The following is a 72,089-nucleotide window of genomic DNA, read 5'->3' on the forward strand; positions in this document are numbered from 1 at the left end:
TGAAACAAACACAAAAAGCAAATCCTTTAATAGTTTTGATTTTATTGACAGGTTGAGAACATACAAATGAAAAAGAGACAAAAAGAAATAAGTTTTCACATTGGAGGTTTGGAGCCATTCAGCAACTACAGTGCTTCTGTTTCCTGTATTAAAAAAGATAATACAATCTACTGGTCTGAATGGAGTGCTGACGGATACGGTCAGACTTTGGAAGACAGTAGGTATATTTAGTACAGTAATAGGGTTTTTAGATAGACGACATTAGTGGCTATACTGATGATATATAACCTGTATGCAAAGTACGCTATAGCAGCAGAATTGGGGCCCACATGAGGTTGACGTTTTTGGGACATTATACAAAAACTGCATGTGGGCGGCCGGGCCCACACACACAGGAAGACAGATGCACAGAAACTTGCTTTCAGTTCATTTTTTATTTTATTTTATGACGTCTAGGCATTCCTTCTCTGTCTTTCACACAAGCAGCTTCGCACTAATGGACAATATCAAATGCTCCACGGCCACTATCTCCTGGGAAAATCCGTCCCCTAGTCCTACGTCTGAGGTGTCAGTCTGCAGGATAAATGCTCAATTTACGCATTCATTTATTTCAGTTTATTAAAGTTAATTTATTAAAGTTGCCGAGTAGTATCACAAGCAGGAGATTATGGAATTGATAAAACTTGTCAGTGGTCAGTGACGAGTCGGTTGATGCCCAAGGTCAGTATGTGTTACATATTGTATTTGTTTTGCAAGGTCTAAATGGTGAACATGCATCTGAGGTAGAACTGAAGACTGTCCTTGCAGATACACTTTACCTACAGGCTGTTTAATTACAACACCGTTTCACAAGCTAGTGTGCATAGGGCCCCCAAAATATGGGTTATCTTAGGACCCCTCGTCTTTTAATCTGGCCCTGGAAGGATCTAGAACATGTAGCCTTTGTCTAGGCTGGCTACAGCAAAGTAGATGTTAGTGGTTTGGTGAAGTAGTCATCTGGGTCCTGACCTTGACAACGGAATGTAATTACATTTGAACTTCTGTATAATATATGAAATGTAAATATAATTTGAAAAATAAGCAATCTTTTTTATATCCATGTTTAAATGGTTCAAAAGTGTAACTGTTATAAAAAATACGAGATGATTAATTATTCCCATTTTTGCCACTAGGGCCTTCAAAAGCAGTGGATCTGTGGCAGAGCATGGAGGACCCTGACTTTCCAGGAACAATCTATATCATATGGAAGGTAATTCATAGATTGTTTTCTCTCTAGTTAATTCCCGTGATTCCCGTGAGGGGAGCTTATCTGTTTTTGCCAGCAACCACTGACATTGCTGCTACTTCAACTGTTCACATAATATTTAAAATCCCATAAAATTGAATGGAAAGACAAGGGCTGGACGCGAACCGCAAACCATATGGTTTAAATGCAAACATCTTAGCATTCAACTAAAGAGCAAGCTCTTTGACTTTAATACTGGCTATATTAAATGGTTGTAAGAATATCTAAGTACTGTGTGCTAAATGTGTTGGTGATTGTTACACTAACCTCTGACATAATATGGCTGCCAAATTGACGTCATGTAACTTTAAGAGACAGTACGCCTTGAGTTGTATTGTTTGGTACACACCTGTATTCTGTGATTCTTTCAGTTATGTTCGACTGGTGTCCAGTAAAAATGAACTCTTTCACTGCCTCACTGTTTTAACCTCTGGTTGTATCCGTGATACAGGACACATGCTTTGACATAGTGGTTTTACAGCTGGTACAGAGCTGTTTTTAAGTTTATTTTATTACAGGTGGTGTCCAGTAAAACAAACAAAACAAAACATTTTACTACCACATTATTTTACCCTCATACCAGTACTGTACGAATAGGCAGAGCAGCTCACTTGGACTGATTCTTATGAATACCTTACCGGTAGAGAATGATGCAGAGGGGTTTATGAGTACCTACTTGTTAAAGTATATTTACAGATATTTAACATAACTGAGTGTTCCTGTGTTTGCCTACAGCCTTTAAGTGTTTCTGACTCTAATGGAATTATACTTGGATACAAAGTGAATAGAAGAAATCATCCTTTGATAAACACTACTGATGTTAAGATATCATTCCTCCGGATCCGAGAAGCCTGTGAGGTTACTGTGTTCGCTTATAACTCAGCTGGGGACTCTCCTGGAGCCACGCTGAGAATCCCTGCAATTTCCAAACAGGGCAAGCCAGTCTTTCACATCAATTTAACTTAAAATAAGCTGCAATATTTTAAAAATGTTTCCAGTGAATTAATAAACCCCCTTAGCGTGTTTGTTTGCATGCTGTTGCTTGCTGATGGTGACGATCCTCTCTGTTGACTAGTACTTGTCTTGAGTACTGAATGCTCAAAGAGCTCTTATTTAAAATTAAATCTATTTAATGTTCATAGTATCATACACTCTGAAACATGAACTTTTTTGGATTTGTTGAGTTATAGTCAACAGTCACACATGTGCTTACATTTTTCATTAAAAACAAGAGAGTTTTTTTAAATGTTATGTAACAAAACCTCCTTTTTTAATCACATGTGACGCAAACTGTGTGATGTGGTGGTTGTTCATGGTCAATCATTTATTATAACAATATACAGTATATTTTATTTGACTTCTTTACATTGACTGGTAAAATCATTCACGCATTTGATTTGTAGATGTTCTGCGAGTAATTCCAGTCGTACAAGCTTTTCCTAAAAATAATCAGCTATGGGTTGAGTGGAAAGCTCCTCTGTCGGCAGTAAGTGGATACGTGATTGACTGGTGTGTGGGTACAGAGGCCGTTTGTGACAGAGACTGGCAGCATGTTAACAACACCACCCTCACAACGTATTTAAAAGGTAAGCTACCCTAGACTACTAGAATGAGAACATTATAGTCTTAGGGCTCGGGTTTTAATCACAACTACTGATGAAAACCAGTGATATCAAGTTCATGTAAACTGTGTTACTCATATTAAAATAGATCGTAGTATTCAAGTTAATTGGTTACTTTATTGTTTTATTATCTACAGTATCTGTAACATAATGGATAATGCAAACCCAGCTGTATCAAGCACTGAACCTGTGAGGAATGCATTCTGATCAAGAGGAATTTAACAGACGCTTGATCTATGGAAAAATGTTACAAACAAAGTCTGAGCAACCATGAATAATATGTCTTAAGCATGACAGTGAGATTTAGTGGCAAATCAAATACTGGGTCTGGAACATGCAGTAAGAAAGTTACATACGTTTTGAGAAATATAATAGACATCCCAGGAATTGTATCATCCATGGTATTTCCTGAAAAGTCAAACCACGCTGACAGTGCATTCTTGCACACTTAGAAACAAAACGGCTTCATGTCAGTGCTAAATGTTTTCACGTACGATGGCTTTGTAAGATCCACTTGAAGTTCTCTTTCAGGGTAAAATTCATTTATTTCTCTTGGATAAACATTGCATACATTGAGAATGGGCCTAAATTATTATAAATCCATGCAATTAACAGAGCAAATGTGGGGAACTGTTTATTTGAATTGCATACACACATTGTTAGCAAACTGTTAATTGCAAGGTTTTTAATCTCATAATACTTGTCGGGGATCACATGAAAAGCGGTGAATCATTCTGGCCAATTCACATCGTTTTCACCCCTCTAATCTAAGCAGTGGATGTTTACAAGCCACTGAACCCTGGAGTCCAGTCTGTCTAGTTTCTGCCTTGCCTCTCCTGGTACAATTTCCCCTCCCCAGCCTGTGGCATTGCAAAAGCCAATCAGTATTAATCGGCCCCCAGCCTGGAACAGGAACGTGCCGTGACTACATTCGGAAAAAGCAAGCTCCTGATAACATGACTCAGCCACACTTTACATGGCAGTGCCTTAGGAGTAAATACTTGCATGTCTACATTTAGGTCCTTCTTATAATGAAATGAAATGCACTCATATCATCTGTATTGCTTTCACAGGTAATATTGAGCCACTGAAACGTTACAACATCTCAGTCTACCCTGTTTATGAGCAAGGTGCTGGAACTCCTACATCAACTGAGGCCTACCTTAGGGAAGGAGGTAAGGACACAATATTATCATTTGAAAGAATGCCATTTAAGAAAGCATTGCACACTATACCAAATCCCAGTTGTGAAGGACACACCTCTAATTGTCTATGAATACCTTTAAACACTCACCCTTTCTGCTGCTTCTATTGATATTTGGTTTGACAGCCAGCAATTGCGGTAAGATAGGAAAGGGAGACCATCGTTTCCGCTTAATTGATCAATGCATTCTTTATATACTGACTACAGTCTTCAATTCAGTTGTCTTGGCTTTATCTACACAACTGTTTTTAATAAAAATATGAAACTTACAATTGTGTTCTCTTTTAGATACAATTTTATTATTATTATTATTATTATTATTGATATTGTTGTTGTTGTTGTTCTTCTTCTTAGCACCAGGGAAAATTCATACACCAGATGTACTGGATATTAAGAGCACAGAGGCTACTATCAAATGGAAAGAGATTCCAAAGGACCAAAGAAATGGTTTCATCGTTAATTACACCATTGTTTTCCTCAACAAAGAACAACACTGTAAGGACAACATATACTTTTGATAGTTCTAAACTGTATATTCACCAAGTTTGCTGTTTTTACTCTCCTTTAAATTACTTCCTCTAATCGATGTTTTACTTAAGTCGATGAGACTTCTCCCCCCTTCCCCTACATCTGCCGTTTGCTTTCTCAGTTATCTTTGTTATCTTTCTACTGTATGAAATTTGGCCAACTGTGACCTTCTGTTTCCCCCTGGACTGATAAGGGTCAGGCATTGTAACAGCACCAAAATTAGAACCTTTTATTTTCTTTGCCTATATGCAGTGCTGTAGTCAGGCAGAACGGTTCCTTTGTCTCAGAGGTAGAATTTCATTTATGTGACAGGGTTCATTCCATGATATTCAGGCTTTGTTATTTTCAGTCTAAATAACAAAAGCTTGCTCGTTTCAATGATATTTGTTATTGTGGCACAGTTGTGTTGTGTAATATTGTGGTTTCTGTATGTAATGCCCCTAAACGCCTCTCTGTGACGGGCATACAGTTTCAAGTGTGTGAGGGAGAACACCCTGTTTTCTTGAGAGTGTATTGAGGTGTCAGGTGTGCTGGTCAGTAGAAGAAGAACCCAGTCTGGATGTTTACAGCGTGTTTGAGTGCTTACCCAATGTCCATGCCTACAAAACTTCTTCAAGGTTTAATTGCATGTTGTAACTGTCACAATCTATTAGTTTTTCATCTCTCTTTGTTTCCTAGTTAAGACTGTCAACTCAAATGTGCTGGAGTGCACACTGCAGTCTCTGCAGCCCAGCACACAGTACAGAGTTTACTTAAAAGCCAGCACCAAGGCGGGAAGTATTAAAAGCAGTGATGTGATCTTTACTACTTCATTGCGTAAGAAACCTGTATTTTGGGTTGGAAGCTACATTTTTTTTTAAAACTTATATTGATCTTCAAAATGATGTTAAAAAAATAAAAAGGAAATCAATACATATTGAGTGTATTTTATGAGAGTGGCTATAGATGTAATTTGTAATACACCTGTAAAGCTATTTAATTATGCATCAGTAAATGCTAACATTAAACTAGTGTCTAGTGCATTATTGTTATTGAATTGACACTGTACTGTACATTAAGCTTGACGTGTTCTTATTTTTTTATATATAGTTATATAGTGTGTCAAATAGAGATCAAAAGGTGGGTCTCGGGTAAAAAAAAAAAAAAAAAGTTTGGGATGCCTTTTTTTTTTTTTTTTTTTGGAGAACCATTCTGTAAGTGTTGATCTTCCTGTTTCAATGTAGCCTCAGTGAAATGGAAATGCAGAAGTGCACTAGAATCCATTGACTTTTGCATGTGCTAAAGGAAGTTAGGCTTGAAACATGAAAGGGTCGGCTTAATTTAACTCTTATTGCTATTCCACACTATCGTCTCAATAAGTGAATCACGTTTTATATGATTTTTTGCAGCAACAGAAGCCGTTGTGTCTGTAACCTTACCGTTTGTTTTCCTGATTTTCCTCTTTGGAGTGATCTGTGTCATAAAGAAGCCTGTGTAAGTATTGTTATGTTTCTTATAACTTTATATGATTACTCACAGAATAATATTGATCAAACCGAATTATAAGTAACTGGTGTATAGAATGTCATTATCACACATCCTGCATGGTTTGTATAAGTAGCTTCTATGTGTTGTTTGAAAGTGTAGATCAGACGTTTCCAAAATGGTCATAGTAATAATACTGTACTCACAATATTCATCTGTCAAACTATGGGACCTGCATGCCTAATGAGATGAGTGTGCCTGTTCATTTCTGCACAGCTTATATGTGGAGAGGAACAATTATTTGGTTTTTTGTATCTGCAGATTAAAAGAACAGTTTTGGCCCCTTGTTCCAAACCCATCCAAAAGCTCTCTGGAACACTGGCTTGATGAATACCATTTTCAGGTAAAACAATGGTTTCATTTAACAAAGTCAGTTTCATACCGTATCTTCTCTATGTACCTTCTATACTGTAGGTACTGTTCATCAACAGGTTGCTGGTTTATCAGCTATACCCTGTTGTTTGATTGTTTGTTTGGACAGTGTTGTACATTGAGTTTCATTATCACATATAGTATGGCTGGGCATCTCAGCTTACGAATAGAACAAAGAGGCAAAAGTCTGTGACATGTCCAGGGGGCAACAGCAATAAATGTCACAACAATCATAAGTAAACTTCAGTGCACAACATTACACATTACAGTTGCATAATAAATCATTCAACTCCCAGGAATTTCTTCATTTGAAGCAATGAATCAGTTATATAAATTGGTGTTGGAAGGGTTAAGCTTTGTTTTGCTGTTTCAGGGGTGGAAGTAAGACTCTCATTGCATAGCAGATTAATCCATTCCCAGTTTTACACAACTGAGCTTGTTACCTATACACTGTGGCTAATGAACCTGAAATGGATGAAACTGCTATATAAAAAGTCTTATTTCCATCACTTTTGTTAGTTTTAATATCAGAATCTGTAGAAATCCCAGCACACTAGATTCTTCACAAAAAATAGGATGCTATTCAGTGCTTTTACACAGTGAGTTACAATAATTCCTGGAAAGCCATCTCCAGTGCTAACAGGCTGAAATGTTGGTTGAGTAGCTCCATTGAAACAGCCAGAGAATAAACTAGATACTAGATAACAAAGTTGTTTGCCTGTCTTGTCAGTTTAGAACATGAAGCATTTATCATATTTCAATCTCTGTACATTTAACACCCCCTAAGAAATTAGAACTACTAATGAGGACAGAGTGAATAGGTTTGATAAGTGTGTGGAGGGCAGTGGATACTTGTGGTGATTGCAAATCATTACAGTTCTTGTGGTACAGACACTCTGTGTTTAAAATGGATCCCTGTCAGATTCTTTTTAATATCTCTGATAAAGAATTACAGTAACTGTCAGTTGTTTTGGGATATATTTACAATTAGAAAATCTGCCATGTATGTGATCGACGTGTCATGTGATCCACTAGACCTATAGGAGTTGTTTGCAGTTGTTCAGCAACACTCCTGAGAAAGCAGAAGGATGTTGCTGCATTGACCAGTGTGTACCAGGCGTTCCTAGAATGTCAAAATCTGTAGAAAACCACCAACGGAAAAAACACCTGTGTGTGCACTGTGTTGTGCCAAGCAACAGACGTGCTGCAGGGTCCTGAATGACACTTGTTTCCAATTGAACAGTGTGCCTGGGGAACTATGTCGACCTACCCACTGTTAAGCTATTCCCGTGAACTTTTATTGTGGCCACTGTAGGCAGTACAGGTTTAGAAAAGCACAGCATGAAGTATTTCTTTGTCACTGCTTGGCATTGCATTGGTTTTCCAGCATCAGTGCATGAGGAAGACAAGTCGCCATTTAGCCCAGGGGATGAAACCCCCATTGTTCAGAAATTTAAGCCATGTCAGACTAGTAGATCTCTTATTAAAATCAGAAATGTGCGGGTCCCCAAGTAGATCATCTGGTAAAGTACAGCTACATGGCGTGCAGGGTGAATCATACAGCCGACCCTATTGGCCAGGCATATGGCGAATTCATCTGCAGGACTGGCCTTTGTCCTCCAAAGACCGGTAGCTTGCTGACATCCACTCTCGAGTTCGTGGGTGTAAAAGACAGCTTGGCTGTGGGAATAGGAGGATGCCCACTAAAATCTTCTGTTCTCCTGAGCTGTGTGGGGAATTACTGCGGTGAGTGAACATAATTGAATATTCTAAACTAGGGACAAAATCAGTGGTAAAATAACTGGACACAAAAAAAAATCTAAAACTGTTATGCAAGTAAGTATAGTGTAACCCAGAGCACCTGGGTCACCCCTTAGATTTGCTTTTCCAGAATTCTTGTTGAACATTCTGTACTCCTGTGATCGTTACCAAAATTCATGGGGGGTGCTGGGGGGTTGAAAGCTGTCTCTTCATCCGGAGGCTAATGCTCCAGGAACATCTGCACATAAACCTAATCCTCAACCATAAATCATCATTTAACCCCTGACCTGTAACTTAATACAAAATCATCAGATTGGGAAATTATTATTCAGACCCCCAGCGGGACAATTCAAATAATACTTTTCATACAACAGATCCTACTCAAAGTAGCTGATGAATCGACAACCTGCATTTGTTTTAAGACTACAATTATTAATTGGCTTTTTTATCTGTTTATATTTGTTTTTATTTTCAGAATATACTGGAATGGACAGTACTGACTCCAGATGATGGTTCTTCCGTTTGTGATGTACATTTTAGTGATAGCATTAATTCAGATCATTTGTATTCCTCTTCAGAAAAACAGCTTCTTGATTCATATATTACAGAATCGCCTGTGCCTGGCACTGGAGAAGACATAGACCAGCATTCTGCTAACAGTAATAATTTTCTGCAATTCTTTTCTAACACTGAGTATATATCCATGGTTCAGACTACTGAGTTTTTAGCTTCCAAAGACAGTTTGGATGTAACTATGAGTCCAACAGCGACAGAAACCACAGGACTGAAGCAGGCTGCTGGTCAACTGCATGTCACACAAACCAGGCTTGACCTACTGTGTAACACCATAGCAACAAGTGGAGAGGAAATGCCCCCTTCTCAGGAACTTGAAAGCTCCCAGCCATATGTTAAAGAATATGAGGTAACAGCCACAAATTCAGCTTTTCAGAATAGCACTGACTTCCCATATACCTGGTTACCCATGTAGAAACTTTTCACATTCTAATCATTTTTACCACTCATTTAGTTTAAACACGTATTAACAAATGCATTAGCGGTACTTCACCACCAAGAAAAATTAGGTAGTATTGGTTTGCTGGATCATCTTTCAAATGAATAAAACATAATGCTATTGTGCGTAATGCACAAGAGTTAAATTAGACATAGTTGTAATTGATGAAACAAGCATGTTGGGTTTATATCAAATTAACTCTTTGGACTAGTTTCATAACATTTACATTTGTATTTATTTATTTCTAAAAGGAATAAATAAAGCAAACCTGATACTGATGCACTGCAATCAGAACGATAACACTATGTAACACAATTTTTGTTCCTGGGTAGTAAGTGTTATTTCCTAATTGCTTATGCCTCAAAAGTATAGAAAATGGCTATTATTCCCCACAAACTTTGCTTTTGTGACCAGGACAGGTACATTTCAGAATATCACTATTTCCAATGAGAAAATGGGCGAATGTGTGTCTTTTCGTTCACATAGTCAGAAAAAAACAACATATGAATCCAAATTAACATGTATTTATACTAAAGTAATACAAAAATGACTACAAAAGATTTAGAAGTGAGTAGTTTTTTGAGATTTACGATTATACTGTAAATTTACAGTATAATGGTAAATCGTGCACTGTGAGTAAATGGACATCACCAGATTAGCAAATTAAAAGCACTAACAGAATTTTGTTACAATTGGTTCACTGTGTAAATGTATAAAAATAAAGATTTCATTGTACACTTGCTTGTGGTTAATCGTGATTTAATGTTACATACATCACAATAGTCCCTGGTGAATTCTTACAATGCTAAATATGCAATGCTGAGTAACTATTTTTTGTGTCCTGACACTGTTTAATATGTTACAGTATTTTATGATAGAGATAATAAATGGAACCTAGTAAGCAGCAAGGACAAGTTAAAAATGAGAGGAGGACATTCTGTCTGATGATGCTCATCCAGTTCCTGATAGCTAGTTGGCTGTCAGAACTGCATCCAGACGGCTTTTGAATAATCCCAACCCATCAGCAGCAACAGCATCATTACACACTTTTTTTGATGATAAATAGGTTTGGTTTCCTCAGCCTTGCCTCACTACTCATATCCTTTACTCATAGGATGAGTGAAAGTGGTATTCTCTAAATTCTTAATATCAATCACAACCTCCACAGATTTATTTTGTACAGTTTTTACCATCTTTTTAAATTGCCCCAGCACACATCGTCTAGAAGATACAGACAGGAGCATTCCATGACTGACATTCATAATACTGTAGTTTCTTGGATCAGACAACAGTTTGCTTTAATAAGTAGATCACCATGGCAATTTACAGATCAATTCTTTCCACTATTTTTCTGTTGCTGGGCATTAAAAAAAACAAAACAAAAAAAACAATAATGTTGACAATTATTAAAAGACAAATGCTGGATATAGCTGATATCATTGGTTATTTTACAGTATTTATTGAGTACATTTTTTGTTAAAACAGGTTTCAGGTTAATATCATTTTGTTAAAAAAAATTAAAAGTTCTATTAACAATACTATGAACATGCACTATCTGTGTATTGTTTAATATGCCTTGGCAAGCCAGGAGCTATGTGAAAATAAAAGAATATTACAGGTTTAAACTTAGAATATTACAGGTTTAAACTTAGAATATTACAGGTTTGTCGTTTAAAACAGTAAGATTCAGTGGAGGCTCTGTAGAGGAGGCAAGGGAGACAGAGACAGAGCATCCTCAACTTCTCAAAGGAAAAAAAAAAAAAAAAATATATATATATATATATATATCATATATATAATATATATATATAGATTATCATATATATAGTATATATATATATATATATATATATATATAATATATATGTGGAGTTAAATAAAATTTTATTAATAAAATTGTATACAATTTAAGAATTATTATTATATATTTTTAACCTAAACTCTAGATCAGGGGTGCCCCAATCCTGGTCCTAGAGGATCAGTGTCCCTCCTGGTTTTTGTTCCAACTGTCCCCTAAATTGCTTAATTGGACCAATTAAGCTTCTAAAGTGCTTGACTGGTCCAATTAAGTAATTTAGGAGACCGTTAGAACAAAAGCCAGGAGGACATCGGCCCTCCAGGACCAGGATTGGGCACCCCTGCTCTAGATACAACATTCCTAAATTAACAGCAATGCTTGCTGCTGAGAAACACATGCTACAGTACTAGCAGTGGCAGATGGTGTTTTGGTCTTGGATTATTTTTATTTATTTTTTTTTTTAAAGGGAGGCAAAACTCCCTTCTCCCATTAAACACAGTGTTAGCAGTTGCAGATAGCGTGATCTGAGCACAGGTTTTAACTGGAGGAGAGACCCACATCCTTCTACCCCCTTCTAAAGCGCTGCTGTAAGCAGTTGTATTATGTGCAGTTAATGGACTGAGGACTGAAATTGCTATGTTTCATTTTGCATAGCATCAGTGGTAAGAAACACATTATAGGTTATTGTTGTTATATTTTGGTGTTTGTCTTGTGAAGGGGTGAAATGTGAAATGCAGGATAACGCAGTTGATCGGCTGATTAAGACCCCGTATACCACGCTAGATTATACTGAAAAACTCAAGATCTGAAGGGAAGCCATACATTAACCAACAATTGAAATTGCTAATAAGAACAGGTCATTTCATTTGCAGTAGAGCATTACGCTTGAGATTACATATTTGAAGGGAAAATGTGAAACTTTAATTGTCACGCATACTATAGCTATACATACAAAAAAAAAAAAAAATGTTGCTGGTTGTTGCTATGGTAATTTAAGATGAGACGCAACATACTGTGTTTTTTTTCCCCACGGTAAGCAAAGTTACCTCACTAATACAGTAACAGCCTTTCAGAATGTCAAAAAATACTTTTACAACTGGAAAATCCTCAGCTAAAAGGCTTAGAAAATAAACTCTAGCTCTTGTAAGTCAGTCAGTTAGTTCCCTGTTGTAGGTATTTTTTTGTTTTTTTTGTGTTTTACTGTAATGACTGATGACTAACACAGAGAAACAAAATACAATGGTTTGTTTTGTTGGAGTGGAAATTTTCTTTTTTTTTTTTAAACTTATACAACCTATTTTTAAAGTTAACAATACTATTTTTTCAATACAAGTCAATAAAAAGTGATTCTTGCTCCAACACGAACACAAACCGAATGAAAAGTCCTGGACTATATTTACATTTTTGTGTTGTTCGCTGCACCTGCGGTGTACATAAGTTCATTTACATCAAACCTACTTACATTTTTTAAAAACTGAAGTCACAAAATTCTGACAGTGCCCAAACTTATTTATCAACCTGTTTTTGCTTTAATTCACTGTCAATGTTAATTTGTGATGTTAAAGCTGACAATCATGTTAAAAATCATATTTAAAATCCCCATTTCTGTAATGCTAATAATACTGAATACTAAAAGAAACAACTTTGTTTAAATGTTCAATATTATTGTAAATGTTATCCCTTTAAAAGAGATTCTAAAATTAGATACATTGCACAATCTGTGAAAAAAAAGTTTTAAAATCCCCCCCAGTGCTTGTGTACCAGCCGCCACTGGTAAGATTAGTGTTGGCGCAACGCCTAAAAGCTGTGAGTGAAGCATTTTACATTAAAATTTGAAAATATACATAAAGACAACATAAAACTGGTCAATATTTTGAGGCTGATCAAAATAGCTTACAATACAATCAGTTCACTCCTATTACAGGCTACCCATAAAACACTTCAATGTTCATTGTCAGTTAGAACAAAATTCTTACTGTCGGTGTGATCCAGTGAATATCTATATAGCTCTATATAGCTTTCCCCACCTACTCAGTTTTTCTTAATAAGCTCAAAGCTAAAAATATACTGTAAATATACTGTAAATGTTGGATAACCAAGAACAAAAAAGTTAGTTATTTTTTGTTTTTATAATTGCAGTTTTGTTGGGCTTATAGGTGCCCTGGCCATTAACAAAGAACAAGTGTTACCTATTGATTTTCTAGCACATCCCCTAATATGTTTATGTAACATACTGTAAAAAGTGGCCTTATTGGGATCCACTCCTTATTTAGATCTATTGAATGGAACCTGATGTCAAATTCTGAACACTGTTTCCATCAATGCACCAGTACAGTCCTATTGGTTTATATGCAAAGCCCCCTGCCACCCCAAGGGTTCATTTAGCTTTTTTTCTGTGTGTTTTGTTTCTTAAACAGAGGCACTCCGGACTAGATAAAAGAAACAATGGCCTTTTTTTTTCACTGTGCCCTGTAACCATTCTGCTGTGGCACGTAGCTTTTTGTCTCGTTTCTTTCCAGGCTGGCGTTAATACCATTCCTGGGGACAGTTTGTCTTTCACTGTCAGGCTGTGAAGAACCTGTAGCCGCAGAGTCCTGCAGAGTTACCTCATCGACTGGGCAAAACCCCAAAGAATCACAGCTTGGGTCTGCATCTTCATTTATCATTCTGGGTCTTTTGAAGTACAGTCTGCTAGGACGCCTCACCACTTGCTCTCTGTTTTGTGGCTGTCCTCTACTAAAACCGTTTAAGTTTCCATACAGGTGCTGATCTTCCGGCCTTTCCTCGCAGTCGAGCAGTGGCTGGGTCGACTCTGATCTTGCGAACACGGGTGCCGATGGTAACTGTCCCCTGTAGCCAGTCGCCACCACTGAGGAATACTGCACCGTGCTGGAAGTGGTTTGTGCCGAATCAGCCTCGTCGCTGTCCGAGACGCTCTGTCGGGGTGATGACATGCACGAAGAGCCTCCAATCCCACTGCTGTGCTCCTCCGATGTATACTTTCCCTTCTTCAGGGAATCTGATGCCTTGTTGTAATCGTCAATGTTGTCATTTTCTATATTTATTACACTGAAGTCAGTAATAATACCTTCTGGGCAAACCTGTTCTTTTGGACTAAAGTTATGCTGAAAGGAAAAAAAAAAGTTTTCTACATTTATACAATGTTTTACATGGGTTGGAAAAGAAAAAGTCATAACACAATTAATCCTATTCAGCTATCTTTCCCTTACTTAACTATGTATCTGGTTAGACCTGCATTTGCAGGTGTAAATGAACAGGACCACTCAAGTTCAAATTGTGAAACTATGCCGTGACAGGCAATGGGGCAGATCCCTACTGATCCATTTATTAACCCACTGAGTAATTCTCATCTACTCAATACCAGTAATCTGGGGGAAACATGACATGCAACTGCACTAGAACTTTGCAAAACAGGGTCCTTACTGAGGGTGAGACCCAGGGGACGTACAGTATGATAAGAATGGACAATAGGACTCTTGGAAAATACTGTGTTTAAATAACATGACATACACCCTTTATTAAACTTTTTTACTTATTCAAACTGACTATTGATAACAACACATAAAAAAAACATTCTTTACCCGAATTGGACTATCAGGTGACCAGTTTGCAATACGACTGTTCCCAGGATCAGGCACCTGTGGCCAAATGTGTTTCTTAATCCTAAAAGAAAAGGGGAAAAAAAAAAAAAAAATATATATATATATATATATATATATATATATATATATATATATATATATATATATATATATTTTAGATTAAATCAACTATATCAACTCATTATTCAGAAAATGTTCTTTATATTAATGGCTTCAAAATAAAACATATAAAATGGGAATGAAAAAATAGAAATTGGAAAAAAAATAAATCACATTTGAAAGTTATGGATGAGGTGAATTTAGATATGTTTTGAGGCTACTGAAACAAAATAGAAAGAACCAAAGGTGACCTATAGTAAGCTGCTTGAGTTAACACAAGAAGTGTCCATACAGTATGTGCTGAATACCAAGGAACCTGCAAATTACAAATTACAAACTACTGGTATGAAACTACTGCCTATAATATTGGTATTTGATGTACAGGGTGCTACTGTACCTTTCAGTTTACTACTTTGTGATGCTGCTGTGAAATTAAGCAATGCAACTTAATAAAACCAAACAGACAAGGTGATCATAGGACTACCACCCAACACGCAGAATGTAGCGTCGTTACAGGGATGCAAAAACACACCACGTTCTTCAAGACACACAGGACTGCAATGTCTGGACTTACAGGTCACGCTTGTTAAAGCAGAACAGCATTGTCACCACAGCAATGATCAGGAAGCCCAAGCAAACTGGCACAACGATAGCTTCAATTTCCCCGGGTGCTAACAAAAAAAAAAAAAGCATTATGTAGTCTGACATTAAAAGGGGGTTCTGTGCTTCCATAAATTTTAACATGACTTCCATAACTTTAACACTTCAGCCGTTTGGAGGGAAAATAATCTGTAGCAACCCACTTAATCGTTCATTTTCAGTACTGTCTGTTCAAGTTACCAATAACTGTAGTCCTGTCTTAATAGACTGGCCCTAAAAATCCCCCTGGCAGACACACACTAGTGTTTGAAACATTGGAGCATGCACACAGTTTGCTTTGATAATACAGTAGTCTCTGCGTATAGGAACACCACCTAAGAGAACACTCTTGTGGTGAAACTGATTTTTCCCATTGTAAATGCTCCACCTAAAGGAACAGGAACTTAAGATGAATTTGAAAAGGTTTTTTTTTGTATGTTTGTTTATTGTGTAGTCATTGATTAACACACTGTGTAGAATCACTTACCGAACTTCAGAGTTGTAAATGTAAATTCAGATCCGTTTTTGCTCCCTGCATCAGTATTTGCACTTACGTGCACAGCATACATAGTACTAGTGCCGAGTGAAGTTAAAGTATATTGACGGTTTGTGTAATCAACTGTTATTGCTGAAAGAAAGAAAAGAAAATGATGAATTACATGCAACCATACATGTTAACTATTTATTCCAACACACATTTTAAAAAAGAGCAGTTACTATCTACAGGGCTGGCATGAAAAAATGCAGTGCTCTACATTGGCTGGATAAGCAACAGCAAATGCCACTTTATTCAAAACCTGTATACAAGTTATTATTGAAACGGTGATATTTCCACTTGCATGGATTAATAGCCAACAATAGCTATCCTTGTAGGCTAACAGGTTATTATTAAATATTGCATTAACACTAGATATTAATCAAAGTGTAACTGCACATCAAGCAAAGGATCATGCTTAAATTCTAAAATATTTCCCCAAGATCAGCCAAGCACTTTAATAACCCATTACCTGGTAGCAATCAGTGATTCATTTCTGATCTTCTGACAGCTCTGCATCACAGCCCCACAAAATAAAAAATAATTTAAGAAGGAGCCATCTTCTTACTTACATGCTTCAACCCCACCTTCAGCCTGGTAAAATATTGTGTAATTTCTTATGAATCCATTTCGAGACATAAATGGAATCAAATTCCATTCCAACAAAGCTCCATTTCTTTCTTTTTTTCTTGTTCGAACAGTAGGACCAATTGTAGGAGCTAAACAAAAAAACAAAACATTAAGAAAAAATAACAAGCAAACAAACAACAAGGTTTAAAAGTGGCTTCATAAATCTTACATGTTATGCACTTTGATTCACTATATAGGTCTCAAAACGTGTAGTTTTGAAAGAAACACCTTGCTGTCTAGAAAACATCCATGTGTAAAATAGAGAACACAAAAGAAAACAGATATAGGAAATCAGCAGCCAGGATTCAGTAACCTAATGAACCAGGATTGTTCATTTTCCCTTATTAAAAATTGTCATAAAAATGCTCCTTTGAGTTAAAGGGACATGCAATTTAAGAGTGAGGGGAAAATATAAACCAGCTATTTTCTGATCAGTAACAGAAGTTACAGTTTAGACTAATTATTTCTGGCGGTTTGTTAATTACACATTAATCTAGCAAGTTAAGAGTAAAACATTTAATAAGATACTGGTATATACTGTACAGGGCACTTGAACACTTACATCCTTGTTCCAGATATTCTTCAACTGAACGACAAGCACCAGGAAGTCCAGAATAAATCGGAAACACTGATATTTTGTAGCACTTCAGAGGTTTAATATCGCCTAAGGAAAAACACACATGGCATGTTAAGTGAAAAATAACTTTAACTGTGATATTTCACGTTTACTTTTTATTCCCCATCACTAAGCCAGCAAATGAACTTGAAGCATGAAAACAGGAATAAAGTATCAAACTGTGATGACTATTATTCACTAGTGATGTTAGTATTATTGCTAACACACCACTAGTGGACTGTAATATTAGGTCGGTGCTGGTTATTTGCAACTACAGGAGCATAGAAAATAATTGATCACAGAATTATATATAAAAAAAATATATCTGTACTTGGCTGTTGATTGAATCATTGAGTCCAACCTATCTTACCAACTTACAGGCTTACAGTACACAAAAACAAAAACATTTTATATATCAAAGTTACAGAATATATTTATAATGCTCCACATTATGATTAAATGATGCAAAAGGCTCTCGCGGTCCTTGAAAATGTATTGACAAGCCTGTTACTAACACAGTCCTTTTTGTGGTTGATTATTTACCTTTTAGGACTGTATTAATAGACAATGCTGATACACGCTGCCATTCAATGGATTCAGTGGAACACCCTCCCCCTTCCTCCATCATTGCGCACCACTCAATAACATATTCCGTTGTGATCTTACGAGGGGCCTTCCATTCTACCCACAACTTGCCATCTTGTGGAAATGCCTTCAAATCTTCAGCTGAAGGAAGATCTGAAATAACAGCGAGAGTTAAATATAATAATGCTTTGAAAGTTTCACCACAATTGGATAAGGAGCTCCAGATAGAGAATAGTTCAAACACTACTAAGTGCCTCTACTATGGTATATCCCCGTCGCCAGGGATATGCATCTCCTAGTTATGATATGTTTACGTAAGAGGGATTGCATATAGTTAATATAGCGTAAATCAGGGGTCTCCAACCCTGGTCCTGGAGAGCCCCTATCCAGCAGGTTTTATTGGTGTCTTTACATCATCAGTGGATAAAGATCTGGAACACCTGTTAATCTTGACTAATTAAGACAGTAATTGATTCAATTAAATAACTGAAAGATTGGTTGAAACGAAAACCACAGCCCCAGTAGCTCTCCAGGACCAGGATGGAGACCCCTGGCGTAAAAGCATATATAAACTTGACCTTACTGAAAAGGAAATTGAAAAGTCTTGTTAAATCAATACAAAAGTAAATTGTAAAACTAATGCAGAAATGACAAAGGACTCAAAATTCAGTTTCAGCAACAATATCCAGCATGGTAATTAAAGTTATCTGCAACAAAAAATAGGACTAAGTTTTTGTGGACAAAAACAAAGCACCCTTGCAAGGAGACTATCATATCAAATGGTAAGGTTTGTAAATATGAGAGAAACATGTGAAAAAGTTATGCATCAGTCATGTCCAGAGACTAAAACAATATGGCAGTGAAATACATATCTATACCACCTATAAAAAGATAATATGGCTTAAGCTTTACAAATATTGCGGCACATACGACCCCAATATGGCAGCCTTCTTAGGTCAGAGGTCAAAGTGAAAGGTGCCACTAGAAGGAGTTTCCAGAAGAATCAGGGTTACAAAAGACATATTAGCTTCTCTCACAAGGATGCTCTAGTTTGTATTTAAATACAGTAATCACATATCTGCCTTTGCCGTTTATCCCCATGATCAACACTCAGTAACATTAGTTTATTAAGGAACAGAGAAGATTAGTTCAGATATTGCAGATCCTACCAAAGTTTTCATACACTGTGTTGTATGTGCACCTGTGCGCTGCCATTGCTGGTAGTGTCACATGAGTTGTTCAGTGATTTGATAAGTAAATAAATCCTGTTCGCCTGTGGGAGTATCAACTTCCACCTCCGTCTCTATCTCCTGCCTGTCACTCAGCAGTGAATGCATGCATCCACATGGCAGATGGCTACTCTGTCACAAGCATTAACCCCTTGCGGTCCAATGTTGGACCAGGTCCGGCATTATGATTTTCCCTTTCCAGTCCAATGTCGGACCCTGTCCAACATCATCAAAAAGATGTAACGCACAGGTCTCTAGTCGTTTTTTCTCTGGAAAAGCAGAGAAAACCATTCAATGGCCGAGTGAGACCTAAAAAAAAGGCGCGTGTGAGCAATATCCCTAGCAGCTGCACCATACAGAGATAAGCAGACATAAACAAAGGAGGGAGTTGCTTCCGCATCCAGTGCTCAAAGAATATCACAGACATATGCAGAGCTTTTTGAGATGTTATAGTAAAATAAAGTAATGACTTAGATCGCATTATTGAGGACTTTGGTGATAAAACGAGTGATCAGGAGATGATTTATCCGTGTGGATGTCTATAAAGAGATATGTGAAAAATACAGCGAACACGGGGTGGGGCTTAGCTGGAGATGCGGTACTGATGTCGCTTAGCATTGCAATGCCCTATAAACCGGTTTTACTCGGAAAAAAAAACAAATTTAAAACAGTGCGTGTAAAACAAACCGCGCGTGTGAAAATAAATTGGACTGACGTGCCTGACAGGCGCTGAATAAATGGACCGCAAAGGGTTAATACCCTATAACTTTCTAAACAAGGGATTTAGGGGAGCTCCCTATAAAAGCTGAATCTCAAAACAGTAATTGTGTGAATATAGTAATTGTTACAACTGTGCAGAATGGTATTTAAACAGGATTAAAACATCCACCTTTTTACATATCCGCCCTTACTCTGGTCCCAGAGCAGTCGGACATGCGATGGATTACTGTACATTCTGAAAAACAAAACAAACTCTTCACACACACCTTTTTGACTGTCTGCCGGAATAATCAACACTGCACCAGGAGATTGTCCTTTTGCATTAAAGGCAGCGACAGTTATACGATAGGTTGCTCCTTCTGTTAACGTGCAGTCTGCACTTGTTCCATTAACTGTGAAGCGTTTTGCTGCAGGATAGTGTCTTGCTTCAACCTGCACTTCATATCCCAATATTTTTCCGTTTGCAAAAGAGGGATCTAGTTCCTGTAATTAAAGACAAAATATGCTTAATTTAAAATTGCAATGATCACATTTATTAAACTTTTTTAATTGGTAACTTTCAAGACCTAGATTAGAATCAAAATTAAAGAAATGATGAAGATTAGAATGTAAATCTAACAGCAATGTATTCAATGACTGTTTATCTGAGTGACTACTATTGTTAGATAACCCTTTTAAGGACTGTGATTGTGTAAACACAATCATACTGAAGTGTCATTCTGGGCCCGTAATTGGGTAAACCCGATAAAAAAAATGCACTTCATTTCTTTGACTTACTGGGCCATCACACTTTGCAGTGCAGCTTGCTAACATATATCATTGTATGGGGGGTGTGACGTCATGGAGACAGGCATTTCATTTTTAAGGGAGGAGACAGTTTACAGCAGCATGCAGAAACTGATGTTATTTATAAATATTTATTTTCAGAAAATAAATCGTTGCAATTTGCCCAAACATCAACATCTTTCAACAAAACTTTCAGCAAGTATTGTAAAGTCCCTCAGATCATTGCATAACACGTTTATACATGTATCTCTAAGCATAAATAAATACTGTGTTGGAAAAAAGTCATTTTGAGCTGTAAAAGTATTAGAATTGAATTGCCAAGGTTGTCTACTAATAAGATTATAGGCAGGAGTTATTTATTCTTGGCCACTTCTACAATGGTTTCCTCCTGTTAAAGTTATGTAGACAGTTCATAAGAACGCACAGTAGAATTGCAAGTATGAGCCCTTTAGCATGAAGGGTTTCTCCTTGTTTTAATACGAACAAAGCATCATACGATGCATTACCTTCCATATCAGTGTTATACGTCGATTTCTGTCAGAATCAGAAGGGCCAATAACTCTCCAGAGATCTGGTCTTCCAGAAGGTTCTTAAAGTAAAAAGAAATAAAGAGATTACGGAAGTAAATATATTTCACTGGATTCCTCTTTGAATAATCAACTAAAGGCACGCACATTTCTCTCGTGGATTTAAAATGTAAGTACAAATTTCAAACAGTTAATGCAGATTGATTTTTTTTTGTTGAGCACACTAAAACAAAACAAAAAAAAACAGTATCAAGGAAAAAATGTAAAATAAGAACATGGAGAGTTGCTTACTGGCTTCGGGCGTGATTGCACTCTTTTCTTTACTCCAGTCACTCCAGTAGCCTAAACCATCTTCTTTGATGCACCGGACAGATACTCTATACTCTGTATAGGGCTTAAGGTCTTGAAGTCTAAATGACTTAATGCTGCTTCCTGTTTCACTCAGTGGAACCTGTAAACGGTGTTTCGTAAATATCACTTAAGTAACTATTACATGCCTTTTTATTTCAATAACTGAAACGTTTCTAAAAATGCATTCAAACTAGTTTAATATTTACAAATAAATCAATACACTGCAACAATCATGCTGGTCAGTTTAAACTATTTTGGAATTGTTTGTTTGACCTTTATTTTTGCACAACACAAACATCCCAAATACTTAGATATAGTTGACAACATTTTTTTTTTTTTTTTACCTCCGTCCATTCTGAATTGCTGGCACTCCTGTAGCGAATGTTGTACTTCAATTTAAAGAGACGCGGATTTAAAGTGAGATTCCAGGACACCACCAACGAGTTGGGAAACTCCTTTTCAGAACTAATCTTGTCAATCTCCGGAGGACTCGGTTTCACTGTAAAAACAAATACAAATACAAATGTACGAATGTGCTCTATACAAGTAATAATAAAAAAAAAGTATAATAATAATAATAATAATAAAAATAATAATAATAATTGACTTCATCGCAACATGCAATCATCATATGATATGGATTCTAGGCCATTTTATTTGCAACTATCAGTATTTAAAATAAGTATGACAGAATCAGGTTAAAACATTGCAACGTTGCTACAAAAATGTCAGTATAGGTGGAACAATAAGTCAATCATACTTGAGATTTACAAGAAACAGCCAAGTGAACGAGGCAGGGACAGGTATCCTCCACTGAACACTTACCAATGTCTACTGGATCCAAATGAAGTTGTTCTGATGTGCTTTTTCCAAGTTGGTTCTCTGCTTCAACCCAGATCCTCATGTTGACAAAAACAGGCATGGTTGTCATTTTTAATTCGCCTTCGTCAATTCTGGATATATTTTCAGAAGCATTAGTAATCCTATAAAAGGAAGATGAAGAAAACTTTGAATCAGATATTAAATTACAAGTGCCCAGGTCTGTCAATTGAGATTCACAACTTACAGCGCTTCCACTTTATAAGGTGATCCCTTATACCATGGAACAGGTTATAAGGAAGTACGGTCATGGCTCCCATTTGCCCCAAAATTCCATTCCACTACCACTTGTATCCTCGTTATAAGGTGGAACACAAATAGCATGGTCTCGTAACTATGGCTCCCAGCTAAAGCATTATAAAGGGGCAGTACCGTAGTTACAATGGTGTTGAGGGATAGATAACTGCAGCAGTGAAATGACAACATTAGTAAAACAAGTTGAAGTGATACACTGGAGGATTTACAGAGAAGTGAGTGGTGCTTTGTGATGTGGCTCTTGTTGTCTTAAAATTATATAGAGCAGGGGTTCCCAAACTGTGGTCCGCAACGCAGTCCCGAGTGGGCTGCAGGAGCAAATGACAGTACACCCACACGCACACGCACATGCACACACACACGCCCCTTCATTACAACAAACCCCCCTGGGACCAGGAGAAATGTTCATTGCATCAGGTTGTTCACTATCAGAATAATGAAGCAACCCTGAAATTGAATTGAACATCCTTATATAGTATACAGTAGTTATTTCAAGAAAACTTCACATTGATCAACATTCAAACTGTATATTTAAAAGAAAACAGTAAAGAAATGAAAACAGAAAAAAGTACACTTACATGCTGAATACAGTAATTATGTGTCCTTTCTCTTGAAAAAATTCTCAATGCATGCTGTTTCAAACTTGTTAACCACTCCAAAAAGATCCTCAGTTCCTGGTAATGACTGTGCGAAGTTACACACTGTTGCGATTGCCTTTCTGAACTCGTCCAATGAAGGGATGACTGGTTCTGTGCCTTCCATGTCCTCGTCACCAGAAATATCCTCACCCTCTCCCCGACTCAGTGTCACAGATTCAATAATGTCCTCATCGCTCACTGTTGCTCGTGGAGGGGCTTGGTTTTCTTCAAGTTCAATTTCCACTAATTATGTTACTGAAATTCCCAATGTATCACATTCCTCCCAAACAGATCTTTTCTTGACCAGCATTTTCTGCACACCATCCAGCATGTTTAAAGCAGCTGACAAAACACGTTTCTGACGCCTGATCCCATGCCTTACACGTGTAGTGCATAGCTTGTAGAATGTCCACCTGGAATTTTCTTTTACCGCAGTTCATGCACTCTATTACACTATGTAACACAATTTTTGTTCCTGGGTAGTAAGTGTTATTTCCTAATTGCTTATGCCTCAAAAGTATAGAAAATGGCTATTATTCCCCACAAACTTTGCTTTTGTGACTAGGACAGTGATATTTCAAAATATCACTATTTCCAATGGGAAAACGGGCAAATGTGTGTCTTTTCGTTCACATAAAGTCAGAAAAAAACAACATATGAATCCAAATTAACATGTATTTACACTAAAGTAATACAAAAATGACTACAAAAGATTTAGATTTAGTATAATTGTAAATCTCGAAAAACTACTCACTTCTAAATCTTTTGTAGTCATTTTTGTATTACTTTAGTGTAAATACATGTTAATTTGGATTCATATGTTGTTTTTTTCTGACTTTATGTGAACGAAAAGACACACATTTGCCCGTTTTCCCATTGGAAATAGTGATATTTTGAAATATCACTGTCCTAGTCACAAAAGCAAAGTTTGTGGGGAATAATAGCCATTTTCTATACTTTTGAGGCATAAGCAATTAGGAAATAACACTTACTACCCAGGAACAACAAAAAAAAAAATGTGTTACACGGTGTTCTCTCTCTTAGTAGAAACTCTCTGTACCAGGATTTGAAGCACTGAATAACCTCCTGGTCCATGGGCTGCAGAACACGTGTTACATTAGGGGGGAGAAAGTACACGGTAACTGCTTTCAGGTGCCTGACTTTTGGATGCGCAGGGGCATTGTCTACGAAAAGCAGCACTTTCCGGTGTTGAGACTGCATTTTTTTGTTGAACGATCTGATCCATTCAGTCCAGGTTTCTCTGTTCATCCTGTACATTACTGGCAGTGTCTTTACATTTTTAAAGCACCCGAGATTCGCTGCTTTATCAATGACAAGAGGAGGCAGGTGATCAGTTCCATCCATGTTTCCTCCAAGTAGAACAGTAATATGCTGTTTGTTTTGTTTAGTGCCAGCACAGTCATCGTCAGCGTTGGCCAGAGATTTATTGGGCAAGGGCTGACAAAAAAGTTTCATCAACATTATAAATGTCTCTTGGAGTGTTTCTGGAAGAGATGGAAAAACACCTGGCACCCATGTGCTTGTCAACCCCGTGTCAACTCCAGCCTTTGCTGATGACTGTCTTAAACTTTAAATCATACCTCTGCTTAAAGCAATCTCCCCATCCATTTGAACATTTGAAGTTCCTGATGCCTAACGAAGAGGCAAATTTTTCGGACTTTGCGCATAACATATCACCTGACACTGGAATGTTTTTATCTCTGGCTATTTTAAATCATCGATAAACTGCTTCATCAAGATCTTCATGAGTCGCAATACGAATTCGTTTTCTCTGGGTCAGCGCTTTATCTTCAACGATAGCAGACTTTATTTTTTTTCTCTGTTGGCCCACATGGTTGCAACAATGCCCTTTACCAAACCCAGTTATGTGCACATTGTGGCTTACGATTTTCTTTTATTGTCCAGATCATCGATAATTTGAAGTTTTGTTTCAAGAGACAAAGCCGATCTCTTCTTACTCGCCATCATCACACACTTTGTCTGGCTGCAGTTACCTCCTCTCGCCTGTTGCCATGGTTGCAGTTTTGGTGAAGATGGCAACGATTGCATATTTCACATATGATTCGCACTACAATAGGTTATCTGTGAATCAGCCTTATCTTTGAATTGGCCTACCAAGGTCTTGTTTTCACTGAGAGAACAACACATTCACACTGGGCTAATTTCTAATTTCCATTGAAAAAATGGTTCTTGCTGTTTGGCCTCTAGTCGTTTTTTCTCAAGAGAAAGCCGAGAAAACCTTTCGGTGGCTGAGTGAGACCGATAGGAGCCAAATGAAACTGAAAAAAAGGGGGCGTATCTCGTAGCCCCATGCATTACAGAGAGAACACGGAAATAACAAAGGAGGTAGCTGCTTCTGCATCCAGTGACTTTTTTGTGTTGATCAGTGGCAAAAACTCTTAATTAAATCCATTTTGATTCCATGTTGTAACACAATAAAATGTGAAAAAGGGCGGTGAATACTTTTGAGAGCCACTGTGTGTGTGTGTGTGTGTGTGTGTGTGTGTGTGTGTGTGTGTGTGTGTGTATATATATATATATAACAATGAAAAGCTACAATAAAATACTAATGATGAAAAAATAAGATGAACAGGTGGGCCTCAGGTAAAAAAAGTTTGGCAACCCGATACACAGTACTATTTTCCTGCAGAAGTTAACACAAGTGATATAAGGCAAGTAATACAAAGCTCCCTTAAAACACAAAAGTATAAAGAGTTCTTGTGTTGTATTCCTTTTTTAAACTTTCTCATTATGTCAGTTATGTATTGTTTGTAATCAATAAAAATAATTCAGCTCCCAAGTCGTGCATCTGGCAAAGGCAAGTACAGATGCACCCTACAGCTTGGAGGTCGCCAGTTCAAGTCCAGGCTATTCCACTGCCGACCCAGGAGGCAGCGCACAATTGTGGCGCGCGGGTGGGGAGGGCTTAGGTCAGCCGGGGTGTCCTTGGCTGACTGCGCATCAGTGATCCCTTGCCTGGCGGCTAAGAGCCTGCCTGAAAGCTGCCGGGTTGAAAAAAAGAAAAAGAATTGGGCTTTCCAAATTGGGGAGAAAATTTGAAAAAAAATATTGTTGATTCCCCCCCCCCAAAAAAAAAAAATTGAAATTTTTTTGTGAACAGAAATTAAAATCCCACAGGCGCAGTGTAACCATAACCCATTGATAGCGTGAAGCTCATGTGGTTTATGAGATATTAGCAGTCGAAGTAACAGCCACATCGCAATGACAACTGCTTAAGAATCCCTCATGGAACGTTTAATTATATAGGAATTCCAAACCATAACACACTAGCCAAATTCATATGGTTTTGCTTTTTGACCTTTTTTTTGTTTTCAATACTGTATTTTCAATTTGACTTAGGACAATACATACGTCTGTGCTTTGAGTGTATATCGTGTGTCCAAGTGTGATTCTCTTCCAGGATTCCAGGTACACAGCAGAGTATCAGAGAGGCTTTTACCAGCCTGGTGCACAATGCAGGTCAGATTCTGAGGCTTTTCAGGGGGAACTGAAACAAGAAAATAATTAGAAATATTGTACCTGTTATGATTTTTAATTAAAAACAAGAAATTCTTAACACACAACACATTTTTAATTCACATGGATTTCTGTACATCTCTACTATTTATTCCTCTTATCTTGGAGAAAAGAATGTGCATGTGTGAGTGTGTGTATTTCATATAAACATTTCTTGCAAACATGACACACAATTCGGAACACCTCACTTGAGAAGAGACACAGGACTTTGTTTGTTCATATCTGGATTTAAGTGTGCTATCCGAGTCAATCAACAGAATCTTGTCTGTCATATGGTCCAGAAAAAAAAAAAAATGCATACCAGCATGCATATAGTGGCTCTCAAAAATATTCACCCCCTTGTACTTTTCCACATTCTATTGTGTTACAACATGGAATCAAAATGGATTTAATTAGGAGTTTTTGCCACTGATCAACAAAAAAAAATCCATAATCTCAAAGTGAAAAATAAAATCTACAAATTGTTTTAAATTAATTACAAATACAAAAAGGAAGTTTACTGATTGCATAAGTATTCACCCCTTTGAGTCAATATTTGGTAGAGGCACCTTTGGCATCAATTACAGCCATGAGTCTATCTGGATATGTCTCTACCAGCTTTGCAAATTTTGCCCATTCTTCTTTGCAAAATTGCTCAAGCTCCGTCAAGTTGGATGGGGACCTTTGGTGAACAGCAATTTTCAACTCTTTCCAAATATTCTCAATTGAATTGAGGTCCGGGCTTTGACTGGACGACTCCAGGACATTGAGCTTTTTGTTTTTAAGCCACTACAGTGTTGCTTTGGCTGTATGTTTGGGGTCATTGTCCTGCTGGAAGATGAATCTTCTCCCAAGTCCCAGGTCTCTTGCAGACTTCAGCAGGTTTTCCTCCAGGATTTCTCTGTACTTTGTTGCATCCATTTTGCCCTCTATCTTCATGAGCTTTCCAGGCCCTGATGCAGAGAACCATCCCCATACCATGATGCTGCCACCACCATGCTTCACGGTAGGGATGGTGTTCTCAGGATGATGTGCGGTGTTAGGCTTGCGACCAAACATAGCGCTTAGTATTGAGGCCAAAAAGCTCTATTTTGGTCTTATCAGACCATAGAATCTTCTTCCACTTGGTCTCTCACCCACATGCCTTCTGGCAAACTCTAGCTGAACTTGATGTGAGTTTTTTTCAACAATGGCTTTCTTTTTGCCACTCTACCATAAAGGCCAATTTTGTGTAGCACCCGTTGCCATATGCACAGTGTCTCCCAGCTCAGCCATGGAAGACTGTAACTCTTAGAGTTGCCATAGGCCTCTTGGTGGCCTCCCTGACTAGTGCCCTTCTCGCCCGGATACTCAGTTTTTGAGGACGGCCTGTTCTACACAGATTCACAGTTGTGCCATATTCTCTCCATTTCTTAATAATGGACTTTACTGTGCTCCGGGGGGGATATTTAATGCCATGGAAATGTTCTTATATCCTACCCCTGATTGGTGCTTTTCAAGAACCTTATTCCAGATTTGCTTTGAAAGTTCCTTCGTCTTCATGATGTAGTTTTTGTTAGGAAATGTACAAACCAACTGTGGGACTTCCTAAAGACAAGTGTATTTAACCTGAAATCATGTGAAACACCTTAATTGCACACAGGTGGACTCCATTCAATTAATTATGTGACTTCTAAAGACAACTGGTTGCACCAGAGCTTATTTGGCTGTGTCATAGCAAAGGGGGTGAATACTTATGCAATCAATTATTTTCTGTTTTATATTTGTAATTAATTTAGAACAATTTGTAGATTTTATTTTTCATTTGGACATTATGGACTTTTCTTGTGTTAAACAGTGGCAAAAACTCCTGATTAAATCCATTCTGATTCCATGTTGTAACACAATAAAATGTGGAAAAGTCCAAGGGGGGTGAATATTTTTGGGAGCCACTGTACATTTTAAAATTCAGATTTGTTTGCTGATACGGTAGAAATAAATACTTACATCCTTTTTTTAAAAAAATTCCATAGATATTGTGTTCCAGCTGTCCACGTGACATGATATTACAAGTTAAGGGACTGCGTAATTCATCAGTGATGTTGACAGTGATGCGGATAGCTGTATCGTTTATCTTTGTATACTGGTCCTTTGGAACTCTGTGCTGTTGAAATTTCCAGTACATGTGGTCAGCATTAGCCTTATGTTGACGAATACAGGATTCAAACAGGACACAGGTAGCTGTGAACTCAGTGTGAAGTTCCACTGCTGAAGGAACAGGTTCAATCACACCACACTGGTGATCAAGCCCACCTGCAAGACACAGTTTACTGGCGTTAATGTGTATTTAAAAAATAAAAATACACTAAAGGAATTGGAAAGAATACCTTAATTAAGCTTCAATCAATTATTACAAAACACCTTTTGGTGGTATAAATAGTAATGCTAAATCTATGGCAACAAAAACATTTTATAAAAGACTTTTAGGTTGATATGTTTTTTATAGTATTTCCGAAGTTTCTTCTGAACGCACAGTAATACCTGGATCCAACTGCTATGAAGGGAGTCTCGTTTCTTGCCCTGTGGCACATTGGAATGTGAATTGTACCTCAGAATATTTACAACACAATGCTACCAAAAACTATTCACACATTTACCCTAATGGCCTGTTTCTATATGCCACTAAGATTGACAGCAAATCAATTCAACATGATTTGAACTGGGATTCTGACAGTATGAGTCTGGAATATGGACGGAGAACATTCTCTCTGGCCCAGAAGCTCTAACAGAGGAAACAACATTACAAGAGTCCACATTCTTTCCTGTTGACAGCAACAGTAGCAGTTTATTGTGACAAGTTTTTGAATGCGAGTCCCCAACTTTAATACTATAAATTAAAATAAAGTATTACTTACATAAAATTTAGAAATATATATAAACCAACATAATCCCTACAGTTTAGATACACTTTTACAATTAAACTGGTGTCGAATGAATACTCTAGTGTCTGTTTTTTTAAATTTTTTTTATCATCAGGAATGAAGCTTATGACTTACCCATCACACACAACACACTGAGTTGAGCACAGAAGACCAGCACCAACAGGTTCTGAGAAATGGGCATCTTTCTTGATTTCTCTGGAGGGAAAAAAAATATATACAATTTAAAAATAAATGTAAAGTCACATAAAAATTAAAATAACTGGAAAATCCAAAGTTATCCCTTTCCTGCTAAATCATTTTAACATGTAAATGTTACTTTAAATTACAATGGCTTGACAACACCTTAGGATGAATACTACACATTATCAAATGGCTGTACTCACTAGCAGGTTTGGTTACAACATATATGATGTACAGTACAGGATGTGCGCTGCAGATTTATCACTTAACTGCAAGTTTACATACAAAAGCAGTTCTACAGAAAACCACAAGACATGGTTGGTTGTGTTTTGCTGGTTAAAACACCCTGAAGAAAAAAAAAACACATTATATATATATATATATATATATATATATATATATATATATATATATATATATATATATATATATATAAACAAACACACACACATGCACACACATGCCATACATGATTACATTTTAAACTATAAAACCTGATACTAAGCATTTTATGCTGGTGATGCTGAAACCACAAGTGATTGAGAACATGGTGCCAGGACAGGTATCATGTACAAAAGAACAGCTGTGTAACTCACATGGTAAACTTTGAACTATATTACAGTTAGATAGTGAGAATTTAAAACAGAATTTAAAACAAATTGTAGCGAAATGTAAAAAAATGACTAGACACACAAAAACCCAAGAACAACGTGCCTGTGACCATAAGGATTTCGTTGTGGAAGACAGCAAAAGAAAGAAGGTATAACTTAAGTGGGCAAGTACTGTCGAGTTACTATACATATTGTGACAGAAAAAACAGCCCAAGCATTTTGGAAATAACCAAAAACAATAATTTCATAAAGTATATAAAAAGGGAAAGCTCTGCAAAAAAATGGATTTACATAAAACTTGAACAGCTAAAAGCAAGAAAGAAAAATCAAATAAAAAATGAAAAACAGAAGCCCTAATTATAATGCACATCTCAAGGGCTTTCCAATAGAAAAAAATGCTTTGTATTTAACTGGCTGAAGCGGCTGAGTGACCCCTTTGGTATCCACTTCAGCTGGAATGCCCCTTGTGTTTCTCAGAGGAATGACACACCAGTCACAACTGCTGCAACTCCAGGTGTTAATGGTTTAGAGCAGTGGTGCACAACTCGGTCCTGGACAGCCGGTGTCCCTGCAGGTTTTTATTCCAACTGCACCCTAAAACTACTTTATTGGACTTTATTAGAAGCTTAATTGGTCCAATTAACTAATTTAGGGTAGGTATGGTTAGAACAAAAACCAGGAGGGACACCGGCCCTCCATGACCTGAGTTGGTGACACCACTGAAGTTTTAGAGTTTAATTTTAAAACTGCTTAGAATTTTGCTGAAGCTTTTGAACCATTTTTTTAAATTATCAATGTGGTCAAACAGATGTCCAACCACACTTGTCTCCTACAGTGGTGATCATGATTTATATTTGTAAAACCAGACACTTTAAAAAAATTTTTATATGCATTTTCCATTGTAAAGTGTGTGAGCCATATTTACACCTTGTAACAATAAATACTTTAGAAAATACTTACTTACAACGTTTGTCAAAAAAAGTTTAAACACAGCAGTCAAAAAAAAACAATTAGCAATGTACGCAAAACAAGCAGAACCCCCACCCCCACCCCCCCCCCCCACCCCCACCCCCCCAAAAAAAAAAAAAAAAAAAAAGTTTTTTAAATAGAGTTTAAAATAAATGTTTTAAATAAATTCTGTTTTAGTCTTTATTAAAATTGAATGTGTTCTATAAAATGTGTAATAAGGATGTTATTTGCTGTCAAAAAGTTCGACCGAATGCTGTAATGTTGCATTTATACCAATGCACAGCAGGGGGAGCAGTGTTCCATTTACTATCGCACAAGATTAAAGAAAGGCAACTGCTTCCTGGCACTTGTGGGTTTCCAGATTTAGCAGATTTAACAATGTCCAGTTTAAACTTATGCAACTTATGGGTCTAAATCTGGGTTTATAGTAAAACTATGGAATGGCTTTCTGTCCAGCTGTAGATTGTGACTTCAATAAAGGCTATCAGTTACTCAATTACAAAAAATGTCAGTTCTTGCCAACAAGTATAACCTGACGTACTAGATTTCCAGTTTGTTTTTTTAAACCAACCGTTTTACATGTCAGAAGATTACCAATTGTTCTCTCCAGGAAAGCTTTCCTGAAGTCAAACATAAATTTGTCTTAAAGAAAAAGTCAGTACTTGAAATACAATAACACATGTAATACGGCAGGGAGGGGGTTAATAGCTTCCCTGCCTAAAAACAGGTGAGAATGTATATTTGTGCAATAGTGTTACTTGATTAAGTATTAGTTATCCCCTGCACCTGGTGTTCATTGTAAAGTAGAGCCAGGTGCAGGGTATTTAAAGGAAGCAGAACAGTGTGCTCAGGGCTGCTGTGGTGTGAATGAGCTCAGTTGATGGTGCTTTTAACTGTAACAAAGTTAGTGTGTAAAAGCCTTTTTGGGTGTTCTGTTTTATTAGTTTGTGTTACAGGTAAACAGCTTAGCTGTCCTGTTTCAATTAGGTTCCTGTGCTGGTGTGTAGTTAGCGCTCAAGTGAGAGCTAGGTGTTTATTTCGTGTTTACTTTGTTTGTGTATTAAAAATAGCGCGTCAGCGCTTAAAACTTCCATTTGTGTCCTGGGTCCTGCTTGAAAGGGGCCACGAACGTGTGAGAGTAACAGGCTTTGTTACACACACCAGAAGTGTACAATGTACAGTATGGAGAAAAAAGCTTGTTCTGAAGTTGAGAAGTCCCCTTTTCTGTAGAATCTTGATACATTACTTTTTAAAAGCTTTTTTGTTTTTTGGCTTCTCCCTGACTGAGACCTGTTCAATAACACGGTTTTGATGAAGAGCTGACCTGATATGCTGTCTTTTTCTAGTGCTGTACTGGCAAGTACACTATGTGTTCACCATACGCTGTGCACTGTTTTTAGCAGGGCTTTTCAGTATTGCACAACCCAGCAAATGCACTGCAGTCATTGTGTATCAAGCTCCATGTTATGAATAAACACTCTGTTACAATTGCAGAATAATAAAAAAATAAAAACTCACCTGGTCAAGAACACCATGAGCGAAATCTGCACCAATCAACCTACCTACTGTGATAACAAGGAACACCTTAAAAGAACAACACAGAATACACATTAGTTCCAAACAGGTTTACAAGTTTGCATACAAACAAGAATCATAATATATTAAATTAATATATTAATTTTAATGTCATCAAAATGACTTTTGACTTGACCCCCATCAAACACACTTTACCACAGGAGACAGTGTGATCCATTGGTTAAAGTCCTGGGTTTCTAACCAGAAGGTCACCAGTTCAAATCCCACTTCTACCACCCTCAACCACCGGTTCAAACCCTGCCTCTGCCACTAACTAACTCACTGTGTGACCCTGAGCAAGTCACTTAACCTCCTTGTGCTCCATTCTGTGGATGAGATGTTCAATCAATGTCCTACTGTAAGTGACTCTACATATAATGCACAGTTCACAGCCTACCTCTGTAAAGTGCTTTGTGATGGTCGTCCACTATGAAAAGCGCTACATAACAATAAATAGATTATTATTACCACACCCACATTATTTTTCATGTATAATAAACGTGTAAATTTCTGGTAGAATGTAACAATTACCAAATAGTTGTTCCTGTTTTTCTAATTGAGTTTGTACCTCTGGTTTGTATACAAACTACAGTATTATTCTAATACATTAGTATTTAATCAAGTGGAATTACCATGAAGCAAACCTCAGTCTTGTGCCAGACAGCAATCTTCAGATAGCAATCTTCACCACAGTTTACTCTTGAGGAATGCCTCAAAGACAATTGCTAAAAAAAAAATGTCTAACCATGTGTTGGTTCTGTGGTGCTGCCTACTGTTCACGGAAACCCAGTGACTGCCGACCACAGCATTAAAAGAAGAATGAATCAATTACAGGATACAGTATTTCTAATGCTAGTCTTTTTTTTTTTTTTTTAATGTTTGATTCTCCACTTTAACTAATGAAATCCAATCACATCATGTAATTCAGTGTACAGTTCATCATACTATTACACCCTTCATTATAACAAACCTTTGTTAGATAATATAAACAAACACTGTCAACATCCTTGTCTGTGCTCACAGATGCCACCTCCGCAGTTAAGTCAACTCTTGTCTTAATGAATAATTTGGGCTGTGTAACTATGCCTCCGAAACAAAAATAATTTTATGTTGCAACAAAGCTGGAAACATAGATCGTTTGAAAAAAGCAGTAACGCGGGCATATCGCTGCCGTGAATACAGGTTGTCAAAAAGCAGTTTTTTGGCTTGTTCAGCAACCATGGAGCAAAGCAAACAAGAACAACAATAACAAAAACCAACAACAACAACAACAACAACAACTTGAAGATCTGATGAACTTTTCATGTCAGGTTGATTTGGAATAAAAGCTCAGCTTCAATTAAGGAGTTTTGATTTTTGTACTGCGTTTTAATTCTTTAACGAATAGGATAAAGCAAAGGCAGAAAACTGCATACATGAGAGAACAGGTATATATAACACCTTTCGTGGTGGACCACCATCACAAAGCGCTTTACAAGATACAAGACTAGGGTGTGTGAACTATGCATCAGCTGCAGAGTCACTTACAACGTCTCACCCAAAAGACAGAGCACAAGGACGTTAAGTGACTTGCTCAGAGTCACACAATAAGTAAGTGGCTGAGCTGGGATTTGATCTGGGGACCTCCTGGTTACAAGCCTGTTTCTTTAACACTGGACCACACAGCCTCCTACAAAAATGTCTGTTCTTGCCAACGAGTATAACCTGTACTAATAATTTAATAATAATAATAATAATAATAATAATAATAATAATAATAATAATAATAATAATAATAATCTCTTCTGATAAATGACTTAAAAAAAAAACAGAGAAAGGAATTAAATAAATCTTAAGAAAAGAGGACCTAAAGAACAAATTATTGAGAGAGAACTGAGGAAAGTTGACAAACTCAATAGTAATGAACTACTGGATTATAAGAAAAGGGAAGAGAGGGTTAAGAGTGTACAATTAATAATTACATATTCTAAATTATTACCAAACATTTCAAAAATTGTTTGGAAGCATTTACGTATACTTTATAATTTAGAAAAAAATGAAAGCATTGATCGTAGCTTTTAGAAGGGATGCAAATTTGTTGACATTTTAGTCCACAGTAAACACACAGATCATAGATACATTAAGGGAAATTGAAACATGTAAAAGCACATGAAAATATACTAGTAAAGATAAAAGTGAAATTGCAAATAAAGAAAATAAATATTCAGTCTTAAGAAATCTGTCATGCAAGGATAGCGACATTGTACATGGTATATTTAGCATAAAATGTAATAAATAAAATGTAGGAGACAGGTATATCATATAAAAGAATACAGAACCACCGATCAAATATAAGAAATAGAAAAGTAAATGAACCAATAGTTCAGCATTTGGACACCATGGATGACCTAAAGTGTGTGGTTTGTGACGATTCAGTACCATCAGCCAGTCAGCTTCCACTTCTAGTGGGCCCTTATAGACGGCAGATGCCCGCTGGAACGTCTCAGGGCCAACAGTGAATCAAATTTAAAATCAATCTGTGTGTATACTGGCTTTTTAAAAATGACATTCCTGCTCACAGCTAAACTTAATGGCTACCATCAGTGAAAAAGCCAACCTCACCAAAACATAGTAAACAAGAAAAATAAACAATTTATATTGGTAAACATAAGTGAAATCACAAATAAAGAAAATATTCAGTCTTCACTCCATCATTTGCTACACTCAGTCTGAAGAACTTACATAACTTTTGTTTGTCCAATTTTTCAAGAGGCATATTTGTGCAAACAAATGCCTCTGAGGTCAAAATTTAATGTGCTTCTTGCTTCACGGTTTTCACTGAATTTTTGGAACACGGAAGTCACTGTTTTTTGTTTATTTGCAAGTAAAGCAGTCACAGTACCGCTCTGGGTTTGCGCATTTGTCTCTGTGAATAATGTTGCAGGACGTACAGAAGAGCTTACCTCCATCGCTGTGCAAAACCAAAGCCTGGATACTGCTTTACGTGATCTGGGGCAGACACATATCTAGCTTTTAGAGACATCCACTTTGTTGTTTACAGTGTGTAGTATTTTAACTTCCTGCCTACACTGACATAATCACTGCACAGCAGTATGTGTCTCAATCTGCTCTATTGCCATAATATTTCATAAATGAGGTAAAGAGCGCACCTTTTTTATTTACTTGTCAAAGAAATTGCTTCTACCAACGTTTATACACTACTTACAGGAAAGAAAGAAAAAAAATGCCACAATTACCAGCCCAGTTGCATTTGGGATGACTCAGACAACTTCCTATTACGGTTTCCTGTTTGATTCAATCTAAAAGCACAATCTACAGTACAAATTGACAGGATGTCTTGCCCCAAGGCTTTTTTGGGGGTTGATCCTGTGCTCCTTTATGTGCAATGCCATTTCATTCAATTATTTTACCTGTCAGTTCTTTACTTTCACTGTCGATGTAGATTAATTTCAAAACCTGTTAACAGTCTCTTTTTAGATCAGACTTTGAACTCAGTTGGTCAGTTTGCAGCCTCTCTGTTGTTTTCTACCTTTACGAGTGTTAATGAAAGGGCTACATGCTGTTTGGATAAGTCAGATGCAAGCATGTCAGACATTTTAAAGTTGTTATGAAACATGTATCAATTGCAGTATTGATTCAACGACCAAAGCTCAGCTCCGTCCCGAATTTCAGCAGCACACCGCTGGACTGGAATGTAAGCAAATACACATTCAAAGCTTGTTGCATTAAGCAAGCTTTTCCACTTATGTTATCACACTGAAGTGGAGGCACAAAGAAACATTACCAGGAACCTAAGTGAAATGAACACTGTCAGCTTTTATTGAAATCAAATTTTTAATTGCAGAACAATGGTAAGTATTATAAAAATGTAAAAGTACTGTGCATTATATTATTAATATGGCTGCAAGTGAATATATACTTAAAAAGTATACATTGCAAATGAACTGAACTTGAAATCTGCATGTACCATTCTGATCACTGGCATTTTTTAACCACAACAGTAAGGTGTCCTCAGATACAAAATGTGTGAAATGTAGGCCCTTCAGTATGTGTAATAAGCCGTTCCCACACGTGTGACTAATACAACAAATCAGAAATCTGTAACTCTTCACATAAAAAAACCCACAAAAATACCGAGAAGGGGAATACAGTAGTGTAGAAGAAGCTCATAAAGAGGGCACACAGTTCTCAATTAGGGTTATTTTGCCTAAGCAATTTAGTCTCTTCAATAGACAACAGCGGAAGACAAATCAACCACAGTTCTGAGGAAAAAAAAAAAATTTTAAAAATGTGTCGTACAGCAAGTACAGAAAATACAAGCACTGTATCAGCGTCAACAAAGTTTATTTAAAAAAATATTATAAAAGCAAGTGACTTCTCACGTGGTAGTTTGTCTAATAATGCCAAACGTAAATGGAAAGCACAGAAAATCTGGGAAACACTTCCCAAGCCTTAAGTGTAATTATCAAAAGCCAGAAATCACGTCTACACAGCCTGTGTAAGCCCTCCGACGAGCTAAAATCTGAGAACCATGCGACTGGAAAGCGTTCATGCAAGCTGTACCTTACTGCAATGATCTGTTCTGAAAATATTGTCTTACAGAGGGATGGTCAATTCATGACCAGCAGTTCAACCCATAATAACTTCTTAAGCCCAGCAATGTACAAGCAAAGTATAGTGACATTCAGGTGTCCAGCTCCAAAGATAAGCCTACATGATCCCAACCTATCAGAACTCAAATTCGTCACGCATGACTGCAGCACTGAAGACAATAAGTGACTTAAACAGCTGTGGATCCTATACCCATGACCAGGGATGAAAATTCCTACTGCATAATACAGTAGTTTCACCCATTCCATGATTTAATACAAGCCTGATTAGCCACAGTGTACAGGAAACAACTTCCTCAGGTGTGACTTATTAAACCAGGATTGGCTCAAACTGCTATGCAATGGGAGGCTGTTTCCATCCACACTTATGACTTACAGGGGGCGCGTTAATGCAAAAATTTTGCGTCCTAGACACAAAATAAATCCATTGGATGGAAAAATATCTTGTCTTGCGTTCACGGGACTCACAGAATGGGAAAGGGATGCAGACATGCATATTCATGGTAATTATTACACTGCAGCAAAATTATCGTATTTTATACTTGCTGGTTTAAAAAAAAAACGTTCTGCAATGTAACAGCCTTGATTAAGGTACACTCCAGTCCTGTAGGCGGCAGCAATAAAACTCATATTTGGCTTACGCAGCAATATTAAGGATATTTACTTTTAGGCCCTGTCCACACTACATGACGAGACGATCGAGAACCATAATCAAAAACATTTTAAATTAATCCAGCTCGAAGCATCCACACTGAAGTACCGTTTCATGTTTAGTCGGGCGTAATGCGCACCCACACTTTTACTATTAAAATAGTTTGGTTACAGTTCCTAGCAGCGCAATGAATATGGGAAATTAATATGATAGTATCCCACCATGCACTGTATTTTATTTAAAAATAATGTGTTATGCCCCATATTAACAGAAGCCCATACTGCGAAGAAATGAAAAGTATTTTGGAAAAAGTAAATGCGAACATACTCATGTAGGGCTTGAAGTTTTAGGGTTTTATTTTTAACTCCGAAAAAGTTGTTAATAACTTTGCTTTTACCTTTATATTTTGCCTGAGCCTAATTCTGGTCCCTTTAATTTTACTTCAAACAGAGCTGACAAATTACGTGATTTGTTCATCCCCAATCTTTTTAACTTGCCTTTCATTTTCGCATGTGCGTTTCAGGAACGCATGAACAGAAAAGCTAGCACGACCTCTGGACTTGCCTCTAAATCGCAAATTTTTGTCCCCCTAGGAGTGCTTTATAAAGGATGCTTTTTCAGTGACCTAAATGGTGAGGTTGTACGTGGTAATGTTTTGTATTTGTGTGGCATTTAAAAGCAACAAATCTTCTAGATCTGTGTCAATCTTTTTGGCTTCATAAACTTTATTACTTCGCTCACAAACTACACAAGCAGTGATGACGCTCATACACACACTAAAGGAGGTTGTACAGGTCAACACTCAGTTATTTAAATGCATTTTAATGTAACACTAATAATAATAATAATAATAATAATAATAATAATAATAAATAATAATAATAATAATAACAACAACTATTTGGATCAAGAAAAATCTTAATTCCATAGCTCACATAATGTTGATCTTTCATCTATGTACTGTACAACAAAGACACACACTTCACTGCATTAATAGAACACCTGGAACACCACTTAGAATTTAGCGGTTCAGTGGCCACAGAGTCAGACTTTCAGAAATATAAACATAGTTTATTTGATGAGGGTTAAGAACAGAATCACTTACTGTCTTAGTATATACAATTATAAACATTGTTCTCTTATAACAGACTATCACCATTATTCAGAACATATACACAGTCCACGTGTAAATAAGCACTGTAGTATTCACATACTGTACTGTACCCAAGGAGTTTTTTGATGTTGTGCTGGCTATAAAGATTCAACTAATGAAGTGCCTATGTGGTTTGGTTACATACTATACTGTGGTTTTGTACAAAAATAAGCTATATCAACGAACCGCAGGAGAGCATACAAAGTTTCAAGAAAAGAAAGCCACCAGTCCATATCTCTAGAGTAATTTCTCATTAGCAATACCGTTTCCACTTTCTTATTGTAGCTACTGTAAAATATGTTTTCAACCCAACTGGTTGTAATTAAATATGTCTTCTTCTGTAAACAGGGCATTTGGTCCCATTGAGGTCCCTGGAATTAAACAGTGACAGATCTAAATACAGACACTACCGAATTCTTTCGAATTTATGATGCGCTTTAACAATTTGTTGCAACGTTACTAACTGCTGAGAAAAGACAAACCAAACAGTACCAGTTTGGACAAATCAGAAACGCTGATCAGACCTCCATATTTTTCGACATGCCAAGGAATACCACAGTTCATTGCTCAGGGCTTGAATTTCAGCACGGGATCACAGGAATAGCACCTTTTTCCAAGTTGCTCCCGCATATCTGCAACTTTCAGTGTGTGAAAATCCCGCAGAGATATTTTAAGACACCAAGCCTCTGTATTTTTCACCCAATTTAGAATGCCTGAAACACTAAAACAATCTCTAAGGAAGCGGGTGTCAGTGATGAATTCACTAAGAGCCGCATTCTGCACAGTTCTGGTTAAAATAAATAAATAACTAAATAATGGATATTTTAAGTGCCGCTAGAGTTTATTCTCTCGTATGTGATTCTTGGCCGCTACCTTTAAGGATTACATAAACTCAGTACACTGCAGTAAGTAAACAGTTTTGAAAAAAAATATATTAAGTGTATCTAACAATAATTATTTTTATATAGTCTTTCATAGTGGACCACCATCACAAAGCGCTTTACAAGATACGAGACTAGGGTGTGTGAACTATGCATCAGCTGCAGAGTCACTTACAACGTCGCACCCAAAAGACAGAGCACAAGGAGGTTAAGTGACTTGCTCAGCGTCACACAATGAGTCAGTGACTAAGGTGGGATTTGAACCAAGCCAGTTTTTTTAACCACTGGACCACATACTATGCAGTACTCCTAGCCAGAACTACAATCACCTAAAGTTAAGCCTGTCATCATGTGACAGAGTTCACAGCTTAGGTTTTGTTTTGAGTCCTATTGCTCCGTCCAGCTAGACCTAAAGGGCCCGTATCTTTGGAAAGTTTAGAAGCGCAGCCCCCCCCACCCCCACCATATGTTCATTTCATTTTTTGAGCCATCTACGATTAGTGACCGAACATGATTAATTTGGAAAAACTTTTTACTTTTATTTTTTAATGTTCTCATTTCTACCACATATAGTATACCTGATCCTGTTGCAAATTACATGATATGAAAGGAGATTTTGTGGCCTTTCACTTGATATGTTACATGCATGCAGTATAAACTATCCAGTAGTTAAACATATATAAATGAAAACAGTGAAAAACAGGCAGACATAGGGTTGAATGTAAAGTTAAAAAGAAAAGCACCTTTTTCTTCTGCTGCATGCAAAAACTTCATATCAGGCAATGGCAAAAGCAATGGAGTGCTCTGTCTCACAGTGAGGAACAGCTGTTAGGTCTCCTGAAAGCAGCTTATTTTACAGCAACACCGTGAATGATGGTGCAGTCAAATATATATATATATATATATATTTTTTTTTTTTATATGCAAAAGTGCATTTTCTTTTGCCATTCCCTCCTAAAATTTGGGAATTTTCCCTCCATTGGCTGCAGCATAGGGCGGAAATCTCCCCAGCACACAAGTGAATTTAAAGACCTGATGCTGTTGTGAATGCTGGGTTACCTGTTGCCTGATGTCGTTTGATTGCTGTGCTGTGTTTGCTGTTGCCAGGATTTGGGATGCCGTAAGTGAGTATGCAGGCTGGCCCGAATAAATTCTGGACGAGCAGAAAATATGTCACTAATCATGGAATCCCTGCCAGTGTCAGTTGAAAATTACGGTTAGAAAAAACAAAATATTAGCTAATTTAACTCTGAATATCTTATAATAACATGTACAACATCAATGACAAGCACAAGCACAATGTGAATAAATAGATAAAATAAACAAATACAAAATAACTATACCATTAGTATGCTAAGCTTAAATATTGTCTTTTCAGACTGAACTTACAAAAGTTGAAAGCTACACAGGGAGAGATCAGTCTGCTCTCTGATTCACCACAAAAGGTTTACGTTTAAGTGGGACAAAAGCTAGTGTGTCTGTGGCAGGGCTGAAAAGCCCTATGTGTAAATCAGTGAGGCATGTGTAATGGTTTGTGGGGATGTATTGTTATGATTTAACATGTATTGTTGTGGGTTTATTTAAAACAAAACACAACGTTTTGCTATTAATTGGCAGAATGGATGTGGTTAAAGCCCCTTATTTGGAAGCAGAATGTGTCCGTCTCCGGATTGATTCATTTATGGCTAATTCAGAGATGGCCATGTGCATAAAAGGGCAGCAGCCGCTCATAGCGGGGTGGGTGTACAGAAAGGAACTACGTGAGAGAGCGGAGGAGAAAAGAAATTGAACAAAAAAGTAAAACAACTGCTACTCGTGCTGGAAGGAGCAGCACGACTTTGGTTTGGTGTGGGGGTTTGTGTTTGCGATTTATTTTGTTCAAACCTTTTGTTTTTTGTCTGCCTGTTAGATTTGTTTTTGTAATTGAAGTAAAACAGGCACCAGCGCTTCAGCTTGCAGTACCTGTGTGTGTGTGTGTGTGCGTGCGCGTGTCAAATTCCTGGACTGGGACGTCATCACCAAGCCATCCTGTCACATGTGTGTTAAAGTGGGATAAAAGCACCTATACGGAGCAAGGCCAGATCAAGTACTGCGGGTACACTTTTTGGTTTTAAAATGTAATTTTCTACAGTCGTGTAACACATATGGGGCTGCGCGTTCATGTACCTTTCTGTCCATATGTATTAAATATTTTCACAAAGCATGAAATGCTGGAGTGCAGAAATAAAGGAGATATATTACATTATACCTAAAAGCCCTGGGAGCAGTCACATTTACGGCCACACATAAAACAACTGTATTATGATTATACAGAATGGTACACTACTTTATTATTTTTATTTACCAGTCTGCAATGTGTTTAGCTGTAACTAGAGTAGCCTCTACTCTCTGTCGAGTGAATGACTGACAGTTTATTATTTTTCAATCAGCCTTTTCAAAGGCTGGCGCCTGCTTGCCAGCTGTGCTGTTTTGGTCAGTCGATTAGCATCGGGACTAATGAAAATAAATACCAGAGACCGTTGAGTTTTACAACGCAAGAAAATATGAAGTTGATGTTTAGGATCAGATGGCACGGAAGTATTCCGTGAAAGCTGGCTCCCGGCGGTGGCCTTTTCAGGTGTTTTACAATGTATTGGACCTAGAAGCCATCAACTCCTGGGTACTTTAAAAAGAATGCATGGAGGAGAATTTACCAAGGAGAATATATTTGAAACTTTCAAAACAGACTCTTCAGATGTTTTTTGTAACGTACTCACTAATAATAATAATAATAATAATAATAATAATAATAATAATAATAATAATAATAATAAAAAACACTAATTACATCCTTTCATTATACTATTTATAGTTTTTGAATCCAGCAGTCAGAAAGACTGCTGCGTGCCTTCTAGGTAGATCTCCGGTCCTTCTAGTGTTAAACCCACAACGATACATTTTAAATCATAACAAAACCATTCTTTTAAATACACCCCAAAAAAATAGTCAACTGTCCTACATAAACCTAAACAACACATTTACCAGCAGGGCTTTGACCTGCCCCACTGATTACAGTGTTAGACAGGAGTGTACTACAGATTCTGTTCACTGAAGTAGCACGCACTCATTTGCAAAGTTCATACACAAAAGTGGCAACATCAAAGGCCCAGAACTTGAGCAAGTTAAGTTTTCAGCAGTCACTCAACAACGCAGCTGTCAACTGTGCTGAGTGTTGTTCAAAGAGGTGCCCCTCTACTATCACAACTCACAAGAGTAGGGTGCAGTCTGGTGGGGTATGTTCTGCTACAGTACTCAGCATTTTATGATAAAAATGATAAATGTGCAATATGTACTGTATGACTACATTTCCACAATACTCCTTGAAATAGGCATTTTTTTCCCCTGGGGCTGGCAGGCTATTTCTTTGCCGTGCTGCTAGAGCTATGTATTATACCTAAGCTAATGATTTCATTACTAGTAAGTGTTCAATCTGCACAGAGATTGAACTTCTGTAACTGTGGGCATGTTCTATACATTTGGACTGCTCTTACCTACCGTACAGTTTTATTCACGTTAAGAATAAAATAGGAAAAAAGACAGTTTACATAATCAGGTGCAGTTCTTGCTTGACTGAATTGCCATTTCCTTCACACATGTGTGCTGCGGTTTACAAAATGTCCTGCGCAATAATTTCTCTAAAATTAGTTTCTGCATTACAAAAAACTTCCATGCAAAAAAAAATTGTTTGTGAATTAGCAAGGACAGCAAAAATTGTAATTGTGTGCAACAGGTCCACAGAAAGAAAAACTGAAAATAAAAAAAGTAAACTTTTTTTTCTAAAGTCTTTGCACATTGACGTTTCTGTGTATTTCAGGCATTCTGTTATGTCATTTTGTTTTTGCGAAAAACAACAACAATATACATGCAATAAAGGCTTCCCATCAATCAGCCTCTACTGCATGGTGAGTTTTCAGTACAATGATCTGATGCTGTTTTGATCATGCGCTGTGTGTGCCACCCTCAGCTTGTGACCTGGGTGACAGGTGCTTACTAGACCCCTTATTGTCAATGACTTGCATCAATTTTTTGTTGGAACGTTATTTTTGTAGGTCTGTGACGGGCAACTCTGGGTCTGGAGGGCCATTCTGCACTAGGTTCACAAGGCCTGGTTGGAAGCATACAGTAATTGGTTGAATTTACAATTTACATCAAAAATTGTCATCAGTATGTTTTTTTTCAAACACCTTTAGACATGTTATCACTACGGGTCTACTTACATCACGGAGGTATTTTTCACGGGTAGTCTATAGAATAAAATTAGAATAAACCTAAGTAGACAATATTTAATCTGTGAAATCGATATTTAGGTAGACCCCTCGTCACCACCATCTGGAGCATGAATTGCACCTAGGGTTGCCACCTGGCCCCATAATTCCGGAACACTGAGACAGAACAGGATTTTGAAGTTGCCTTTAAACTGAAGGATATCAACATGTGAATTGAGCCCTAAACCTTTGCTAAATTGATTATGGTGATTAATTATCTTGAGGCAGCATGACAATATAATAATAGATTTTAACAAATGAAATAAATAAATAAGTACATCATCAATATTTATTTTATTAATAGTTTTAAAAATATATATTTTAAAGTTTATAGTTTCTAATAGTATATCACCTTCTCCCACTGAAATCATTAATACTGAGCAGCTGTTCACTATTCTTGACACCAGACAGTGTGAACACTTGATCAGTGTTACTTAATTGGGAGAGTCAACGTAAATTTGGGCTATATATATTACTAATTAATAGGATATAAATAGCATATTTTAAATATTGAGAACTGAAATATCATTTTGTACAAAATAAAATTAAATATCTTGAATAAATCTACACATATATTTATTCAAGATGCTTTTTTTATTTTGCAAGATTTGTATTATCACAATGATTTGGATAATTAAGAAGCAGTACAATTTAAGCAAGTGCTTAGTGCACAATTCACGTGTTTATTGCTTTCAGTTTAAGGGGAACTTAAAAACCCTGTCCTGTCCCAAAGTGTTCCGAAATTATGGAGCCAGGTGGCAACCCTAGTTGCACTGCTCTATTGTTGCATGCATACCACATCTAATCTGTTGTATCAACAACCACAAATTGTATAAATACAGATGTGCCAGTGACCTGTTATGGGTGTTTCATACCCAGTATGCATCAGCTGTGGGGTGGCTGCCATTATTGTACAAATGAAGCAACTTGACAAGAAGTCATTCTACTTCTCAACACCACAGCTGCCTGGTGTCTCCCTCCCAGTGCCAGATGGGCCTTCAGGCTAGAACAATGGCTAAAAAAAAACTTTGTGGCTGCGCAGTATGGTTTATATACACAGTACCAATCAAAAGTTTGAGTACACCTGCTTGAAAGCAGGTTTTTCATGAGTATCTATACTTTTAACTGCACAAACTTGTCTATAAACACTTAATATTTCCTTATATGATATGTGTACTTATATAAGCTCATAATCATAAGTGAATTGCAGTCACAATTATTTTTTTTTTAATGAAAATCTAAATCTTGTCAATTTCAATGAAATGGTCACCCAAGCATGGGGATTTCAGTCTGATGCCCAAGTCAGTTAAAAGTCTGAAATGTGTATAACACGGTGTTAGAACACTGGCCTAAGTATAAAAGTGTCTTTGTTAAATGTTCTCTGAGTTAACTAGCATGTTACCTATTTAACCTTTTGTCACCAATTATTATTAACAGGTGAGGGTCCATGATTACTATACTTAACGAGTGTATATTAACCTGTGGGAATACAGAGGCTGTGTATGTGCGTGCGTGTGTATATTTAAATCTATACACCAAATTGTCACAATTGTTAGGTTTTTTTTTTTTTTTTTTTAAATCATGAATGCGTTATTTGTAAGTTATCTATATAAAACATATCCTATTCTCCACATCCTTACACAGTACAGCACATTTCTACATTCTTACACAGTATAGCGTAATATATGGTGTTCCTGTAACATAACTATACTGTACTCTGATTCTTGCTTATGTGTATGCGTTTAAATGATTATATATTTTATAGTATGTTTGAGATGGAACCTCAGAAGTGGACGTACACATTATTTCAGTGATACACTGCACTACAATTCGTATCTATTCGAAAACATTTTTTTGTCAAATGTTTCTGATATTTTAAAAATAAAATATTGAAATAAAACTTAAAAAAAAAGATGGTTCCGTCGCTTCTGTAGCCTCCGGTAGGCTAAAATCACTTAACACCAACTGCCACAATACGCGACAAATAATACTATCGATTAAGAAATCCAAACAGTACAAATTTAAATATGTTATTAACTTTAGGGTTATTCAAAAACAAATTACAAAAGGAAAAATATTAGCATATGTCTTTTGCGCTGGTCTGGTGGCATGGTCTGTGCTACGTACATTGTACAGTACTGAAAATTAAGACTTGAAAACTTACCAATTGGTTCTATGCTCTTCAAATTCAATTAGCCAAATAAACTACTCTGATTAAAAATAAAATAAAAAAAACTATGTAACAAACAGCTTGTATACTTAAATAAACAGCTAAAAAAACATAGACTTTTCCACACAAGCTCGCCATCAACTATGGGCGGCTGCCTATCATGCGCAAGAATGTCACTCATCGTATTGTAAATCCGTCCCACAAAACATTCTTGGGAATCTGATTCGTTAGTTCTACGGTCAGTCAAGGTCGTTCCGTTACACGTATACGCGATATTTCCTGTTATTCTCCGCCCAGCTTATTTATTTAATTTATTTAAAATGCACTGAACCTGCAGGAGACAGGCACAGACTCGTCATTGAACTGTTTTTGAGTATTGTATAGGTGACAGTAACACAGGGTACAGAGAGGTTTCCCGTGGAAATAGAGATGAAAATGGCTTATAGTCAGGAACTGCAGTCACGTGGCTTGGGGATATAGGCTCCCTTGAGAAAGATATGTACAACATATCGAAACGTTGGGCAGCTGGCTCTTTGAGCTAATATATATATATATATATATATATATATATATATATATATATATATATATATATATATATTACACATGCTCAAAGATATTTGCAAGATAGATGCCCGCTGGAACGTTGAAATGCTTAACTGTGAATTACATTTTAAAATCAATACGTACAATACCGGCTTTTCCCCTTAACAATCTAAATTACTACTAATCTGATAACATAAAAAGATACTTAAACATACTTTCTGACGCTGGTCTAGAGACAAGGAAAATCATATCTGTGACAGGACACCATAAGGAAGGCTCAATTCGCAGCTAATGGACAGCAAATCAATTATGTCACCAGCAGGATCGATCCAAACTCCTAACCCTGTTTCAGTTCTTTCCGCACCAGTCAATCCACTCCCTGCCAGTTTGAATGACGCTCCGCCTCCAACAAGAAGTTTTGAGTCTGATTCAATACTACACGGACTATTCAGCAACTACATGTCCAGAGAAATTATGCTAAGAAAGTGTAAGACCCCAATAAATAATATAATAATAATAATAATAATAATAATAATAATAATAATAATAATAATCTCTACGTGTATGTTATTTTTATACTCTAATTATGTTAGGGACTATTTTCCTCAGCGGAAGGTCACACGGAAAAATATCAGAAGTTCAAGGTAAATGTAGGTTTAACAATATTTAACATTTAGCTAAATATTTAACTGGCCAACGAAATCTGGAGTTTGTATGCAAATGAATCTGCCCACTCTGCTTTCACGCTATTTTATTGGCTCTTGTAATGTTTAAATTTGCATATTCCCAGATTAGCATTACAAGAGCCAATCAAATCGCGTGAAAGCACAAAGTGGGCGGAGCTCATTTGCATATAAACTCCAGATTTAGCTGGCCAGTTAAATATTTTGCTAAATGTTAAATCTAATTAAGCGATTTAAGATTTAGTTAAATATTTAGCTAAATGTTAAACCTTATAACTAGATTTATAAATTATATCTGAATGTTCACATTTAATAAACATTTATTTATTTTCACAACATTTATCAATCTGGGTAAAAAATACAAGATTTAAGTTAAATCTGGAAAAAAGACACATGGCATCCATATATATATATATATATATATATATATATATATATATATATATATATATATATATATATATATAGCTGAAAGAGCCAGCTGCCCAACATTTTGATATGTTTTACATATCTTTCTCAAGGGAGCCTGTGTTTGAATCAAAACATTGGAGGTATTTATTGGTTTTTGACGGCATGACAACTACTTCTTGTTGTTTATATTCAAATCCATGATTTATTCTTACATGATGTAATGGTGTTCTATATATTGTGACATCATTTTTACTTTATCTCATTTAATCTGTATTACTTCTAATTAACATTATTTTATATAAACTTATTTTTATATTATCATGCAGTGCTGGTTCCGAGGATCAGCCTTGATTTGGCCTCGCCAGCACATCAACATGCACAGCTTTTAAATAAATGTTGTTTATTTATTTAAATGTTATATTATTTATTGGCGTTAATTAGTTCATTCTTTTCTGTTAAATTTCGCTGGCATAATCGTGTTCAGTCTATTTATCCATTTACTTTCTTTCATTCTTCTATATGTCCCATGGTCTAATTTTAGCTGTTCTAATACTACAAACTTTACATCATGTATGTCATATCCTTGACTGATGAAGTGCTCTACTATTGGTTCATTTTTTTTTTTTTTTTTTTCAAATTAATGATAGATGGTTCTGAATTATTTTATATAAAGTTGTTCCAGTCTCTCCAGCATATTTTATTTCATCACATTTTTCACAGGCTATTCCATAAAAATCATTGCTATTTTTACAGTGGTTATTAGTTTTGAGTGACTATGTGTTGTTCTTAAGTTGAATTATATTTTTACTTTTGGCAATATATTTACACACTTTATATGTACTAATGTAAGTATTTGTAGAACCTATTCTGTCAGTTTTTCTTTGATTTGATTTCCATTACATGAGCGTAGATGTTAAAAAGCTGATTTGAACTTGGCTCTCGCCAAGATAAGCACCAACTAAGACGTAGCTTTACAGTAAACTAATGTGATCTATCTGCATCTCCATCCATTTGCTTTTCTTTCCACCTGATGATGTAGATATCCTTCTGTCTGGTGTTGATTGCTGAAGTGTAATGCTGGCTCCAGGGATCAGCTTATTTTGCCTCCCCAGCGCATTAGCAGACACAACGGCTGCGATGCTGGCTCTGGGGATCAACCACAGTGTGGTCTCTCTGAGCAATAATGCTGAAGAAAATCTTGCCTTCTATGTTCAATAGGGAAATAGGGCGAAACTGACTGATGCTTGTAGAATATTTTTCTTTTGGTACAAAGACTCCACCTGCTCGGCACCATGCTCTTGGTACAACCTGTTTTTCATGCCACTTTCATTAATTTCCACAGGATTCGTAGAACTCCTGAAGCGCTCTTGTACACTCTGTATGGAACTCCATTAGGCCCTGGAGATGATGATGCCCTTGCTTTTATCACAGCTTGCTCTACTTCTTTCCACTTAGGTGCACAGTCCTCCATTTGCTATTCTGGTGGATTGATAGGTGGGATGTCTGAAGGAATTGACATAGGCTCCTGCCTTTTTTAATCTGTTTCCTCCAAATATCGCTCCGGCTCAAACTTAGATGCTTTTAATCTGCCATTTTTCTCACTGGTGAATATATTCTTTACAAATTTGAATGGATCTTTATAAAAGTTAGTTCTCTCACGCTCCTTCTTTCTGTAACGTTTCCGCAGGTGGTCATCTCTGTGAAATGTTGCAAGCTTATCTTTAATGACCCTTTGTAACAGATTGAATCCCTCCTTCTGACTTTTCTGCTCTTCTCCATTGCTTCATCAGCTGCCTCATTTCTCTAACTAAGCGTTCAATCTCCTGCTGCCGTCTAGACTCCAGGAATAGTTTGCACTTTTTCCTTCCTTTTTTAACTCCAAACCTCTCGCTTCCATATGCATAGATGATGTCCCCAGATTTATCCAGCTTCTTTTCAACTGTTCCACTTAACCTTTCCAAAGTAAAACAGAGATCCGTGCTCACTGTGTCCCATGCAGTTTTCTCACACGCTCTTGGCCATTTAACTACATTCTTGTGCACTTTGAGGTTCTTTTCGCTCTTACACTGGGTCGTTTGACCAGGTTCTCAAGGATCATTAGGTTCATCACTAGTTGTATCCATGCAAGTCCTCCTCACATCTGGGACAGGGGTGCTGATATCCTGCAAACTGTGGTTTGCTTCCTGTCGCTGGATTTCATTCGACTGACTTCGTAAGAAGTATTAATCAATGTGAGGCCCTTGTCCCTTCTCCCTCAAGCGTGTCATTCTCCCTTGATGAATCTTCAAACCCCTGACTGTTGTCACCTTGCTCCAGCCACAGACACAAATCTGGAGTTCCATATCTTTGCTAGCTGCAGATCTTGAACTAGTCTTTTGTGAAGTTCTCTCCATTCTCATATCTGTTTCCGTTCCTAAGTCGTTAACCGTGTTATCAAACGTTGAGTCATCTTCCACCCCCACTCTCGCAGACTCTAGGTGTATTTTTCTCTTTAATTTTTTAGAAGCCTTTGGCAGATGTCTCCAGCATCCTGTTTACCTTTGGAAACAAAAAGCTGGATACTGCCGACAAGGGTAGCTAACTGTTGCTAGCCCAATGGGGTCTATTTCTTCCTGTCAGCTGTCTCTCCATGCTGTCACAAAGTCTTTCCCTTGTTGCCAGCTGCACTATTCACAGCAGTCACTGGACGTATCCAGATCTTCATGATTTCCATTACATGCGTTGTTCCACACTCTCCCATCTCATCCATTCTCCCTGCTTGGCCTTGCATGTCATTGACTACCAGATTCCTTCATTGAGCCGGGGTTGCCTTGTGCCATGTAGGAGGAGCTGAACTGAGACCAAGACCCCCTCTTCCATGGTGAACTTGCCCCATAATATCACCGATTCGAAGGGCAGCCTTAGCATCTTCCACAGCTTTCTTTGCCGCCCATTTTCTTCCAGTTTTCAACACAGGTGCTGCCTCCCTTACACATTTGTTGCGTGAATCTACTATTTCCTATCTGACTTTTATGTTTACTGTGAACTAAAATATCACCTAAATTAGCTTATCTTTTGAACTGGGGCTTTAAGAAATACTTTTTTTCCCCCAATTTTTCTGAATTATGTAGAATTCGCAAGTGTTTCTAAACTGTCTCAGAAATATTAGGCAAATGTTTAGAGTAAGTCATTACTAATGGGACTCTTTTGACCTTTTTATCATTATTTTTATAATCTAGTAGTTCATCTTTTTTATTTTATCCACTTTTCTTAATTCAGTCTCTATAATTCTTTCTTTGTATCCTCTTTTTTAAAATGATTTTTTAATACATTTCTTTGTTTTTCATAGTCAGTTTCTTTTGAGCAATCTTCATATTCTTATTCCTAGACCCTTTGGGATTGCCCTTTTATTGTGTATTGGATGTGCAGAGGACATGTGCAAATACTGGTGCATGTCAGTAGGTTTACAGAAGAGGTCAGTCTCAATTGAACCTTCTTCAAGTTTTACTATGGTATCTGAAATATCTGGTATCTATTTCTTTCCTTGTTCGTCGAAGGTCCACCTTAATATTACTTGTATTTCATTTGCCATTTTATGAAACTGGAAAAGAGATTCTTCTCCATGTGTCCAAACCCCCAAAATATAATCTACAAACCAAATGCATTCTAAAGGTTCTCTTTCTGATTTTCTAAGTAATTGTTCTTCCCATTTCCCCATGTATGTACAATGGTTTGCAGAAGTATTCACCCCCTACCAATAATGTCATATTTTGTTGAATTACAAATAAAGTGTGCACAGTTTTTCAAACAAACTTTTTTTTTGTTCAAAGCTGTAGTTGTTAAACTGAACACTTATATCAGGAGGAGGTTAAATGTCAGCAAAACTTGCAAAATGAAATGTACTGGTTGCATAAGTATTCAGCCCCTTAAGTCAGTACTTGGTGGTAGCACCTTTTGCAGCAATTATACTGCTATGAGTCTTTGTGGCAAAGTGGTGAATACGTGCAGGTGAGTGCAGTGCAGAGTGGATTAATCACACAGATGAACGATTTATAGGTGCAAGGGTGTTTATTAATGATTATAATGTCCAGAGCCTTATGGCAAAACCTGCAAACAATAACAATGATGGAAGTGGTACAGCGGCGTGTATCACTCCTGTTTGTAATCCCACGGGTTTGACCCACAACCAAAAAGTCCCGTCTTTCCTCACCCACACAAAACACAAACACAGACACAGTTCCAACAGTGCATGAATTAAGTGTTTGTGGTGTAAAGACAGTTCCAAAGTGAAAAGAGAGTGTTGATGTTCAGGTTAATGCTGGCCTGCGGCTACAGCTCCGGATAGTGTGAGTACTCTTTGAAAAACAAACAACACAAACAAACAATGTTACAAGATAGATGAATACACAGAACACTCACAATTATTCTCAAATTACGGGCTCCTTTTAGGTTGTTGCTAACCATCTACAAAGTAACAGATCACTGAAGCTATGCCCCCTATTTATACCCTCGCCCATGACCCCTAGGTTAACAAGCGCATCCGCTCCTCCAGTCCTCGGATGCCACGCCATCTACCATCCAGGTCAGTGAGCTTGGGTGCTGTAGCTCCGCTCCCTTCCTAAATGGCCGACTTCCACCTACCCTGTGGAATAAATTGTCTTGCCATTTGCTTACGGTTACTCTGCTCTTTCTTTCTAGTGCCCTCACAGGTTGGGAAGGATCTCGCGTCATTCGATCTCTGTCACAGTCTTTTTGAATAGGTAGGATGAACTCCTGATGAAGTCAGATACCTATTGTCTCTATTTTTGCTCAGTCCCTTTGTTGTGATATAAAAGGGTTTGACTGTACATTTAAAACAGAAGCTACCTGTTGGCATAGATAGATAGATAGATAGATAGATAGATAGATAGATAGATAGATAGATAGATAGATAGATAGATAGCATGGCTTGCATACTAATGAGCCGCTTCACACTGAATAAATCACTACGCACCACTACACTCTAAATTCTAAATGACAAACTGCCAATTTATTTGTTACTAGTTACAAAAACACAGCCAGAAATTAGTTGCATTTGACCTATTTAGTTTAATATATTTGGGGATGAAACTCCACATAACTGGTAGAACACCAACTTTCTGAGTGAAGACAGCAATCCATCTGATCGAGATTTTTGAACATGGCTGATATATATATATTTTTTTGTCCCATATTTATATAAAGAAAATGCAATGTATTTTCACATGGGAGCTGTATCAGGAACAGGACATAGGAAGTTAAATCAGATGAGTTTAGGTCAGGATGCTGCCACCTGATTTACTTCATTGTAATCAGAGGAGACGGATGTCTTCTAGAGCAATACTTACAATCTAAAATGTTCCAGTTCCTGTCAATGGCTGCAGCTTTTCTTTGTGTCGCCTGTACTAGCTGGCAGGAAAAAGGATGGGTGGTCCTTAAAACAACCCCTTGCAATCCCTATAATACTGGCAGGCTTCTTGCAGTAAGTGTGCTGACTTTTAAGTTTACATAAACATACTGTGTTAAGCAGAAAGTTCCACAGCTCTATATTTTATACAGCTGCAAAATATATGCTGTACTCTATTTTAACTTCAGACAACCACATCATCGACTGATCTTCCCCAGACTTGGATCTCTTCAAATCACACATTCAGCTGCTCTGAGCAAATGCCTGCGTTGTCTATGCTTCCACTGCACATCCCCCTTCCCACTGCCCAAAAGCAGCGGATGCCTCATTCAAACCCGGCCAACGCTGCTCCCCTCCTCGCTTCTATACAAGATCATTGGCTCCAAATCTCATCCATTCATCGGCTCCAACAAACACATCCACAACTCAAAACAGATATGGTCATAACATTAACTTCTCAGGCGCTAAACAAATCTGTAACAACCTCAATACTGCCATCTGTTACTGCAAAACCTACAAATTCTTACACATCTGCAGCTTCTGCGAGGACGCTCACTCGAAATCCACCTGCCCAAGTGCAGTGGGCTAGCTGCCTCCTACCACAGCTGATGGGAGAGGCGCAGGTGGCGGCAAGGACCCTGGATCTGGTAGTGATGATGGACTACCCCATGCTAAAAGCTGCCATTCTCAACCGCGTGATGGCGACTCGGGGGGGCTATCACAGCAAATTCCAGGAGGAAACCTTCGAGGCGGAATAGCATCCCAGGGCCATTGCTCACCGCCTGCAGGATTACGCCCGGGGATGGCTAAACCCACGGGCAACCACCACTGCCAGGCTGGTGGAGGTGATCATCGTTGAGCGGTTCCTGGCGTACTTGGCTCCGGGGCAGCACTTGTGGGTGCGGTGACAGGTGCCCGCCACTTTGGAACAGGTGATCCAACTGGCAGAGCAGCACCCGGCAGCAAAACCAATGCCCACTAAGCTGCCAGGGAACAGAGCTACTTCAGCATCACCCCCTCTGCTGGCCCCAAAGAGGGCAAAGGAACAGGGGGGAGGGGTAGCAGAAGCTCCAGGTCCGAGAACCGTGGTAGAGTGGGGTCACCCATGGGGTGCTGCGGTGTTGGACTGAGGTCTTTAATACAGGAGAGCCTAGTCTCACCGGGGCATAAACAACTATTGGGACAGGTGCATATTAAGTGTATTCATGGGGATGTAGGCTCATCCCAAGATCAGTATAAATGTAGAAATTGGCCAGCAGGTGACGAGAGTACAAGTTGAGTTGTGTCCTGAATTACCAGTACCAGTCGTTCTGGGATGGGATTGTGAGCCAAAGATTGGTTGGCTGCCCTGACAGCCCCCTCCTCCCTATTGGCTAAGAAAGAGGAAGTGATTGGAGAGATCTTCCCCTTTCATGATCCAGAATGGTATTGTCATAAATTTAGACCCTGTAAAATTAACTGGGAGTGCCGGATCGCTAAGAATAAGGATTGGCAATGGAGGGGGCCCGAGAAGTTTCAGGTGAAAGGCAATTGACAAGACCAAAGCTAGGCTCGTGACACTGTTCTATTGGCTGGGGCTGGATGGTGACATTAGGCATTTTTACGAATGCTGTGGGGAGTATCAGAAGGCTAGCCCTAGAGCAGTCCCACGAGCTCCGTTGGTGCCATTGCCCCTAGTGAAAGCTCCGTTTGAGCGTATTGCAAAGGATTTAGTTGGACAGCTAGAGTGAAGTGTGGCAGGATACACCCACCTACTGGTCATTCTGGATTACGCCACCCGTTATCCCGAGGCCATTCCCCTCCGCTCTGCATCTGCTAAATCTGTTGCCAATGAGCTAGTGAAGGTGTTCTACCGGGTGGGGTTCCCAAAAGAAATACTAACCGACCAAGGCATCAACTTTATGTCCCGGCTAGTCCGCAGAACATGTAAGGACCTCAGTTTTTCACTCCCAGACCGATGGGCTTATGGAGGGTTTTAATAAGACCCTGTGACAGGATATGGCTGAGTGGTGACATCAGGCCAGATGCAGGAACAGAAGAAAAAAAGACGGTACTGCAGGGCAAAAGATGCACCGTTTATTTGAATACAAAAATAAATAAAATATTTAAACAAACAAAACACTCACAGAGCAAAAGTAAATAATTAAACAAAATAAATCTCGAACACAATAAACAACTATAACTAAGGTCAGACAGGGCAGGTGTCTTCACTGTTCTTTAGTTCTTAATTGTTCTCTCTTTCCTCTCGCTCTCCTGTTCTTCCTCTGAACACCCACCCGAACAGGGGAAACAGCAGTGTTTTTATCTCCCAATTAACCAATGAATTAACCTCAGGAGATGGCCACCTTTTGCACGAGGACTTTAAATATGGGTGGTGCCAACCACCACTATGCAAACAATATAAACTCACGGCTTCTCACCGTCATAAAAATACATAAAACACGTCTCTCGCTGTCATATTTAAATACATCAATAAGTCATAATAATAAATCACGAACACAAAATACAAAATAACACTACACAGGGGCGGAGGAGGAGACACTGTTCTAAAAATAAATAAACAATACTGTACAGGGCTCCTCGCCCTGTCACAGACCCTCAAGAACATGTTGCGCAGATTTATTGACAGTGACGTGCGCTACTGGGACCAGCTGATTCCTCTCCAGCTCTTTGCTATCGGAGAGGTACCTCAGGCTTCTACGGGGTTTTCACCATACGAGTTGCTGTATGTGCAAAGACCCTGGGGTGTACTCAATCTGGTTAGAGAAATGTGGGAGGAACAGCAGGACAATTCGACCAATACTGTCTGGTATGTGTTGGACCTGCACAAACGTCTTGAGTCTGTGGGAAAGCGGGTGCATGATAATTTGCAGCAGGTTCAATGCAGACAGCAGACCCCAATATAATGATCTATGGCAAAGTTTCCTGATGTGTTTTCTCCCATCCCGGGACAGGCTCTAGTAGCCCACCATCACATTGAAATTGAGCCGGGGGTGCCAGTTTGCCAGAGGCCGTACCGCATACCTGAGTGCAAAAGGCAGGTAACAAAGGAGGAGATTGACAAGCTGCTCAGACTGGGTTTCATAGAGGAGTCCCAAAGTGACTGGAACAGTCCCATTGTTTTAGTGGATAAGCTAGACAGATCAACTCGATTTTGCATTGACTTCAGGCGAATTAATGAAAAATCGAAGTTTAATGCTTATCCTATGACCCGGGTAGACGAGTTGCCGGAGCATCTAGGCACAGCTCATTTTATGATGACACTGGATTTAATGAAGGGGTACTGGCAGATACCACTAACCCCGGAATCCAGAGAGAGGACAGCGTTTTCTCGATTCCCTTCGGGCTATACCAATTTAGGACCATGCCCTTTGGGTTGCACAGGGCACCGGCCACTTTCCAGTGAATGATAGATCCCATTTTGTGGCCCTGTGGCAGGCTGGCGAGTGGATAGAGGCCCAGAGACAGTCTAAAGTTTTCTAACTATTTTATTATAAATAACACAAAATAAAAGTGCACAAGGGCAAAATAAAGGGATTTAAATACAAAAAAAAACTAGTACAAAAAACAAACTTACAAAAATAAAGGTTTCCAGGCTGGGCAATGCCTTCACTGGATGTAGAATTCACAAATCAAAACAAAAACCACAAACACCAACCTGCTTCCTCAGCTCCCTCCTCCTAAATGAGAAGCAGAGGCCTCCTTTTATGTCAGGTGGCTGGGCGCTGATTGATCATTAATTAATCTAATCAACTAATCAACCCCAGCCACCTGAACATAATAAACCCAGGCAGGTAGGATAAATTAACCCCATCCCTGCCATCTTTGCTCTGCCACAGGCCCCATCAACAGTATGCAGCTTCTTATATAGATGACGTGGTTATCCACAGTGAGGATTGACCGAGTCATCTGTGTAAGGCAGCAGCAGTACTGCATTCCTTGCAGGAGGCTGGGCTCACTGCTAACTCAAAGATAGTACTTAGCTGATTGTTAAGGTGAACTCCCTGGCTTACTGGTTTGGTTCCTATGACCAAAACCCAGGTGAGCTCTTTCTTGGGACTAGCGGGCTATTATAGGAAGTTCATCCCGAGCTTAGCCACGCTTGCTACTCCCTTGACAGACCTCACCCGGAAGGCTGCCCCAAATACGGATCAGTGGATGGAATTGTGTCAGAGGGCCTTTCTCGCTCTGAAGCGAAGGTTGTGCAGCAAGCCAGTGCTGTGCAGTCCTGATTTCAGTAGGTGGTTTGCCTTGCTGACGGAAGCGTCAGTGACCGGTCTTGGGGCAGTGTTGTCTCAGGAGGTCCGGTGTAGCGAGCAACCGGTCCTGTACATCAGCAGGAAGCTCCTTTCCCATGAGAAAAATTACTATCGAGAAGGAGTGTCTCGCGGTAAAATGGGAAGTCGAGTCACTCCAGTACTACCTCCTGGGGCAACACTTCATCCTGGTTACAGATCATGCCCCCTTAGCACGGCTTCACTGGATGAAGGATAACAACGGCAGAATCAAGAAGTGGTACTTGGCCCTGCAGCCTTATGCCTTCTGGGTAGTCCACCGAGCAGGGAAACTGCATCAAAACTCTGACTTTTTCTCTCTGGAAGGCATGGGGGGGGTGTAGGATTTTTGAATGGACATGTGGTGCCATTCTGAGGGGGAGGATAGTAACAGGAGATCTGTGCTGCAGCAGCCTTGTAGGGGCAGCAGCCTCGTAACTTCCATCTGTCAGGCACAGCATTATCACAGAGAGGTGGAAAAGAGGATGTGTGGGCTTTCCCTCTCTCTGATTAGCTGACAGGTGGGCTTTGGGGGATTGCTGCACCTATAAAATAACACTCTGCGGTTCCCTCAGCTCTGCCCCTGAAAGACAAAACTACGAGCTAGTGGAAGCTCTGCTCCAAGACTGAGAACGGTCGGAAAAGAAAGAAACCATAGAGAAGAAAATAAAAGAATAGTACAAAGGGGAAACCTTGGGCAGACCCCATATATGTATAGGAAGCATAATGAGGGAGTGAGCATAGGACGGAGACCCGGGCTGTGAGGATAGCGACAGTCAGGTTAACGCTGCCGAGTGCAGCACCTTTATTTTGTGATTTTATTACTGTGTTTTATTTTCCCTTTTACTTTCGCCTTTTGTTTGGATTATTCTTTTGAGCACCTGTGAGTGCGCCCACACTTTGATTGTCTACCTGCATTGGTATTCCCGTGGTCCTGTCAATCATTGCTGATAGTCAGACCACGGACAACAGCGGCTAAAATAAATAATTGAACGGAGGAATTGAATTAATAAAACTGGGCACCTGTGCAGTGTTTCAAGTACACTTTTCTGTCTCCCGTGTGTCAGGTGAATTACCCACCACCCTTCCACAGGGCCATATTAGACTCAATTCAAAAGTTCTGGCTGCAAGTTGACAGTTCTTATAGGACTTTCACATAAAGACCTATACATTACCCCTATAACTGTCTTCCATTGTGTTGGACAATGGGTTGCCTCACCCTGCATGGGATGAATACATTATCTAATTATGACTTCCTCCTGCTACCCCCACTACCCCCTCCTTTGTGTCGGGTTCAGTTCAAGTCCACTGGTCAGAGAGATCACTACCCCCTCCTTTGTGTCGGGTTCAGTAAAAGTCCACTGGTCAGAGAGCTCACTACCCCCTCCTTTGTGTCGGATTCAATAAAAGTCCACTGGTCAGAGAGCTCACTACACCCTCCTTTGTGTCGGGTTCAGTAAAAGTCCACTGGTCAGAGAGCTCACTACTCGGAAGTTGCTCCAGTCAACAGCTCACATGCTGCCCTGCATATTGTGTACTCAAGAATGAATCCAAAAAATTAGTTCAGATCTGTACTGATATCAAAAATACTTATTAATTCCAAGCAATTGTGCCTACTTATCACACTACTTAAAATGCATGAATAACTCAGTAACAATGCTACATATAAAATTATAATCATGCCACCCAAATTACTTTTTCTGTGGTGCTTACATGAGAATCCAGACTATCATGGTAACAGTCCCAGTGAATATTTTTACAGCCTGCACCGTCTGCAGTCGATTGCCTGTCGCACATCCACCCACACAGGCACACACTCTGTGAGGCGAAGATAATTGAGCTTACTGGAACTGCACTGCCTGGAAATCCCTTAAAGGGTGACCTTCTGCTGTGCATGAAACTCTGTTCTCAGTATAGAAGAAATGATCAGCAAATCCTCCTGTTAGGAGGTTCAATAAGTATGTTAGATGTACAGTATTGTGAGATTTTTTTTTTATCCTATTACTTGTTCTGTAGTGTAGAACATTGTATGCTGTATTACAGATGACTGTAACATGGGTAGAAGCAAATACTGTCCAATAAGGGAACACTATTGTGGCATTTGAAATAAATATTCACATGAACCCATGCATTGAATGCAAGTAGTGAGCAAACCTATTGGGAGACACCAGGAGATAAGAAGTTATACAGGAAGGAACGTTACAGCATTCTTAGAAACTATATAGAATTGCCAGTCTCGTTTGGATGAGCAGATATAGGGCTGAAGTGTAAAACCTACTGAAAGTAAATGTAGTAAACCCTAACACATGTTGCACTTCCATTAGCCACTTAGGTCTCAAAAGTTCAGTTTATAAAGAAACACGTGGTATAGTATTTTAATGTTAAAACATGACTTCTGGTATTACACCAATTAAAAGATAGCTCTCAGTTTGCTTGCCTTGCCCTCCAGGAACTTCGTTACTGCTTTATTTCCTTGGTCATTCGCCTCAGCAGTTTCTTTTAGGTCAAATCATAGAACTGTCTGAAAGCATATCAAATCAATAGCAGAAGATTGATTGGTTATAGAACGGAAAGAAGCCACTGAATTGGTGGGGACAATTTTACCTTCAAGGTGAAGTCACCCAGGAAGTGCAAGACAGTCTAAAAGCAGGGTTTGCAAACAGAGATTTCATTTTAAAGTGAAAGCAAACAGATATCAAGTTTTAAAAGGAAAATACGTGTTTGCTTAAACACGTGCTTCTTTTCAAGCGCTAGATAATGCACGGCAGAGAACATTTATGGGAATACGTTGTTAGCTACAGTTTCTTTAAGGTGTTGTAAAGATGGGTTTATTTTGCTTGATACATTGAACAATTTGGGAAATGTGATCCCGTTTCACCATGTGTTTTTTTTTTCTCCAGAAACGTATTCATGAAGACCACACCATTTACATTTACAGGCAGCAAGATCCCTCTTTGCACCTTTGTCATTGTAAACCAGGGAAACTGCCAGAGGATATTAACTCCTTTATTCTTAACATTTCTCCGAACCTCATGCAAAACGTTAGCAAAATAAAACAAACTCTGTAACTTGATTGTTGAAAACAGTTTTCAGAAACATATTAATTCACTGAATACAGCACATAATACTGAATGTTAACAAAACAGCTGGCCTTTTCGACAAGTTATCAGGACTAGAAACAGATTAACAATTGTAAATCCTTACTGAACACCATGTACCTGTCCCAGCAATATCGTTTTCCAAATAACTGAGAATCATTCAATAATTTGCCTTTTCAGGAATTACCTGTTAAATGAAACCAAACAGATACCTTGCCTAAGTCAGAATATCTTATGAAGTCTATATTTTGCAGTAAATGTTGAACAGCACCAGAGTTGCACTAAATATGATACTGATGCTAAGGAGAGGAGAGGAAATTGATTTTAAAACAATAGGCAGGATATCTTTAAGGAACTGTAGAATATAAAAGGAAATTAAAGTAACCCCCTAACACTACATAATGAAAGAGTTTATTAAACTGTGGCATTAAACACTAAAAATGAAAATGAATGCTATTTGGGTTTCCGTTCAAATGTGGATTTAAGCACTTCTCCTTTTTAAGTCCGGCCTGCCCTAACAGACATTCCACAAACTCTAAACTAAACAACAGCTGCTAAAATCAGCACTAACGCCCACATTAGAATTAAGAACTGGCTTCCTGTCAGGCCATCTAATTTGGATAAAATGCATTTATAAACTTGCTGTGTAAGCAGTCAATGTTTTAGATAGAAAAATCTAAACAGACCATAGGTAACAAGTGACCACAAGAAACAACTTGCAATTACGACATTTTACAGTAGACTTGCTAATTCAAATCCTGGTAATTCAAATTCACCTATTCCTAAGTATATTCCTAATCATGCATCATAATGAAATCCTTGCTGATAGCAGCTATATAACTGCATTTCCACCCAGAAACATTTAAAATATTATTGCAAACAGTGAATTTAGGTATATAATACAGTGCAGGGGCATCAATTGAAATGAACTTTTTTAATTATTATTTTTTTGTTTACTATGTAGTTTTGATTTAAAAAAAAAAAAAAAAAAAAAAAAAACATTTTAAGTGAAAGCATGGTAGCTGAATGATAAAGAGCTGCTGCTCATGCCAAAACCACACCTCTCCTTCACAGCTGTGCATTTCATTTATCAGCTGTCATGCGGCTTTGACCGTAGTATTTTATTCTCATCTGCTATTTATGTGTGATAATGCATCCATTAATTGTATTTAGTATTTTGACAGTGCTTCCTTTATATCACAGAACTGGTTGCAAATCGATACTCTCATGGCTCCTATTTGCCAATCCACTAGCACTACATACATGGTATAAGGAAGAACACTCTTAACTCTGACTCCTTACTACAGTGCTGCAGAAAGAGATGAGTACTAAAGAAATACAGACCCACTTCTATGGTGACATAAAAAAAAATATTAAAACATTTTTAAAAAACCAGAAGTGTGGTGGATATGTATTTTAAATAAAGAGCCGCTTGCAAAATATTAATACCAGGGTCAGAAAGTGGCTTTTTAAATGTTTTATTTATTTGATGGTCTGCTTAGACACTGGGAAGAAAAAGTGAAAGGAAATACTTCCTGATACAGTCAAATCTAATCTAGCAGAAATAACAACCTAAGTATATATCAATTACCTTGTCATGATGCTATAACCTCAACTACAATTATCTCAGTTAAAAGAAGGTATGTACTGCACAATGACTAAAATGATGAATGATTTAACAAGTGAATCAAATACTAAACCGAAAAGAAAACCCCATTAATTACTCAGTGTAAAACACAACCAAATAGCAGCAATACATGTTTATTTATAAAATTAAAACCTTTATGTACCATTAGTAAAAAATACTTTAAAGCAGTACTCAAAAATTGTTGTTAAATAATACCTAGCTGTGGCAGGCTCGCGAGTGGATAGAGGCCCAGAGACAGTCTGTAGTTCAAAAAAATAATTTTATTATAAATACACAAATAAAAGGGCACAAGGGCCAAAACAAAGCAATTTAAAACGCAAAAAGAAAGACAAAAAGCAAAACTAACAAAAATAATTTCCAGGCTGGGCAATGCCTTCACTGGATTTATCAAAATTCAAAAATCACACACCAAAAAACCACCAACCTGCTTCCTCAGCTCCCTCCTCCCAAATAAGAAGCAGAGGCCTCCTTTTATTTCCGGTGGCTGGGCGCTGATTGATCGTTAATTAACATAATCAACTAATCAACCCCAGCCACCTGACCATAATAAACCCAGGCAGGTAGGAGAAATTAACCCCATCCCTGCCAATTTAAAAAGGGCAGAGCTTTGCTCTGCCACACACCTCCCCCCATGTACAAAGTACACCGGCCGCAATCGGCCAACTCCCCCCGGGGTTGATGTCGGAGCCCCCAAACCTTCTTTGGTTGAGGGGGCCCCGGATCTCCAAGGTAGTATGGCGACGGCGGCCCGGCTCCCTCTGGTGGCAGAGGCGGCGATGGTAGCAGACCCTCGGCAACCCTAGAAAACAAAAAGGAGACCCCAGCAGTCCCAAGTGATGTGGAGCAGCAGGCAACCCCAGGCGATCCAAATGAGTCATCCCTGAGCGGAGCGGGCGTGGCATTCCTGGGCAGTGCAAGACAGGCATCCTTGGGCCATAGCTCCTCCCCTCTGGGCTCTGGGAGCGGCGGCAGCTCCTCCTCCCTCTCTGGCTCTGGGAGCGGCGGCAGCTCCTCACCACTCTCTGGCTCTGGGAGCGGCGGCAGCTCCTCACCACTCTCTGGCTCTCGGGAAGGCGGCTCACCCCTCTCTGGCTCTCGGGAAGGCGGCTCACCCCTCTCTGGCTCTCGGGAAGACGGCTCACCCCTCTTTATTGGAGTGACCGGGGCATCTCCCATGTCTACCGCCAGGTAATTAACCACCATGAGGGCAACCTCTTGGAAGGATGCTGGGTGGTGTTGTTCCCCCCACTGTTCCCACCTCTCCCCATCTCGACGCCACAGCGTGTTGATAACAATGGGAAGATCGTGGACGAGGTCTGCCTCAGGGTGCATCAACCAGTCCCAGATCTGGTGGTGCTGGAGGTAGTGGGGTGGCCCCTGATGCCCGGGGTGAACACTGCACCTCTTCCTAGGCCTGGTTGTAGGGGCATCCTGCCCAGTTGTGGACATCCTCCTCACACCGGCCACATCAGTTTGCCGGTGGCACATCTGGGCAGGACCGCCAACGATGGTCCTCCTTCCCGCACCAGGAACACCAGGGGAATAGGCTAGCCGGGTCCTCCAGCGGTGGCTGCAGCAGCTTACATTTCTTCAGCTGCTGCTTGTCCTGCCTTTGCCGCTGTCTGCTCTTCTTTCTCATGTTTTAAAAAAAAAAAATTATCCCAAAAATTCCACAAAACAAAACAAAAATACTGCTCTGAGCCTCTAGGTGGCACTATCTCACTTCTGACACCAAATATGGCAGGCTGGCGAGTGGATAGAGGTCCAGAGACAGTCTGTAGTTCAAAAAAATTATTTTATTATAAATACACAAAAATAAAAGGGCACAAGGGCCAAAACAAAGCAATTTAAACGCAAAAAGAAAGACAAAAAGCAAAACTAACAAAAATAACAATTTCCAGGCTGGGCAATGCCTTCACTGGATTTATCAAAATTCAAAAATCCACCAACCTGCTTCCTCAGCTCCCTCCTCCCAAATGAGAAGCAGAGGCCTCCTTTTATGTCAGGTGGCTGGGTGCTGATTGATCGTTAATTAACCTAATCAACTAATCAACCCCAGCCACCTGATCGTAATAAACCCAGGCAGGTAGGGGAAATTAACCCCATCCCTGCCAATTTAAAAAGGGCAGAGCTTTGCTCTGCCACACTAGCACTATTATCTACAGGGTTAATCACAGAATCGAATACACAAATAAAAACACAATAGCAGTCAGAGCGAACACAGGACAACATTCTAGCATTATCATTCAAAAAAGTGCTTAATCATAAAGATAAACGTTGCAATTAGCTATCAGTAAAACGCGCAAAGCATTTAATAGTCCAGCTTTCACCACTATACTTCTGCACACTAGCATTACTAATAAACAGTATACAGCAGTGCACAGTGGCTTGCGAAAGTATTTGCCCCCCCTTGGCATTTTTCCATTTTGTCGCCTTACAACCTGGAATTAAAATGGATTTTTATTTGGATTTGATGTAACGGACATACATAAAATAGTCCAAATTGGTGAAGTAAAATGAAAAAAATTACTTGTTTAAAAAAAATTCTAAAAAATTAATAACGGAAAAGTGGTGCGTGCATATGCATTCACCCCCTTTGCTATTAAGCCTCTAAATAAGATCTGGTGCAACCAATTACCTTCAGAAGTCACATAATTAGTTAAATAAAGTCCACCTGTGTGCAATCTAAGTATCTGTCACATGATTAAGCTGTACACTCCACAGCTGGGCTTTACGGAAGAGTGGCCAGAAAAAAAAGCCATTGCTTAAAGAAAAAAAATAAGCAAACACGTTTGGTGTTCGCCAAAAGGCATGTGGGAGACTCCCTAAACATATGGAAGAAGGTACTCTGGTCAGATGAGACTAAAATTGAGCTTTTTGGCCATCAAGGAAAACGCTATGTCTGGCGCAAACCCAACACCTCTCATCACCCTGAGAACACCATCCCCACAGTGAAGCACGGTGGTGGCAGCATCATGCTGTGGGGATGTTTTTCATCGGCAGGGACTGGGAAACTGGTCAGAATTGAAGGAATGATGGATGGCGCTAAATACAGGGAAATTCTTGAGGGAAACCTGTTTCAGTCTTCCAGGGATTTGAAACTGGGATGGAGGTTCGCCTTCCAGCAGGACAATGACACTAAGCATACTGCTAAAGCAACACTCGAGTGGTTTAAGGGGAAACATTTAAATGTCTTGGAATGGCCTAGTCAAAGCCCAGACCTCAATCCAATTGAGAATCTGTGGTATGACTTAAAGATTGCTGTACAACAGCGGAACCCATCCAACTTGAAGGAGCTGGAGCAGTTTTGCCTTGAAGAATGGGCAAAAATCCTAGTGGTTAGATGTGCCAAGCTTATCGATACATACCCCAAGAGACTTGCAGCTGTAATTGCTGCAAAAGGTGGCTCTACAAAGTATTGACTTTGGGGGGGTGAATACTTATGCACGCTCAATTTTTCTGTTTTTTTGTCTTATTTCTTGTTTGTTTCACAATAAAAAATATTTTGCATCTTCAAAGTGGTAGGCATGTTGTGTAAATCAAATGAGACAAACCCCCAAAAAATCCATTTTAATTCCAGGTTGTAAGGCAACAAAATAGGAAAAATGCCAAGGGGGGTCAATACTTTCGCAAGCCACTGTACTTAACTCTGTGGACCACGCCTGTCCACCGCACTACCGCACCCAGTCACCAGCAGTCTGTATTGAACCATGCGCTTCCTGGTTCTCTGTGTCTGCTCTACTCGAGTTCTCACTCTCTTTTCTGTGGCTTCTCCTTTCCTCTGTTTCAGCTTGACCTCTTGATTCCTTCTCTTCACGGCTCTGTCTGTCATTTCAATTGCCCTCCTTTCTCTCTTTCTGTGCTCTGCGTCTCATTTCTTTTTTGGCATTGCTTTCCTCTTTCCTCTGCCCTGTCTCCCCCCCCTCCCCCCTCTCTCAGGGGAGAGTGTCGAGGGAGAGAGGGAAGATCCCCTAGGGGATAGGGGAGGAGGAGAGGGAGAGGGGAGAAGGTAGGGGAGTGGGAGAGGACACCTGTGTGACATGCCATACAAATGTATTGTGGTTTGTTCTTTTTTTCTGCTATGTGCTGCACAGTGCTTTCCGATACTTTTGTATAAAAAGCTCTATTTAAATGCAATAAATAAATAACATAAATAAATACAGTAATGTGGACAGTTATCTGAACACCTAATTGTTTCTGTTGTTTTGATTGGTGTACATTTGATATCCAACCACTGTCACTGAAAATATAAAACGAGGCAAACTAGTGATTGTCTAATCTAATTGATGACTTTAATAGGCCACACATGCAATTAATTTATAACAATAAGAACAAGGAACATAGCCACAAATAATAAAATGCATAAGACTTTTTATAAGTTGTTTTGATGCTTAATTAAAGCACAAAGTGGTCTAACATTTTCAAACATGAGTGCCTCTTCTTTCTATTTGAGTGATCGCTGACCGTAAATTGAAATTCTCACACCCATTTTCATGCAGGTAGGAATATAAAGGATATAAATGGCACATCTTGAGGTGTTCTAATAAATGAGGTCCTGCAAGCCATTCTAGAACTCCAGCAACGAAGATGATAACTGATGATTAATGTAAATGACTGAGATTTATTCATAACGTTAATTCACAAAAAATGTAATGGCTCTGGTATGAACATTTCAAACAATATTTCAAAACCAACGTAGGGCTGTAAATAAACATCTGTTTTCAATGGGCTGTCTTGAAAGGTCACCTATAAATGTACAGCCCGTCAAGTGCAAAAGTGCAGCATCATTTGATAATAAATAATAATAATAATAATAATAATAATAATAATAATAATAATAATAATAATAATAATGTATGTCCTTAGTATGGAAGAAGAATTACTATAATATACTTAAGAGCTAAAGAACCGAGTCTAATTTACAAAAGCAGTAAAGGTCCCATGTGCTAGTTAACTGGCATTTCAATAACTTTTTTCCACCACACTGATATTTGTAATAAAGTCAGTAATGGGGTATGTGGTATAAAACGACATGCATTACATACTACATGTACCAAAAACATTACAAGTCAATTTACTGAGAATATAAAATGGTTACATAAATCTTATCTCTACTGCAATGACATGTACAGTAGGGTTATGTATGGCAACAGGACGTCTATGATATGAATACATAATATTTGGATAGATAGATATTCCAAATCTTTCAATTGCTTTTTGGGGTCATTCAATTACACAAACAATGTGTTCGAGTTCCAACAAGAATGGAATTGTTTTGGAGAATTCCGTCGTAACATTGCCTGTTTATTAAGCTACTGCCCCTAGACTGACATGAGTAGAAGCCATTCATTATGACCTCTTCAATTAGATTACAGTCATCATTCACTTGACATCATAATCACATATTGCAAAAAAGCTCCCGAGAAGAACCAGTAATTGAAATGTTTCAAACAGCTGTTCTCATTGTTAATAATGTGTGTTGCTGTCAAACCTTATACCTTGAGATCTACACAATGAATGACAATGCACTAAAGGTACAATTTTGTAATTTAGTTTTGTTGAAGGTAGAAGCATATTCAAAATGGAAGATAAAATGTCTATACTGCTACTCGGCATGGTGCACAATAGTCTGCTGTTATTATCAATTGTGGCATTATAGCCAGATCAATAAACCCTTTTGGCCATCCGTTCCCCAAAAACAAGAAGCAGCAATAAGGCTTTTTAGTTTTTAATGTAGTAATTACTGTGTGGAAAGCAATACTTGTGGTGGTTTTGAAAGTATGCGTGTGCATCAACATCATTTAAATATTTTTATCATTAGCACATTGACATTGTTGCTGCAGACTTTACTTTCACATAGCCTTGAGTGGAGCCAATTTATTCTGCCACCCAACTACAGATTCACTGCCAGTGCAGCAGGTATATAGAATCAACCACCCATATGATCATAGTGACCATTAAGGCACGCAAACCTGCTTTACACGCAGTTCATTTAAATGTAGTAATTGGACAACAAACTCTATCAATGTAAATAAAAAGTCTAAACATTAGCAAAGGGAAAAGTGAGAATGCTGTTCATTTTCAGGCTTTGGTTATTCTCCGCTCAGCTTTAAGCTTTTTTGGATTGATTTTGCATGTGTTGTAATATTGTATTGTTAAAAATGATTTACACTTGTGGGTAACAGGCTACTCACATTGAACCATTACCTGGGTGCATGTGCCATAATAATATTGAATATAATATAAAGAGAACAGAGACTTTGGATATTTTTAATTGTGAAATAAAAATATCCACTTAAAATGTATACATGAATTATGAATACAGATTGTGTAATAAACTGGGAGCAGATTTAATCTCACTCCAACAAACAATTGATAAACAGTACTTGTCTCTGGCAATGTACAAATGTGTAAAAAATATTTTGTGCCACAAGTTTACAGTAAACAAACTTAACAAAGATTAATTGACCTAAAAACTGATGTAATTGTGCAATTTATAGAAGGTTATATAAAAAATGATATACTATACAAAGGGCAGAGGGTTATAAATTGCTTACATTGTATATTATATAACATGAGAACATAAGAAAGGTTACAAACGAGAGGAGGCCATTCTTTCCATCTTGCTTGTTTGGTTGTTAGTAGATTATTGATCCTAGAATCTCATCAAGCAGCTTCTTGAAGGATCCCAGGGTGTCAACAATATTACTGGGGAGTTGGTTCCGGACTCCCACAATTCTCTGTTTAAAAAACTGCCTGTTCTGAATGCCCCTTTATCTAATCTCCATTTGTGACCCCTGGTTCTTGTTTCTTTTTTCCAGTAGCAAAAGTCCCCTGGGTCGACACTGTCAATACCTTTTAGGATTTTGAATGCTTGAATCAGATTGCTGCGTAGTCTTCTTTGTTCAAGACTGAATCGATTAAATTATTTTAGCCTATCTACATATGACATGCCTTTTAAACCAGGAATAATTCTGGTCTCTTTTTTGCACTCTTTCTAGAGAAGCAATATTCTTTTTTTTAGCGAGGTGACCAGAACTGAACACAATATTCTAGATGATGTCTTACTAATGCATTGTAAAGTTTTAACATTACTTCCCTTGATTTAAATTAAAAACTTTTCACTATATAGCCAAGCATTTTATTGTTGTTTTTTATAGCTTCCCAACATTGTCTAGATGAAGACATTTCTGAGTCAACATAAACTCCTAAATCTTTATCATAGATTCCTTCTTCAATTTCAGTATCTCCCATATGGTATTTATAATGGGCATTTTTATTGCCTGCATGCAGTACCTCAAACTTTTCTATATTAAATGTCATTTGCCATGTGTCTGCCCAGTTCCTAATACTGTCTAGATCATTTTTGAATGACTTTTGCTGCTGCAATGGTATATGCCACTCCTCCTATTTTTGTGTCATCTGCAAATTAAACAAGTTTGCTTATTACATCACAATCTAAATCATTAATGTAGGTTAAGAACAACAGAGGGCCTAATATTGATCCCTGTGGTACTCCATTGGTTACCTTGCTCCATTTTGAGGTTCCTCCTCTAATTACTACTTTATGTTTTCTACATGTTAACCACTCCCTGATCCATGTACATGCGCTTCCTTGAATCCCTATTGCATTCAGTTTGAGAATTAATCTTTTATGCAGGACTTTGTCAAAAGCTTTCTGGAAATCTAAAACCATGTCATATGTTTTGCAATTATCCATTATCGATGTTGCATCCTCAAAAAAATCAAGCAGGTTACTTAGACACAATCTCCCTTTCCTAAAACCATGCAGACTGTCTCCCAGGATACTGTTACCACAGAGGTCATTCTCCATTTGGGATGTTATTATGGTTTCCATAAGTTTACACATAATAGAAGTCAGACTTATTGGTCTGTAGTTACCTGGTTTGTGGTATTATGTTTGCAATTCTCCAGTCTGTCGATACAACCCCTGTCTCAAGAGACTGTTGCGTGTAGTTTGTATCTCATTACACTTCATTGAAATACAGTGAAAACCTCTTAAATGTATGTTCACATTCAGCAAATACAATTAATCATGTTGGGTAGTTATATTTTGTGATTAGTATAAATGTACTACCTTCATTATATAATTATGTAAATTGTTTACCAAGACTGGACTTCAGGGACATACAGTTGTATGAAGTGCATAACTTCAGTCAGTCCCTTATAAAAACCTACTATAGCAAAGTGCAATAAAGCAAAACAATTGAAAGCACGGTAAAGCATTGGAACGTAATACATTGTAAATAATAGCGAGGTATGGTAAAGCATATTTAAAAATATGGCAAACGATAGTAAATGCATAGTATAACCATGGAAAAAAGCATGGTAAAACTGCAAAACAAACTGTGCAAAAACACCATGGTACACTTTTACAAGGGGTGTGTCCAGGGTGATGACTGTTTTGACTGTAAAAAGCAAAGACTTTCAGATATGACTATGCTATGAAGATGCTGCTATCTGAGTCACTTGCAAGATGAAAGGTCCTCTGCCTCGGGTGGTGAGGGTGGCAGTGGGGAGTGTTTCTTCAGGGAGGGGATGGCAGGAAGAACACGATTGGTTCTGAGAGAGTCCCCTGATATGACTGGCAGGAAAGAGCACAGTGATTGGGTCTGCGGGATCCCGTCTCTCTGAGATTTTGAAGTAAATGCAGGGAGCAGAGCGGCTGTTCCAGTACACAGTGAATTCACAGGCAGAGATTTAGATTTCTTCATGCCCTGAGATACTTGGTCAGGTGGTAAGGTGACTATGGGGAAAGAAAAGAGACATACAAATCATGTTGATTTGAATAAAACATTATTGTGCTAAACTTGAACCAAAAGATGCACATGGTTTGGGTTGCTCCATTCAAACTTATTACAAATTTACAGCAATGTCTTTTTAACATGGTAAATCTGCATGAGTATACTATGCATTTAACATAGTTTACCGTTGTGTGCCATGTTTTTTTTTTTTTTTTTTGTATTCTGCTTTATTATACAACGTCTGTCTGGATTTTACAATGTTTACCTCTATTTTACCATGTCATAGGTTATTACATTGTACTTTTAGTATGTGAAGCTTTTATAAGGAGTACATAGATAATTTCTGGTTGATGAGAAAAAGTAACACAATGTTTCCAGCAAAACATGACTTAGTTTCATGTACAGAAAGCTTTTTCTGGGGAATAGTGTGTGTGTGTGTGTTTTATTGTAAATTGAAACCTAATACCAAAAAAAACAAC

At 38.2% G+C, this 72,089-nt stretch overlaps 3 protein-coding genes across 3 annotated transcripts in view; 1 reads left to right on the plus strand and 2 right to left on the minus strand.

The window, feature by feature from the left end:
• Nucleotides 1–1,204: 1,204 nt before the first annotated feature.
• LOC121317929 (interleukin-6 receptor subunit beta-like) lies at nt 1,205–9,666 on the plus strand. The gene is made up of 9 exons (XM_041254054.1): nt 1,205–1,249; nt 2,021–2,219; nt 2,689–2,871; nt 3,981–4,082; nt 4,466–4,606; nt 5,318–5,455; nt 6,028–6,112; nt 6,425–6,506; nt 8,772–9,666. The coding sequence occupies exons 1-9, from the start codon at nt 1,205–1,207 to the stop codon at nt 9,282–9,284; spliced, it is 1,488 nt and encodes a 495-aa protein (XP_041109988.1). The 3' UTR covers nt 9,285–9,666.
• A 2,677-nt stretch (nt 9,667–12,343) lies between these two features.
• LOC121316741 (interleukin-6 receptor subunit beta-like) lies at nt 12,344–46,929 on the minus strand. Its single transcript, XM_041251883.1, has 17 exons — nt 46,776–46,929; nt 32,955–33,020; nt 29,791–29,871; nt 28,742–29,047; nt 26,612–26,747; nt 22,272–22,429; nt 21,791–21,945; nt 21,387–21,546; nt 21,075–21,157; nt 20,049–20,265; nt 17,792–17,986; nt 17,195–17,296; nt 16,575–16,721; nt 15,955–16,095; nt 15,403–15,499; nt 14,709–14,790; nt 12,344–14,231 (listed from the first exon to the last, which is right to left on the minus strand). The coding sequence occupies exons 3-17, from the start codon at nt 29,855–29,857 to the stop codon at nt 13,566–13,568; spliced, it is 2,712 nt and encodes a 903-aa protein (XP_041107817.1). The 5' UTR covers nt 29,858–29,871; nt 32,955–33,020; nt 46,776–46,929; the 3' UTR covers nt 12,344–13,565.
• Nucleotides 46,930–71,252: 24,323 nt separating this feature from the next.
• ankrd55 (ankyrin repeat domain 55) overlaps nt 71,253–72,089 on the minus strand; it is a 20,953-nt gene continuing 20,116 nt past the window's right edge. The window contains 1 exon segment of the mRNA XM_041219050.1: nt 71,253–71,450. Within this exon segment, the coding sequence (XP_041074984.1) occupies nt 71,332–71,450 (119 nt within the window). The 3' untranslated portion in view covers nt 71,253–71,331.

The sequence above is a fragment of the Polyodon spathula genome, chromosome 1 (genome assembly GCF_017654505.1).
Source record: "Polyodon spathula isolate WHYD16114869_AA chromosome 1, ASM1765450v1, whole genome shotgun sequence".
Classification (NCBI taxonomy): domain Eukaryota; kingdom Metazoa; phylum Chordata; class Actinopteri; order Acipenseriformes; family Polyodontidae; genus Polyodon; species Polyodon spathula.

Coding starts and splice junctions, on each gene's coding strand:
- LOC121317929 (XM_041254054.1), top strand. CDS start 1,205: ATGGAGGACCCTGACTTTCCAGGAACAATCTATATCATATGGAAG. Junction 4,607..5,317: donor CCTCAACAAAGAACAACACT/GTAAGGACAACA, acceptor TTTGTTTCCTAG/TTAAGACTGTCAACTCAAAT. Junction 6,113..6,424: donor TGTGTCATAAAGAAGCCTGT/GTAAGTATTGTT, acceptor TTGTATCTGCAG/ATTAAAAGAACAGTTTTGGC.
- LOC121316741 (XM_041251883.1), bottom strand. CDS start 29,857: ATGCCCATTTCTCAGAACCTGTTGGTGCTGGTCTTCTGTGCTCAACTC. Junction 20,266..21,074: donor GTATAACACTGATATGGAAG/GTAATGCATCGT, acceptor CTTTAATTACAG/GAACTAGATCCCTCTTTTGC. Junction 15,500..15,954: donor ATTTACAACTCTGAAGTTCG/GTAAGTGATTCT, acceptor TTTTTTTGTTAG/CACCCGGGGAAATTGAAGCT.